This window comes from Macaca fascicularis, chromosome 16 (genome assembly GCF_037993035.2).
Source record: "Macaca fascicularis isolate 582-1 chromosome 16, T2T-MFA8v1.1".
Classification (NCBI taxonomy): domain Eukaryota; kingdom Metazoa; phylum Chordata; class Mammalia; order Primates; family Cercopithecidae; genus Macaca; species Macaca fascicularis.
The window spans coordinates 20941663-21012297 of record NC_088390.1 but is presented as its reverse complement, the minus strand read 5'-3'; the positions used below and the strand labels follow the sequence as shown (position 1 = coordinate 21012297).

Below are 70635 nucleotides of genomic sequence, written 5' to 3'. Positions count from 1 at the left end.
CACTTTAGAAGGAAGAATCATCGCAGACAAAAATCGTTTATGACAAAACACACCCTTTCATCCCTCTTAACCCAGGAAAGTTACGAGCACTCATTCATACCTTCATTCATTGGTTTATTCAACAAGTACTTATTTGGTGTTAGGCCACCCTTTGAGTATAGAGTAAGGGCCAAAACCAACCTGGCTGCTGCCTTGCAGACCCTACAGCTGAGAAAAGAGTCTGACATCACCTGTTATCATTGGCCCCTGAAATTCCCTGCTGGAGACTCAGAGACACTTCCTCTTTCCAGACTTTGCCATGGTCTTTAGTAACTCTAGGCCTTCATCTGTTCATTGATTCATTGATTCATTTGCTCATATGTTCAGTTAGTATGTGTCATTGGTGGGCAGGACAATTTGGTTTTCACAGAAAAAAAATTTGTTAAATAAGTCAGTACATCAACAAACAGTGGCTGGTGAAATAGGGAATGTGCTGGAACAGGGGAACAAATACCTAATCCATGGGGTCAAAAAAGACCTCCCTGAAGAGGAGTCATTTAAACTGAGATCTGAAGAATGTGTAGGCATCAGCCAGGTGAAAAGAATCAGAAGGATGTTTTGCCAGAAGAAGCAGGATGTATGAAATCCTGGGCGTGAAAGCCGCTGTGATGAAGCTCGAAAAATCAAAATGAGTGCAGCAAAACTTGAATAGAAAATGCCAAGGAAGAACAGTAACAACTGAGGCTTCAGAGGTGGGTGGGGCTAGGCCCTAGAGCCTTGTAAGCCATCCTGAGCAGTTTCAGAAGCTATTGAAGAACATTCGGTGCAGGGGATTGACATAGATTTGCATTTTAGAAAGATCATTCAGACTTGCAGTAGGGAATGTGCATTGGAAGAGGAGAAGGAAGAGGAGGACAAACAATGGAATAGGGAGACATGAGACATCTGGAAGCTGATATAATATTCTAGCCAAGCCAGGTGCGGTGGCTCATGCCTGTAATCACAGCACTTTGGGAGGCCTAGGTGGACGGATCACGAGGTCAGGAGTTCGAGAGTAGTCTGGCCAACATGACCAAACCCCGTCTCTACCAAAAATACAAAAATTAGCCGGGTGCAATGGCACACACCTGTAGTCCCAGCACTCAGGAGGCTGAGGCAGGAGAATCGCTTGAACCCGGGAGGCGGAGGTTGCAGTGAGCCAAGACTGCGCCATTGCACTCCAGCCTAGGTGACAAAGCGAGACTCTGTCTAAAAAAAAAAAAAAAAAAAAAAAAAAAAATTCTAGCCAAGAGATAATAGAACCCTGGGAGATATGGATAAATTTTAGAGCTATTTAGTAGGAGACATACAGAAACTCAATGAATGATTAGATGTGGAGGGTTGGGTCAGCCAGGAACATTTCTAGGTTTCTGGTTTAGGCAACTGGCTGAAGAGTGAGTCTCTTGCTACTGTGGTGTTCACTGTTTATTCCCAGAGAATGGGAACTATCTATTAAATGAATCAATGAATGAATGGAAGAATACAGACAATCATTTTAAAATGAGATGAAATGATACGTTCCATTTTGGATGTGGTGGGCTTAAGGAATCTGTGGGATATCTCAGTGGAGAAATGTCCATGAGACCGTTGTATCTGCAGGTCTGAGCTCCAGAGAGAAGTTTTGGGCACAGCCTTTGCAGTGCTATGCCCTGTGTAGAGTGGGAATAACAGTCCCTTCTCTGCTTCAGATCACCATGAGAATCAAATGAGGGAAGACGACAGTGGTGCTCTGAAAATAGTCATATGTTGGAGGAAAGGGATTAGGTTTCGAACCAGCCAAACCTGATTTTAATCTGTACTTACCTCTTTATGAGCTGTGCATTCTTGGGTAAGTCAATTAACGTCTCTGAGCCTTGGGTTTTCATCCACAAAATGGAGTAGATATCACCTCTCTCCTAAGGTTACCATGAAGCTTAGGTTAACTAAGCTTCCTTCAAATCTGGTGCTATATAAAGCCTCAAAATGGTGTCATCACCATTATTATTTGGCAATGTGTAGTAATGTCCTTAGTCCTGTCCTTTTTAATTATTTTGAGGAGTTGTAACTTTGGGTCTATCTACCCTCCACCCACTCAAAATGTCACACCTGTTTCATGAATCTTCTTACCTTTCTCCATCACATTGTAGCTCTACACTGTGCCTTCTTCCATAGGCCAACTAGACCAAAAATGGTAACATGTATGTGAGCTTCATATTGACATCCTCCAGGAGGAAGAGATTCAAAACTAAAGTTCTAAAGTCAAAAGAACTTGCTTCAAACACCTAACTTCACCACTTGTAGGTGGGTGACCTTGGGCACATCATTTAAACTCTCTAAAACTCGGTTTCCTTGTCTGTAAAATGAAAATAATAACAGTGCTTACCTCACAGCTCATAGGAAGAAACAGAGAAGGCTGTGAGAAAGTGGCTCACCAAGGAGTCTCAACTCACTGAGGGTGAATATTGTTTTATCTGTATTAGCCTGGTCTCATACTGCTAATAAAGACATACCTGAGACTAGGTAATTTATAAAGGAAAGAGGTTTAATTGACTCACAGTTCCACATGGCTGAGGAGGCCTCACAATCATAATGGAAGGCAGAGGAGCAAAGTCACATCTTGAATGGCAGCAGGCAAGCAAGAGAGAGTATGTGCAGGGGAACTCCCCTTTATAAAACCATCAGATCATGTGAAACTTATTCACTATAACAGGAACAGCAGGAAAAGACCCGCCCTCATGATCCAATTACCTCCCACCGAGTCCCTCCCATGACACATGGGAATTATGGGAGCTACAGTTCGATATTTAGGTGGGGACACCACCAAAGCACATATCAGTATCTAAAACCTGCCACTAATTATGTTCCATCAAACCCCCTTTCCTGTTAGATAGTAGCACCCTTAATGATATTTCATTCTGGTTCTATAACTTCTTGGTCATTTTTTGTTTTCTCATTTTTATTGTTGTTTTTGTTGTTGTTTTAAGTAGCCTTATTTCAATCCTTTGGATTAATTCTTATTCAGTGAAAACCTACAGATTCTGAAAGCTGGCTGCCTGGATTGGAATCCCAGCTCTGCCACTTACTAACTGAGAGCTTTGGGCATGTTACTCAACCTCTGTGCCCCAGTGTCATCATCTGTAAAATGGGGATAATGATAGTAGCTACCTCATAGGAATACTGCCAGGGTTAAATGAGTCAATATGATTAAGGTGCTTAGAAGAGGGCCAGGCACAGGAAGTAAGTGCTATGAAAGTTTTGCTCTTAGTATACCAAACTCGAAGTCCTCGTCCTCTTCACCAGGCAAGATTAGACCTGGGCTTTGTCTACTTACAGTTCTGGTGATCATTCCGTCATCCTTTCTTCTCCCTCAATATTACCAGAATGAGACCAGTATTGGGGCCTGAGGAAGAAGCAAAAGACAGTTGTTGTCCCATTTGACCCAGCAAGGAGACATTCTCTCCTATCCTGCAGCAATGCACTATGCATGGGCTTGGTGCTGACCAGTGGTGCTTCCAATAGGCCCTCTAAGGAGAGCCCCCTCCTGTGTACCTCCCATAGCCATTGATGGTCCTTTTAGACTCTTAGCTTGTATCTTCCTGCCCCAGCTCACAGCATCCTGCTACATGCCTCAGATGTTCCACTCAGCGATGGTCACAGGCTCCCAAACTCACCTATCCTTGGTAGCAAACTATTAGGACCATCGGCATATGCAGAATCAATTTTATGTCCTAGCTGGGACTGAAACTCCAGGCCAAGGGACACGAAGATGGGTCTTGCCCTCTCTCTACCCACAGCCCTCACCAAGTAGCTCACCCCAGGGCTGTTCACCCACACCCTGGACACTGCGGCATCCAACTGAATTAGAGGGCTCACTGGTTCTTAAACAAGCCAGGAGCTTATAGAGCCCACATCCTGCCACCTCGACAAGGGTTTCCCAGAGGCCTGCCTCCCTTGGCTTGAAAAAGGGAAGCAGCTCCCTCGGCTCCCACAACAGGCCAGATTGGTCTTCCTCTAGGCCTTCCCTTATAGCCAGCATTGTGGGGTTGGGGCTGGTGGAGTGATGCCCACACATTCTGAAAAAGTGGTTCCCCCAGTAGCCCCATGCCACAGTTCCCTGACGCTAGAAAGTAGGGTTCTTGACCAGGTGTGGTTGCTCATGCCTGTAATCCCGGGACTTTGGGAGGCTGAGGCGGGGGGATCACCTGAGGTCAGAAGTTCCAGACCAGCCTGGCCAACATGGTAAACCCCATCTCTACTAATAATATAAAAAGTAGCTGGGCGTGGTGGTGACACATGCCTGTAATCCCAGCTACTTGGGAGCCTGAGGCAAGAGAATCACTTGAACCAGGAAGGCAGAGGTTGCAGTGAGCCAAGATTGTGCCATTGCACTCCAGCCTGCACGACAAGAGTGAAATTCCATCTCAAAAGGAATGAGAGAAAGAAAGAAAGAAAGAAAGAAAGAAAGAAAGAAAGAAAGAAAGAAAGAAAGAAAGAAAGAAAGAAAGAAAGAAAGAAAGAGGAGAAGAGAAGAGAAGAGAAGAGAAGAGAAGAGAAGAGAAGAGAAGAGAAGAGAAGAGAAGAGAAGAGAAGAAAAGAAAAGAAAAGAGAAAAGAAAAGGAAAAGGAAGGGTCCTTGATCCCTTTCTTAGCTGCAGGCTTTGGTTACCAATTTATGTACATGACATGCAACACCATCCTGTGACATATAATTTTTTTTTTAAAAAAGAATTTGCACATTGTTTTCAAAGCATATTTGAATGAGTAAATGAATGAAAACCAGTCATATTATAAACCCATATTATAAATATAATAATAAACTCATCAATTAAGTGACAACAATAATAAACTATAATATTGTAAATATGATCATTGTATAAATAATATTTAAAGGCCAGGTGTGTTGGCTCATGCCTGTAATCCCAGCACTTTAGGAGGCCAAAGTGGGCAGATCACAAGGTCAAGAGATGGAGACCATCCTGGCCAACATGGTAAAACCCTGTCTCTACTAAAAATACAAAAATTAACTGGGCATGGTGGCGCACACCTATCAACCCAGCTACTTGGGAGGCTGAGGCAAGAGAATCGCTTGAACCTGGGGGGCGGAGGTTGCACTGTGCCAAGACTGTGTCACTGCACTCCAGCCAGTGCCACAGAGTGAGACTCCATCTCATAAAAAAGAAAAAGGAAAAACAACATACAAATTGTGTGACTAATGAATATGAACATATTTCTTTCTTTTTATAAAATGTTTTGAATCTTGGTGTTTGATTATGAAATATTCTATTTATGTACATACTTCTTATACAAACTTGAATACAATTTTCATCAAAATGTTTCTGTTACTTCTGCCTTTTTTTCATCTTCCTTCTGCTTGTCCATGACTTCATGTTTTCCAGAGGAACTTACGAGTCCTCAGTAAATGACATCTTAAACATGTTTTTGGATTTTTCTGTCTATCATCTGCATTATAATCCTGTTGAAAGTAAGATCCATGTTTTGTTTTTCTGATCAGTAGTTTGAGAACTCATGAGATGCTGTTAAATCTATGAATTTTTTGTGTGGAAATATTGACCAGTTCTTTTTTCTTTTCTTTTCTTTCTTTTTATTTTTTTCTTTGAGACATAGTCTCGTTCTGTCACCCAGGCTGGAGTGCAGTGGTGCAATCTGGGCTCACTACAACCTCCATCTCCTGGGTTCAAGTGATTCTCCTGCCGCAGCCTCTTAGGTAGCTGGGACTACAGGCATGAGCCACCACACCTGCTAATTTTTTGTATTTTTAGTTGAGACGGGGTTTCGCCATGTTGGCCAGGCTGGTCTCAAACTCTTGGCCCCAAAGTGCTGGGATTACAGGTGTGAGCCACCATGCCCAGCCATTAAATTATTATTTCATATGAACATCTTTAAACATAACAAGTGCTGAAAGAGCAGTAAAACAATCTCTTATGTACCCATCATGTGGATACAATAATTAATATTTTGCCATGCTTTTATATGTCCGTATCCATGCGTTTATTTTTTGTGCTGAGACATCATGATGTTTCACTCCTAAGAAATTAAATATGTATTTTCTACCAAAAAAAGGAGCTCCCGGTCAGGCGTAGTGTCTCATGCCTCTAATCCCAGAACCTTGTGAGGTGGAGGAGGGCAGATCACCAGATGTCAGGAGTTGGAGACAAGCCTGGCCAACATAGTGAAACCCCGTCTCTACTAAAAATACAAACATTAGTCAGGTGTGGTGGCGCATGCCTGTAATGCCAGCTACTTGGGAGGCTGAGGCAGGAGAATCACTTGAATCCAGGGGTCAAGGTTGCAGTGAGTTGAGATCGCAGCACTGCACTCCAGCTTGGGCAACAGAGCGAGACTCTGTCTCAAAAAGAAAAAAAAAAAAAAAGGTGCTCCCCGTATAACGAAATGCCATTATCACACCTTAGAAGATTAACCATATTGTCCTAATATTATAGATGATCCAGTCTTTGTTCACGTGTTTCCAATTGTCCCCAGAATGCCTTTCATCATTTTTAAAATTCCAGGATATAATCAAGTTTCAAGCTTTGCATCTGGTTGCTATATCTTAAAAATCTAAACTTTTCTTTCTGGTCAGGTGTGGTGGCTCACACTTGTAATCTCAGCACTTTGAGAGGTCAAGGCGGGCAGATCATCAGAGGTCAGGAGTTCAAGACCACCCTGGCCAACATGGCAAAACCCCATCTCTACTAAAAATACAAAAATTGGCTGGCCGGGGTGACATGCACCTGTAATCCCAGCTACTTGGGAGACTGAGGCAGGAGAATCACCTGATCCTGGGAGGTGGAGGTTGCAGTGAGCTGAAATGGTGCCACTGCATTCCAGCCTGGGGGACAGAGCAAGACTCCATCTCTGAAATAAAGAGAGCACATTCTGGGAGCCACTTCCAGGAAGATGTATAGATTCTAAAAATGTTAAAAGATAAGCACCAGGTATATCAGCTCACACCTGAAATCCCAGCATTTAGGTAGATGGGGAGGTAGGAGGATTGCTTGATTTGAGGTTGGGAGTTGGAGACTAGCCTGGGTCACATAATGAGACCCCCATCTATACGAAAAGTTTTTAAAAATAGTAGGGTGTGGTGGCCTATGCCTATGTTCCTAGCTACTCAGGAACCTGGGGTAGAAGTATCACTTTGAGCCCAGGAATTCAATGCTATACTGAGCTATGACTGTGCCACTGTGCTCCAACCTGGGCAACAGTGAGACCCTGTCTCTTAAAAAGTAAATTAAAAAAATCATAGGAGGGGGTCAGGCTAAGCCAAAGAAGGACATGAAGGACATCATATTTGATAAGTATCAGTGTCACTGAGGCTCAGCAGGATCTTCTTCTGGGCCTGTGAATTTGTTTAATTTCTACTTAGAAAGTTTTTCCTCCAGGCCACGTGTGGTGGCTCACGCCTGTAATCCCAGCACTTTGGGAGGCCAAGGCGGGTGGATACCTGAGGTCAGGAGCTCGAGACCAGCCTGACCAACATGGTGAAATCCCATCTCTACTAAAAATACAAAAGTACCTGGGCGTGGTGGCATACGCCCGTAATCCCAACAACTCAGGAGAGTAGCTGAGACAGGAGAATCGCTTGAACCCGGTGGTGTGTGCCTGTAATCCCAGTTACTTGAGAGAGTAGCTGAGGCAGGAGAATCACTTGAACCCGGGAGGTGGAGGTTGCGATGAGCCAAGATGGTGCTATTGTACTACAGCCTGGGCAACAAGAGCAAAATTCTGTCAAAAAAAAAAAAAAAAAGAAAGAGAGAGAGAGAGGGAGAGAAAGAAAGAAAGAAAGAAAGAAAGAAAGAAAGAAAGAAAGAAAGAAAGAAAGAAAGAAAGAAAGAAAGAAAGAAAGAAAGAAAGAAAGAAAGAAGAAAGAAAGAAAGAAAGAAAGAGAAAGAGAAAGAAAGAAAGAAAGAAAGAAAGAGAAAGAAAGAAAGAAAGAAAGAAAGAAAGAAAGAAAGAAAGAAAGAAAAGAAAGAAAAAGAAAGAAAGAAAGAAGACAAAAGAAAGTTCTCTCCCCATATACCTGTAAGGATCATTATCTTAATTTCATTATCTTAATGTCTTGACATGATTCTTGCCTTGTCAGAGATCATCCTATCTGAAATTGAAACTATCTACCACTTCCCTAATTTTTTTTCCATAGCACTTAAAACTTTTTTTTTTTTATTTGAGATGGAGTCTCACTCTGTCACCCAGGCTGGAGTGCACTGGTGTGATCTCAGCTCACTGCAACCTCCCCCTCCAGGGTTCAAGTGATTCTCCTGCCTTAGCCTCCCAGGTAGCTGGGATTACAGGCACCTGCCACAAAGACCAGCTTTTTTTTTTTTTTTTTTTTTTTTTTTTTAGTAGAGATGGGGTTCACCATGTTGGCCAGGCTGGTCTTGAACTCCTTACCTCAGGTGATCCGCCCACCTCAGCCTCCCAAAGCATTGGGATTACAGGCACGAGCACCGCACCTTGCCATGGCTAATTTTTTATTTTTAGTGGAGACAGGGTTTCACTACGTTGGCCTGGCTGGTCTCAAACTCCTGACCTCAAGTGATCTGTCTGCTTCATCTTCCCAAAGTGTTGGGATTAGATGCGGGAGCCACTATACCTGGATTGCTTTTTAACAAACCATCTCTATTCTTATTTCCACTAGAATGTAAACTTGATGACAGCAGAAGATACCAATGTTGTTCAATACTGTTTATCCCTAGAGCCTAGAACTGTGCTATGCACATGGTAAGGAGACGAGTATTTGCTGAATGAATATTTTGAGCAGCTGTTCTTAGACTGTTTGGTCTCAGAAACTCTACTTTTTTTTTCTGTAGAGATGGGGTCTCACTATGTTGTCAAGCCTGGTCTTAAATTCCTGGGCTCAAGAGATTCTCCCACCTTGGCCTCCAAAAGTGTTGGGATTGCAGGTGTGAGCCACCATGTCCAGCCTTGTTCTTTCTTTCTGAGAACATTTATAACCTCCATATTTTCTGTTTTGAAATGTATGGTAATGTGTCTAGGTATGGGTCTTATTCTCACTCAAGTGGGCCCTTTGACTTACAGTAGAGGCAGTTTTTTTGTTCTTTGAATATTTCCTCCAATGAGTTTTCTTTTCTTTGTTTTTTTTGTTTTGTTTTGTTTTTTGGAACTTCTTTTACTCAGCTTTTTGTTTCCTTGGTGTATCCTCTGAATTTGTCATTGAAACTTCTACCATAAATGACACTTATCATTTGTGATCCTATTTTATTGGCCAAGTGAGCACCTAGCCATGACTGAGTTTGCTAGGGTGAGGCAGGCTATGCCTTCTGGAACAAGGTGCCTTCTTATTGGTGAATGTGGATATGCTCCACTTTATCTTTTTTTTTTTTTTTTTTTTTTGTCCCTCTCTCACAGTCTTAATTTCTAAGGGAACTTTCCTTTCCATTTCTTGCTTACAAAATCCTGTTATTGTTTAACTGACAAAATATCTTTTACCTATTCCTGATTGGTTTTAGTGTTGTTTGCTGGGCCTTGCCTTTATTTCCTCATAGTTTTCTTCTCTTGATTTTGATGTCTTTCATGTTAGTGGAATTAGTGGAATATTTGTTAACAGCTCACTAAAAGGTGATCATAAGCTCTTTCGTACCTGGATGCTCATATCTGGTAGGCTTCAGTGACTGAAAAGTGAAATGCTTAGTGAACCATTTGTCTCTGGAACAAGAAGGCACCTTGTTCCAGAAGGCATAGCCTGCCTCACCCCAGCAAACTCAGTCATGGCTAGGTGCTCGCTTGGCCAATAAAATAGGATCACAAATGAAAAGTGTCATTTCATGGTAGAAGTTTCAATGACAAATTCAGAGGATACACCAAGGAAACAAAAAGCTGAGTAAAAGAAGTTCTAAAAACAAAACAAAAAATAAAACAAAGAAAAGAAAACTCATTGGAGGAAATATTCAAAGAACAACAACAAAAAAAATTGGTCTCCGTCTTGCAGAAGGATTATACTGTCTGACTCCAGTGAACTCAGCCATGGCCAAGTCCTTTGTTTTAGCCAATGAAATATGAATAAAAGTGGCATTTTTCATCTTGGAGGGGCATATTAATGAGGTTTTATTTGTTTGTTTTGTTTTGTTTTTGTAAGTCTTGCTGTGTCACCCAGGCTGGAGTTGGAGTGCAATGGTGTGATCTCAGCTCACTGCAACCTCTGCCTCCCAGATTCAAGCAATTCTCATGTCTCAGCCTCCCAAGCAGCTGGGACTACACATGCACACCACCACCCCAGGCTAATTTTTTGTATTTTTAGTAGAGATGGGTTTTCACCATGTTGGCCAGGCTGCTAATGAGGTTCATTGTGGGCTTTTCAGTTTCTCCAGAGAAGGATCCTCTTATATCCTGCCCGTAGGTGTATACACCTCATTGCCAGCATCTTTTGTCTTCATCTGCAGAATGGTGCTGCAGGTCTTACCATATATGTAGGTTTAATCTCTGATTTCCGTATAGAAGCTCATTCCTGTCATCTCATTTCCTGAATGCTCCTGAGCTCTGATTAAATTTCTGCAAGGATAAACTTCCATTTCGTATAAAGGTGTGACCAGTCCTTTTTTCTCATGAGAGGACATTGCGTATTCAACTGCTCCTTACACTTTTTTTCAGCCACCATCTTTTATTCCTTTTGAAAAACCTAATTCCCTTCATTTTCTGAGTCTTTCTGATATTTTGTGGTACAAATCACTGGCGTTCTCTTCCGCAGTACATTTTCATTATTTGAGTTTCCTCAGATAACTCTGCTGTGCACTGAAATCTTCCATATCCTTTCCATTATTGAAAAATCTGTTAATATCTGTTGTTGTGTACCAGTGTCTCTTCTGTATTTTTTTTTCTTGTGTGTTTGTACAACTTTCCCCTTTCTTATCATTTTCATGGGGTTTTGGGAGGAAGCACTTGTTGGTTGGTCTATTCTCTTTCTTTTAAATATGAGCATTATTTAACCAGGTGTGGTGATGCATGCCTGCAATCCCAGTTACATGGGAGGCTGAGGCAGGAGAATGGCTTGAACCCAGGAGGCAGAGGTTGCAGTGAGCCGAGATCGCACCACTGTACTTCAGCATGGGTAACGAGGGAAATTCTGTCTCATAAATAAATAAGTAAATAAATAAATAAATAGAAATATGAGCAGTATTTTTCTTCTTTGGCATCCCAGGTGGACTTTCTAATATTTATGTAGTCATCTTTTTCTTCTATTTAACAATTCTTCATTATTTGTTATGCAACTTGCTAAATTCTGAAATAGAAAGGTTATTTTTCAAGAGTACTCTCAGCTTTGTGGACCCATTTATGTTATTTTTCTACCTAGATCACCTGAAGTAGGGTTCCCTTCTCATGATTTAGTTGGAAGCATTAATAATATAAATGCTTTTCATATTGGGAAATGGGCTACCAGAGTTAATCTCAAAAAAGCACAGTCTGATGTTTTATTGCTTGTAATGGGAAATTTCACAAATAAAAGTGATGGCAGTACAAAGGCAAGATGAAGGGCTTACCATGTGCCAGCCATGGTTCTGGGCAGTTTATGAATTAACTCCTTTGTGCTATGGTTCTTTATATTCCATTTTAGAAGAAGCCCGAGAAGATGATGAAGAGATAGACAGGCACAAGGACTTGGGGGGCATGTTGATCCATTTCCAGTAAAGACTGAGGAAAAGAGCTTTGAATATACGAAAAAATACTTCCTCTATTCTCAGACCTTATTTCTTTTAAGGCCACACCTTTTTGAAGTTTTGAGTTTGAATCACAACTTGGACTGAAATCATGAGGGAGCTTGTGTAGGAAAGAATCATCAAGGGAGTTAGTTGGGAGCTTCTCTACCACAGCTTACTCCTTATGGTATTAACCCCCTTTAAGTGCAAATACCTTTGGTTTAAACATTTGTACCTCATCTGATACCAGAGTGTTCATACTGGAGAGAAGCCCTATGAATTTACTGAATGTGGGGGAACTTTTACTCAGATGTCCACATTGCATTGAACGTAGAAGTCATGCTGAAGAGAAACCCTGTGCATCTAAGGAATATTGACAAGCCCTTAGCTAGAGGACAAACCTCACTGAGAAGCAGCAAATTCATGCTGGAGAGAAACCAGTGAAGGTAGCAATACTTTACTGAATATGAGAAAATTTTTCTGGAGAGAAAGCATTGAATGTACTGAGTGTGATAACATTTCCTCTCAAACCGTATCCCTTACTCTGCATTTAGGAGGTCACACACAGAGAAGCCTCATAAATGTAAGAGATGTGGAAATATCTTAAGCCAAAAGTCCATCCTCATTCATCAAGAAATTTGTACTGGAGAGAAACCTTGTGAATATGGGAAAGCTTCCATTCAGATGTCACACCTCAGCGGGCAGAGAATTTACAGTGGGGAAAACCCGTTTGTCTGTAAGGTATGTTATTTGAAAGTCTTCAGCCACAAGTCAAACCTCACTGAGCATGAGCATTTTCACATGAGAGAGAAACCTTTTGAATGTAACAAGTGTGGAAAAGCCTTTAGCCAAAAGGAGTATGTCAGTAAACATCAGAACACCCATGCCGGTGAGAAGCTTTTCGAATGTATTGAATGTGGAAAATCCTTTAGCCAGAAGGAAAACCTCCTTATGCACCAGAAAATTCACATTGGAGAAAAATCTTTTGAGTGTAAAGATTGCAGGAAAGCTTTCATTCAGAAGACAAACCTCATCAGACACCAGAGAACTCACACAGGAGAGAAGCCCTATGTATGTAAGGAGTGTAGAAAAACCTTAGTGACAAATCCAACCTTACTGAGCATGACAAAATGCAAATTGGAGAGAAGCCTTTTAAACATAGTGAATGTGGAACAACCTTTGTTTAGAAGAAGTACCTCATACAACATCAGAACATTCACAGTGGAGAGAAACGCTATGAATGTAACGAATGTGGAAAAGCCTTCTCTCAGCGAACATCACTTATTCTACATGTGAGAATTCATCCAGGTGATAAACCTCATGAATGCAATGCTTGTGGAAAAGGCTTCTCTCAGAGCTCATCTCTCACGGTGCATGTGAGAAGCCATACTGGTGAGAAGTCCTATGGTTGTAATGAATGTGGGAAAGTTTTCTCTCAGTTCTCAACCCTTGCTGTGCATTTGAGAATACACACAGGTAAGAAGCCTTATCAGTGGAGTGGCTGTGGGAAAGCTTTCAGCAAGAAATCACATGACATTAGACACTAGAAAATTCATACTCACTAAAAACCCCATGAACACCTAGAAAGTAGGAAAGCTTTCATCAGAAATTTGCACCTCATCATGCACCAGAAATAATCTTTCTGAAGCAAAGCACCACAAATGAGGTTAACTTTAACAACTAAAAACTCAAAGGACACCAGAAAATTTGTACAGAAGACAAAGACACGCATATAATAAAGAGCCTGTGTCCAACAAAGAAACCTGCAGCAGAGATAATGGTAAAAGTTTAGGCACATTTTCACTAAAAATTGCAACACAAAATGGACGCCTGTTTTTTATTGCTACACCATAGATCTGGAGATCTTCACCAATAACAAGAAAAATGAGTGTAAATATTGGAAAGGAACAGACAAAAATAGATAACATGGTCATCTACAACTAATATTAAGACTCCTGTGGTATTGATTCAACAGAGCAGAAGAGATTTCAGAAAAAGACCCATGCACTTATTAGAATTTGGAATATGATACAAACAGCATCAGGAAGTGAGGAAATAATGGAACTATTATTTTAAGTAGAGGTAACTTGTTCTCCAAGGGGGAAAAAATACATCATGAACTATACACAAAAGTGAATCCAGAGGTTAGAAACAGAAATATGAAAAAGCTATATACTAAAATACTTATGACCTTGGGAATAGGGAAACATTCCTTGTAACAACTTCAGAAATACTTAGCAGTTCTACTTGTGAGTATGAATGCTCAGGAAACATATATTAGGATGTTTACTGTGGCTTGATTTGTAGTAGCCAAAAATTAGAAACAACTGAAAAAGTCCATCATGAACAATATGGGAAATTCTTATGGAATGCTATGTATCTGTAAAATGCAACAAATGAAATCCACTTGTATTAACAGAAAGATCCCAAAGTTGTTGATGGGGGATCAAGTTGCAGCGCCATGCAGCTAGTACAATGACATTTTGTAAATTTGAATTAAAAGTTCCCTCACAAAACTCAGTACTATCTATTGGTAATGGATGCATATATGTATGTACATGTTTTTGAAATGGATTGCAAGGATACAGACCAAACTCTCGATAGTGGTCACTTGTCAAGAGTGGAGAAGGGAAAGTAATGAGCGTGGGAGGTGCGGTGGGTATTGGTTAAAGGGGACTTCCATTTTGTATATAAACATCCACTTCTCTTTCAAAAGACTTCAAGTAAATATGAGAAGATACTGATTGATTCTGGATTGTGGTATATGGATATCTTGTCTTATTTTTTGTACTTTTCTGTATTTTTAACATTTCTCAAAATTAGTAAGAATGGGAGTGAGGATGTGAATGCTATCTGTGGAAGTCATATTATACTGGATTCATTTCCAATCAAATACAAAACATTTTATAGAAAGTATTTCTAAAATTTTATCACAGATGAGTGGATGGATTTGCTCTCTATGTAATATGAAATTAATCTATTTTATTAAAATTTAAAAGGACAGTACAATCTAAATCTGTTGTAATTATTTTACCATGTTATACACACTATATCAGGGTCCCCAACTCCCCCCCAGCTGCATGGCAGGAGGTGAGTGGCAGGTAAGTGAATATTGCCACATGAGCTCCACCTCCTGCCAGATTAACGGTGGCATTAGATTCTCATAGGAGCATGAACCCTATTGGTAACTGTGCATGTGAGGAATCTAGGTTGTGCGCTTCTTATGAGAATCTAATGCCTGATGATCTGAGGTGGAACAGTTTCATCCTGAAAATGTCCCATCCCCATTCCCCTAGCCCCACAAACCATCCGTGGAAAAATTGTCTTCCATGGAACTGATCCCTGGTACCAAAAATGTTGGAGACTGCTGCACTATATGATCTTTTTCTTTGTGTTTCTAACATTTTGCAAAATGAGCTTAGAAAATTTCAACTTTTTGTTAAACAGACATGTGCAGGCGTCATATAATTAGTCTCTTTCAGTTATGCTAATTTTGGAATGTCAATTTTCCTGTCCTGCATATTTCCATGGGACACATGTGCATTAAATATTAAATTTTTGATAAAATCTTGTTTTTTGGGGTTTTTTTTTTTTTTTGGTCTTGCTCTGTTGCCCAGGCCAGAATACAATGGCAGGACCTTGGCTCACTGCAATCTCCTTCACCTACTGGGCTCAAGCAATCCTCCCACCTCAGCCCCCCAAGTAGCTGGGTCTACAGGCACGCACCACCATGCTGTGCTAGTTTAAAAAAAATAAAATAAAATTTGTAACCATGGGGTCTCCATATATTGCCCATATATAAACTCCTGGGCACAAGTGATCCTGCTGTGGCCTCCTAAAGTGATGCCATTACAGGTTTGAGTCACCATGCCTGGCTAATTTTATTTTTAAAAGCAGAAAATAGCTTCCCAGAACTTCCACAGTTCAGTGCATTAGATGTCAACACCTGCATGTCAGTCTTAACCTGCGAGCTATGTCACTCCTCCCACTGATGTTACGGAGAGAGAATGGGATGGGTATGAGAAACATGGCAAAGACCCTAGAGAGAGTTCCATTTTGTAAACCAGCCCTTCCTGAAGAATTTTTTAATCCTTCATCAGTGTAATATAAAGAGTGTTATGAAAGGTTTTCTTAAATAGTGGTGGATGTCAACAACACACAGCATTTGAGCTTGATTTTGAAACCTTAAAGAAAAAAACTCATTAAATGCCACTGCATCACTGTATCTTTAGGCTTTTAGGAGGAATTAGATAGTTAAATATCGAAATGAATTTGTATTTTCTAAGATGACATACCCCATCTTTTTCTCTGCTTTCCCTCTTTGCACATATATTTCACATTTTAAGGTGTTCTCTTTATGATACAGTTGGCCCTCTTTGTCCGTGGATTCTGCATCCATTAATCATTGAACCCTGGATGGAGAGTATTAAAATATACAACAATTTTAAAAATACAAATGTTAATATACAACTATTTGGATAGCATTTACATTGTATTAAGTATTATGAGTAATCTAGAGATGATTCAAAGAATATAAGAGGATGTGTTTAGGCTGTATGTAAATGTTGTGCCATTTTATATGAGGATCTGGAGCATCCATGAATTTAGGTGTCTCTGGGGGTGTCCTGGAACCACTTCCCCTTGGATACCAGAAGGATGACAGTATTAAGAAAAAACACAAGCTGTTTGATGAAAAATCTGGCATGGGAATTTTGCCTATTGACCACTGCTCAATAGCAAGGTTAAACATGACTTTGTCATACAAGGCAATGATAACATATTTTGGCATTTATTTAGCCTCTAGTTCCCTCCCCCACATCCCCCTGCAGAATGTTTTTATCTAAATTCGTGGTTCTTCAGTGTACATTAAAATCACCTAGATAATTTGTTGCTGGGCCCTTCTCCAGGGTTTCTGATTCAGTAAATCAGGTCAGGGCTAGAATTTGCATTTCTGAGAAGTTCCCAGAGCATGCTGATGCTACTGTACCAGGGACGACAGTTTGGAAACCCCTGTTCTAACCATTTTATCTTCAGGAAAGTTTTGTTGGATAGTAGCATGCATCCAATTATTTTCCCATTGTATATCTAGGGAAAGAAGAAGGCTGGGTGCGGTGGCTCATGCCTGTAATCCCAGCACTTTGGGAGGCTGAGGTGGACAGATTACTTGAGCCCAGGAGTTGGAGACCAGCCTGGCCAACATAGTAAAACCCAGTCTCTATAAAAATACAAAAATTAGCTGGATGTGGTGGCACATAACTGTAGTCCTAGCTATGTGGAGGGATGAGGCAGGAGGATAACTTGAGCACAGCAGGTAGAGGCTGCAGTGAGCTGTGATTGTGCCACTGTGCTGTAGCCTGGGTGACAGAGTGAGACCCAGTGTCACAAAAGGAAAAACAAAACAATACTTTCATGTCTACTTAGGGAGAGAGCCAAGACTAAAGCAAGTTTTGACTTCTGACTATTTCAGTGCAATAGATAGGTGAGAAAGCTCCTGTACATTTTTTGAGAAGTATTTGCCTAAGGCTTTTATGCCAGTTTGGTTCATCTTTGTGTGTGTGTGTGTGTGTGTGTTAATTGCTATAAATGAATACTTGAAACTGTATAATTTATATGGAAAAGAATTTTATTTTGGCTCAGGGTCCCTGCAGACTGTACAGTAAGCATGGTGCTGGCATTTGCTCTAGGTGAGGCCTCAGGGAGCTTACAATCATAGTGGAAGAAGGGGATGTCACAATTCACATGGCAAGAGAGGGAGGGAGACAGGGTAGGTGTCACACTCTTAAACAATCAGATCTCTCCTGAACCACCAGAATGATAATTCACTGATCACCAAGCATTAAGCCATTTATGAGGGATCCGCCTCCATAATCCAAACACCTCCCACCAGGCCCCACCTCTGGGGTGACAGAGTGAGACCCCATCTGAAAACAAAACAGCCAACAACCAGAGTGAATGTGGAGATAGGAAGGGGTGATAGTGTGTAGACTACTCTTTTTTTTTTTTTTTTTTTTTGAGATGGAGTCTCACTCTGTTGCCCAGGCTGGAGTGCAGTGGCCAGATCTCAGCTCACTGCAAGCTCCGCCTCCCAGGTTTACGCTATTCTCCTGCCTCAGCCTCCCAAGTAGCTGGGACTACAGGCGCTCGCCACCTCGCCCGGCTAGTTTTTTGTATTTTTTAGTAGCGACGGGGTTTCACGTGTAGACTACTCCTGAAATGTTTTGCTGGAAGGCCAGATGTGGGTCAGTAGCTTGAGGCAGATGCAAGATTTAGGAAGGGGTTTTGTTTCTTCCTAAAGATGGAAGATACAGAGGATGTTTGTAACCTGATGGTAGTGACCTAGTAAGAAAACTGCAGGACAAGGCCGGGTGCCGGTGGCTCATGCCGGTAATCCCAGCACTTTGGGAGGCTGAGGCAGGCGGATCACCTGAGGTCAGGAGTTTGAGACCAACCTGGCCAACATGGTGAAACCCCGTCTCTATCAAACAATACAAAAATTAGCCGGGCATGGTGGCAGGCGCCTGTAATCTCAGCTACTCGGGAGGTTGAGGCACAAGATTAGCTTGAACCCAGGAGGCAGAGGTTACAGTGAGACAAGATCATGCCACTGCACTCCAGCCTGGGTGACAGAGCAAGACTCAGTCTGGAAAAAAAAAAAAAAAAAAAAAGGAGAGGAAAAAGAGAAAGAAAACTGCAGGACAAAAGTATTTGAGAGGCTGCGAGAAGACCAGCCTGTTGGCCCAGTTAGTGTTTAATAGGAACTGGGATACTTCCTCTTTGGAGGGGAGGGAAGAGATTATGAAGGTGCCAATTCACGCAGATCTGAGAATCTGATAGTAGGGGAACTAAAAGTAGTTCCTATCTGGTTAGTTGTATTTTCTGAGTAAAACGTCAGCTGGATAAAAGGGAAGATGTTGTTTGTTTGTTTATTTATTTATTTATTTATTATTTTTGAGACGGTGTCTTGCTCTGTCGCCCAGGCTGGAGTGCAGTGGCACAAAAGGGAATATGTTATACTTCGGTTGAAGCATGCTCATAGGCCCCAATACAATGTATTTTGATTAAAGCTCTGAAATTTTTCAGTTAAGTTCCCTTTTTTCTTTTTCTCTTTCCTTGCTTTTTCTTTTTTTTTTTTTTTTTTTGTTTTGGCGTGGGGGCTGGGGGGGAGATACAGGGTCTTCCTCTGTCTCCCAGTCTGGAGTGCAATGGTGTGATCTCGGCTCACTGCAACTTCCACCTCCCGGGTTCAGGCAATTCTTCTGCTTCAGTCTCCTCCCCAGTAGCTGGGATTACAGGTGTGCATCACCACTCCTGGCTAATATTTTTTTTTGTATAAAGTAACTTTTTCTCTCATCAGGCAGCCTTCATTTCAGACATCCCTGAGAGGTGTCTAACAGAACACATCCGGGGTTATGTGGAACTGACTTAGAACATGCTAATATTCCAAGCAACATTAGAAGACTTTCCCTCTGATTATTTTTCTGCTTTCAGCTGAATAGCAAACTTGAGAGACGTATTCAGATGTCCTGCCACATGAAGGGAACGTTATGAGTGTGATCGAATGAAAATTGCACTATAAAATGAAACCATCATTAAACTGAAGAGAAAATACAGGTGGTTTGAGGAGTGGTAAATTAACTTCAAGGCAAGTCTGCATTGCTTGGTATAAATATTACATGGACCTAGGGAATTTCCGGCACTGTTATGTCAGCCCTGAGGCTCCCCCTCCACCGGTGGAAGTCGGCTCAAGGAGGTCCTGAAGACAGGACTCTTGGGGGTTTGGCCCTGGGATGCCGCGGCCTCCTCTCCCACGCTGCCCCCTACTGGACCCCGGATCCAGCCGCCGCAACAGTTGCAGCAGGAGATCCCCCGCCGCTGCACAGCCGCCATTGTTTAAAGCGGAGGCAGGCTGACTACCAGGAGGCGAGCGCGAGTCGGCCCCTCCAATGCGCATGCGGGAGGCGCGAGCCTATGCTCGCCTCACAGTGATTCCCACGGTTGTCTTAGACACCGGTGCCTGAGGCTTGGCAAAACAGGAGACCTCAGAGGCAGTGCTTGGGTGTCGAGGCAAGAGGCTCCTGCTAGACATCTCCACGGGATCGACAGGAACGCCTCTGGCTGCCAGGAGTCGCCAAGGGCCGACCAGGATGACGGAACCACCAGTCCAGTCCGAGGGAAGCGGCGCTGAAACCCCACCTCAGGCCTGCCCAGAAGGTGTTCGGGTGAGCCTTCCCAAAAGTTGTGCCCCCGTGATCTCGAAGACAGGTCTGCCTGCGTGCCCGTGGGCTGCTCTCTCACCCAAGGGTCATTCTCGTGGACAGCAGAATGCCACAGCCTCAGGGGTTTCCTGGAGAGGTGGGGGGGTTGTATTTCGGTGCCGCTGCTGTATGACTGTGTGTGTGTGTGTGTGTGTGTGTGTGTGTGTGTGTGTGTGTGTGTCTCAAATTCTCTCCTCTCTCTCTGTCTCTCACCCTCTGTTTCTTTCCCTCTCTCCGTCGGTTTGCGTGCGTGTGTGGGTGCCCGTGTGCGTGTGTGTGTTTTTAACGAATGTGCGCTGGGCGCCAGAAAGCGATGTCTTTCTTGCATGTTGGCCGGTCTTCGGTGAGCCTCTTTCTGCGTCTCTGCCTGGGTCACGTGGCCGGTTGTCAATTGTTTTCCCAGCCGTTCCGCTTCAGCTTCACGAAGGCCTCCACCACGGGAGGAGATACGTTGCTCCCGGAGCAATTGAAATCTCATCTCCATCCTCAGTGTCCTCTTTTTGAAGATCAAGATGACCACACTCCAGCCAAGGACAAAAGTCTGGCAGGAGCTCATCATTCTGCAGGAGAGGAGCAGACCCACGTCAAAGAAGATGGTGGTGTTTTTTCACGGCTCTTCTCGGAGAAATGAAGCCACATCCACGTTACAGTCTTGAAGAGGAGGCCAGGAATGGGAGATGGCAACAATCCCTGTCCCTGGAACGCTGGCCTCTCGGGACAAGTCACCCGTTTGGCACCCCGCCCCTTCATGCCCGTGGCGGTGGCACGGTGCTGCATCCTGCCTGGGCTCTGGCCCCTGCTCTGTCCTCCCTCTTGCTCTGTCTCCCCTGTTTCTGAGGGGCCTAGCTGCTTTTTGGTCTGGCTGACTGTCTTCCACGAAGATCACTTCCCAGTCTATCAGGGAGACACTTCGTGGAGATCCGTTTCATGATTGTTTCTCTCTCCAAACCTGTTTCTGCTTGATTGGGCAGGTCTGACGACCCTGGAGCTCGTGTCTCAGACAGGGAAGCTACTTTGGTCTCCATGTTTCACCTCACGGGTGGGTGGATTGCCGAAAATGAGCGGTAGGCGGCCGTGACTGGCCTTGTCTCCTAGGACATGCGCAGTGTTGCGTTTACTCTGCACCTCCTGCCTCATCCTTGAGGGACATCCTCTCCCCTGCTCCTGGGTGGACTGACTCCCTGAGTCTTTCGGCTGTAACGAATGTCAGGGAACCAACGGGACTGCGCTGGGACTGGGGCTCGGTGCAGGCGAGGTTGTGTCAAGGCTGCCTTGGCATTGGAGGTTTGAGGGTGCATGAAACTTTTCAGAAACCTCTTTGTTCCTCCAGCAGGCTTTTCAGAATGTGGCTTGCAAAAATTTAGGTTTTGAAAGGGCCCCTTTCTCATTGGTACTCTGGGTAACATCGCTTTGGCACAATCATATGAAAGAGAAGCCTTATCAATTTTGCTGTCCCTCAGGGCTCTTATAAATGCTTGATAAATGTTTAGGGAAAAAAGAAAATTATTGAGGAAGGAAGAAAGTCAAACACTTGCCCCAGAATAATCATAGATATGTTTGGATACTTATTCATTATTTTCCCCAGATAGAAAATGTTCTTAATCAAAAGGCAAAAGTTATAATGAGGATAATGATATTGCCTGGGGCAATGTTGAGACAAGTAAGATGAAGAGCAAACAAAGGTCCTGAGTCCTTTGTCCCAAATCCCTGCTGGGGACCCAAATACTTTTGATACAGCATCTTGCTACCTGAGGAATGTAAGGAGAATAATACTCCTAAGCAAAGGGCCTCTGTTTTCCCATAGGACTGACTGTAACTATGTGAGGAACTGCTACATATTCTACAGTGCTTGATAGGCCATTCCCATCTAACAGGAGCTGTTTGGCTTGTGGATAGCAGTTCCAAGATGAACAAATGACATTGTGTTTGACAATCACTGCTCTTATTAAAGAAGAGTCAAGCAAATGTTTTTATGTTGAGTTATTTATAGCTTAGAAGAATTGGGCAAAGTGTGTTTTTGTGAGCAACTTTATTTTTCTCTAGGTTATCCAAAATTTGAAAGGTATGAGTATTCTGATTAGGTGACAATATAGTTATTTGCTTAAGTAAGTGTATCTTTGATTGTAAAATGGGACAAATGGAGACACTGGTTATTTTACCCAGGCTTTGACTAGAATAACTTAATTTTAGGTAAAATTACAACAAACCCAACTTGACAGGAGCCTGTATGGCCAAGTAATTGTTTCTGCACTTTACATGAATACTCAGGCTGTACTAGTCCCTTCTCACACTACTATAAAGATATTACCTGAGACTGGGTAATTTATAAGCCAAAGAGGTTTAATTGACAGTTCTGCATAGCTGGGGAGGCCTCAGAAAACTTACAGTGAAGATGGAAAGGAAAGTAGGCACCTTCTTCACAATGTGGCAGGAGAGACTTTGTGTGTGTGTAAAGGATACAATGTCAAACACTTATACAATCATCAGATTTCATGATAACTCACTATCATGAAAACAGCATGGGTGACACAACTCCCATGATACAATCACCTCCCACCAGGAGGGATTACAATTCGAGATGAGATTTGGGTGAGGACACAGGGTCAAGCCATATCACAAGCCAACCATAAGCCTAAAATTTATTTTTCATACAAATTGTTCTTACTATGACTTCTCTTTAATAAAAAAGGAGAGCTAGAGAGAGAAAGAGAGAGAGAGATTGTTTCAAGGGAAAATGTTAATACTTGTTACTAAATGTCAGCTGTGGCTTTTATTTTCTTGAGTACAAATTGAATCATAAAATTTTTCTATGTTATTTTATTTTACTTTAAGTTCCAGGATACATGTGCAGAATGTGCAGGTTTGTTAAATAGATATACACGTGCCATGGTGGTTTGCTCTACCTATTGACCCATCCTCTAAGTTCCCTCCCCTTACCCCCAACAGCTCAACAGGCCCTGATGTGTGCTTTTCTGTTTCCTGTGTCCATGTGTTCTCACTGTTCAACTTCCACTTAGGAGTGAAAACATGTGGTGTTTGGTTTTCTGTTCCTGTTTTAGTTTGCTAAGGATAATGGCTTCCAACTTCATCCATGTCCCTGAAAAGGGCATGATCTCATTCCTTGTATGGCTGCATAGTATTCCATGATGTATATGTTCTACATTTTGTTCATCCAGTCTATCATTGATGGGCATTTGGACTAGTTTCATGACTTTGCTATTGTAGATAGTGCTGCAATAAACATATGTGTGCGTATGTCTTTATAGTAGAATAATTTATATTCTTTTGGGTATATATCCAGTAATGGGATTGCTGGGTCAAATAGTATTTCTGGTTTTAGATCCTTGAGGAATCATCATACTGTCTTCCATAATGGTTGAACCAATTTATGTGCCCACCTACAGTGTTAAAGCATTCCTATTTCTCCACAGCCTGGTCAGCTTCTACTGTTTCTTCATTTCTTAATAATCACCATCCTGACTGGTGTGAGATGGTATGTCATTGTAGTTTTGATTTGCATTTCTCAAATAATCAGTGATGTTGAGCTTTTTAAAATACATTTGTTTGCCATGTAAATATCTTCTTTGGAGAAGTGTCTGTTCATGTCCTTTGCCCATTTTTTTTAATTGGGTTGTTTGTTTTCTTCTTGTAAATGTGTTTAATTTCCTTGTAAATTCTGGATATTAGACCTTTGTCAGATGGGTAGATTGCAAAACTAGACCTTTGTCAGATGGGTAGATTGCAAAACTTTTCTCCCTTCTGTTGTTTGCCTATTCACCCTGATGATAGTTTCTTTGTTGTGCAGAAGCTCTTTAGTTTAATTAGATCTCATTTGTCAATCTTGGTTTCGGTTGCAGTTGCTTTTTGCATTTTCATCATAAAGTCTTCACTCATACCTATGTCCTGAATGGTATTGCCTAGGTTTTCTTCTAGGGTTTTTATGGTTTGGGGCTTGACATTTAAGTCTTACGTTTGAGGTTTTAAGTCTTAAGTCATGGATAGGAAAAATCAATACTATAAAAATGGCCATAATCCCCAAAGTAATTTATAGATTCAATACTATTCCCATCAAACTACCACTGACATTCTTCACAGAATTAAAAAATATATACTTTAAATTTCATACAGAATCAAAGAAGACCCTGTATAGCCAAGATAATCCTGACAGTCCTGAAAGTTTTCATAGTTACAATAATCTTCTAATGAGTATAAGATTATCATATTTTTCATATTTTCAGTTGCTGACCTAATGAAATAGGGTATTTTTTCTCTTTTGACACACAAATACTCTTCTGATGGTCAAAATATTAACGTTATTTATCTCTCCTTGTCTCACTTCAAATGCAACAAGAATCATGGCGTTGTGAAGACTAGAAATGCGAATCTCCCTCGTTTGGCATCCCACTGGACCTGATCTGTTTTTCATTGCAAATGTCCTACTGCTACGACTATGCAAGGACCCTCCCTCTAGGCCCAGAGACTGTTGCAGAAGAGACAAGTGCATGAGATTGTAAGGGCTGGTTTTGAGGGACACAGTTAGCTCAGACCCTCCAAATCAAGGAGGGTACACAGGTGCCTAAACAGCTTGTAAAACAAACAACTTTGCTTTCTCAGCTATTATGTGGCACCTTTTTATCCACCCCAACCATACAAAATGTACTGCTTCCTGGAATTAAAAGAAAATAATTATTAAGAGGATAAAGTTACCTCATGACCAAGCCTCCTGGGTATACTACTCCCAGTTATAAGTTTTACAGATAAATATATTTAGATATATAAAATTATTTTTTAGAAAAATGCTTATGTTTTATATAGTTAATCACCATAAGTCTGTAATTAAAACCAAGATTATAGTAGCTCAATGCATAGAAGTTAAAGAAAAGTCAATTTTTGTAAACTCACCATTGGCTTTGTGCTTTTGGATCTTTACTTTAAATAAATCTTTTAAGGGGTAATGAATGCCTGTCCAAGTCCATTCCTAACCGGCCTAGAACACTTACTTGTCTATAAGTCTTTTCACTTTAAGTCCCTCCACCATAGAGAGTCTCACTGAAGGACAGGATGGACACAGGGCAGGCAGCCATGCCACCCAAGCAGTGCTGTGGGAAAAAAAATTAGTAGCCATTGATGTTGACTCTGGCAAATATTAGCCATAAGGGGAAGCATCTAAACCAAAAATAAAATTCTCAACCATCTGAATGTACCCCTCCTCTCACGCATAGGGATTCCGGAGTGAACCTGAAAATCTAGTTCAGGCCATGATGGAAGAGAGCGTTGGACAGGCCTATTATATTTCTCCAGCATTAACATCAACACAGACCTGAAGACATCAACACCAGACATAAGAGTCTGATCAGAAACCTTTAACATCTATTTTCAGCCAGGCGCAGTGACTCATGCCTGTAATCCCAGCACTTTGGGAGGCTGAGATGGGCAGATCACCTGAGGTCAGGAGTTCAAGACTAGCTTGGCCAACATGGAGAAATGCTGTCTCTACTATAAAATACAAAAGTAGCCAGCCATGATGGCACATGTCTGTAATCCCAGCTACTCAGGAGGCTGAGGCAGAAGAATCGCTCGAACCAGGGAGGTGGAGGTTGCGGTAAGCCGAGATCATGCCATAGCACTGGGCAAAAAGAGCAAGACTCCATCTCAAAAGAGAAAAAAAAATCTATTTTCTCTGAAGCCTGCTACCTGGAGGCTTTATCTGCATGATAATATCTAGGTTTCTCCAACCCCTTATCTTAACCCAGACATTCCTTTCTACTGATAATAACTCTTTCAACCAATTGCCAATCAGAAAATTTTAAAATCTACCTTTAACTGGAAGTCCCCACTTCAAGTTATCCTGCCCTTCCAGACTGAAACAATATATACCTTACATGTATTGACTGACGTTTCATGTCTCCCTAAAATGTGTAAAAGTAGGCTGTGCCCTGACCATCTTGGGCACATGTCCTTCTCAGGGTCTCCTGAAGGCTGTGTCATGGGCCATTGGTCCCTTATATTTGACTCAGAATAAATCTCTTCAAATATTTTAGAGTTTGACTCTTTTTGTTGACCAGTCACCCCCTAGTAAGTTTAGGAGCAGGGATCTGACAGCAACCAAATCATGCTCAGAAACAGCATTCTCTCATCCACTGTCCCTACGCTCTGCATAACTTGGCCAGGGTCCTGTTATCCATAACCCAAGGAAATGGGAAGGAGTCATGAGATCTTGGGCTTTCTCATTCTCTGAAAATGGACAATTGAAAACTAGCCTTGATTTTGTTTAGAAGTATAAATAAATGTCACATTTCTAAGCAAAATCAAGTCTAGTTTCCAATGTGTGAAAGGAAAATAGAAACTTGGGACCCCATTTCACTCTGCCAAAAGGAGAAAGTTAAACTGAAAGCTGAGTCAAGAGAGAAGCTAACTTTGCTTTTGCACCTAAGCACACAGCTCCAGATAGAAGGTTAAATATCCCCACAGGTAGGTGCTCTGTCCTCATCTTACCTTATGTGAAGTGCTGACTTACTGAGCATAAGATAAATACAAAATTGACTATTCCCCTGCCTTATCCTTTTCTTGTGCAATGTGTGGATTCAGTAATGTGACCATACCCTTCCTCTTTCCCCTCCAGCACTCTCTTCCCCTTTAAATATTGAAGCCTCAACATCATCTTTGGAGAAAGGCACAGACTACAGATTGTTTTTATGATTCTATGTTTTTTCCTTCCAACTTTCCCTAACCTTGGCAAAATAAACTAAATTGATTGAGACCTGTTTCAGATACTTACTGGTTTATGAATATTAGAGGCAGTTTGTGTTCTCATGTGTGTTTTTACAGCTATCCTTTGTTATCCAAACTTTTACTATCATGTTCAATAATTGAATAAAATCAGATAACTTTTTAGGTGAGTCCCTTTCTATAAAAACTCTTGTTATTCATACTGAAGCTACATTCATTTGGATAGTGCTCTCCCTCCTGAGTCAAGCTCAGTGCTTGACTCTCCCTATCTAAATCAGAAGCCAAATAGACTTGGAAGTTTCCAGCAGTCAGTGTCCATAAAACACGCACCAAGCTTTTTGTTTAGCCATCTCTAGTTATCTCTAGTGGGTGTAATAATGAGAGATGTTTACTTTTCAAATACATTGCTGTGGTGGTTTAAGTTTTACAAGCATGTTTACATAACTAATTTTTATAAAATACACCTGTTGCTGATACCGCTTGTCCCTGTCTTGATAACCATCACCCAGATTTGCAAAGGAGGCCGTGCTCAAATATTTGGAAAATAATGCCCTCAGAGAGATGTCCCCCAGCCTTGTTCCTCTCGTTCCTGTTTAAAGATTGTGATGTCACTGGATCTTTCCCTAGGGTGGCCCCTGGTTTGCCAGGCTGGATACTCCTGTGTTGAAGATGCATCAACCCATGTACTGCATAAATGTTTTAGATTTTACTGTGAAGCAAACAATTCACTCCTCAGACCCTCAGTCACCTAAGTCCACATCTCAACTTGAGGTTCGGCTTCTCTGGTCCTAACTGGGACTTATCTGACCCTGACAGGAGATAACTTCAGTAGGAACTTTCCCTAATAGCGAGCATGCACGCTTCAAATTGGCTTGCCCTAAAGGTAACATTTACTCATTATAATGGTAAAAAAACATACCCCTGGGTGGCGATTTCAGACATTAATAAGACATGTGATATATGTACTAGCATGTATCACCATAGAGCATGTGCGCCCAGGAGACCACCCAAAACATGCTTGCTAGTAACACCCCTTCACAACCCCTTTCATGAATAATCATACAAGACCCTCATAAGGGAGCTTCCCCAGCCGATCAACGGTGTCTCTTTTTCCAAGCAGCCCACTCTGACTTGGCTTTCAGAGTGTACTGTCTCTTTAAATGAACTCTGCAGCTGCTTCACTGTCACTGCTTACTTCTTGGCTGAATTCTTTCCTCCAAGAAGACAAGAACTGAAGACCCCACACCAATGGTAACATTGTCAACTCTTTCTCCTTTTTCTCTGGAGCTGGTGCTCAGATGGTGAGAGCCCCGTGCTAATGGTCCCAGGGTGGGAGCCCGTTTGCCCCTGTCTGGTCCTCAGCAACATCCTTGGTCAGCTGCCTGGCAACAGCTGTCGATTACCAGAGGGAACAAGTGATCAGCACCAGAGTCGATCACTTCACAGAGGAACTGAAGTGGACGGGGTCAGCTCAGGCCTCCTGGACCAGGGCAGGAATATTCCATGATGGCAGGTCAGTGTCTTCACTACCTTGGAGGCACCTCTTCCTAGACTGCAGGGATCACTAGGTAAAAATACAGCCTGTTGATTTTTACACCTTGCTGAAAATCTTTGCTGATAGCAATCTGTTAACTGTGACAGTTACATTGTTTTTTATTTTCCGTTTTGTTGCTTATTACTGAAGATATTCTACAGAGCTTTAAAGCCTCCTGCAGTAAGAAACTAGTAAAGAAACATACTGTTTGGAGAAAGGAAAATTACCCACAATTCTTGTACTCTAAGGTGCGTGGTTATCATTCCAACAGCCGTTCTCAGCAATGAACTGAGCTCAGATGTGTTTCATTCCCTTAGTATTTTAATCCTCTCCTCCGCTCTCAATTGCCACTTTTCCCATGAATGGGGGAAGAGGGGTTTGGAGGGATGTCTCCCGTCTTGGGCCCACAGATTTTGAAGTTCAAGTCAGAAGCTCCAGTGATTGCCTGTGTGTAGTAGTCAGGGGGTGAGACAGATGTGGGGTTAGTAGTCTTTCCTTCTCTGTACCTCTGGCAGCCTCTCTCCTCAAGTTGGGGCTTCATGGAGTCCCAGAACTTTGAACCTGAAGTAGTGTCAGCAGCCATGCTGCAGCTGGAGTCAGGCCAAATGTTGATCTTTCTCCCTCGTGACTGGGATGCTTCGAAAAGCCAAACGGGCAGGCTTGGAGAGCGTGTATTTGTGCAACTCAAGGGTATCTTGAATCATTTCATTACATTGTGTGTGTGTGGGTGTGTACGCACGCACGTGTGTGTTGGGAGGACACATAACAGCCTCAATGAGAGGTGATTGACATATAGTAGAAGGACCTGTGCACCCGTGAAACCATCACCGTTATCAAGACAGCGAGCATGTCCATCCCCCATAGATTTTCTTGTGCTCCTTTGTGATCCCTTCCTCCTGCCTTTCCTGCCATGCTCCACCCCAAGTAACCACTGATCTGCTTTCCATCACAATATATAGATTGGCAAACTACTTATAATACCAGTTCTAATCTCATCAGGTGTGGGAGAAAGAAAGAGATCAGACTGTGACTGTGCCTACGTAGAAAGAAGTAGACATAAGAGACTCCATTTTGTTCTGTACTAAGAGAAATTCTTCTGCCTTGAGATGCTGTTAATCTGCAACCCTAGCCCAAACTCTGTGCTTGCAGAGACATGTGCTGTGTTGACTCAAGGTTTAATGGATTTAGGGCTGTGCAGGATGTGCTTTGTTAAAAAAGTGCTTGAAGGCAGTATGCTTGTTAAAAGTCATCACCATTCTCTAATCTCAAGTACCCAGGGACACAATACACTGCAGAACGCAGCAGGGACCTCTAAGAAAGCCAGGTATTGTCCAAGGTTTCTCCCCATGTGATAGCCTGAGATATGGCCTTATGGGAAGGGAAAGACCTAACCGTCCCCCAGCCTAACACCCATAAAGGGTCTGTGCTGAGGAGGATTAGTAAGAGGAAAGACTTTTTGCAGTTGAGATAAGATGAAGCCATCTGTCTCCTGCTCATCCCTGGGAATGGCATGTCTTGGTGTAAAACCTGATCATACGTTCTGTTTACTGAGATAGGAGAAAACTGCCTTATGGCTGGAGGTGAGACATGCTGACGGCAATACTGCTCCTTAATGCACCGAGATGTTTGTGTAAAGTCAAACATAAATCTGGCCTACATGCACATCAAGGCACAGCACCTTTCCTTAAGCTTATTTATGACACAGAGATCTTTGCTCACATGTTTTCCTGCTGTCCCTTTCCCCACCATTACCCTATAGTCCTGCCACATCCCCCTCTCCGAGATGGTAGAGATAGTGATCAATAAATACTGGAGGAACTCAGAGACCAGTGCCAGTGCGGGTCCACCGTATGCTGAGTGCCGGTCCCCTGGGCCCACTTTTCTTTTTCTATACTTTGTCTCTGTCTTATTTATTTACTCAGTCTCTCCTCCCACCTGATGAGAAACACCCACAGGTGTGGAGGGGCAGGCCACCCCTTCAATCAGGCAAATACTTTCTTTTTGTAAGTTGGGCTTTTCATTGTGTGTTCAACATTTTTGATTCAGAAAGAGTGAGAGAGAAAGGCTGGTGTGGGCCCTTCCTGGGAGGCCTGACCCTATCCACAGCTCCAGCGTGGCTCACATGCCTTAGAGCCCTTGCCCACAGGACAGCCCTGACTGCCCATCCACAAGCTTTGCGGTGTCTGCCATTCCTGGGCAGGCTCTGTACAGTTCAGAACTTTCTCCCAGTCCTTGCACCAAAATAACAAATGCCAGAGATAGTACATTTTGAGCCAGTGGCTCTGCCCTCACCTCTAGATGTCCGTAATACTGAGCTGCTAAGCAAAAGGTCCCTCCCTTCTTGCCCTTTTCTTGGGGCCTCACCCTTCATGCTCTGCTCTTCCTCACACAGGATCTCTCTTCTATCTGCTCCTCTCCCGCCTCCTGCAGTCTCTGGACCCCCATGGCAATACAAACAGACGATTCTATATCCTCAGTCCATTGCAGGACCACAGCTCTGACCTGGCTCTCCTCCGTTTTTGAAGCCCCGCACCTGTGGAGTTGGGAATTAGCACCCACTTGACCCCATTGTTGCGTCAGGCCCACTCTCCCCAATGCAGGAAGAGCTCTCGATGTTGGGGAGCTATGGCATTATCCTGCACACATATCGTGTCCTGGCCTGGGAAAATGATGATGATATTTTCTCACAAAATAGACAATAACATCATGAAAGTGCCTAGTTCTTTTTCTAGCATAAAATATATATCAATTTTCTGGTTGGTCTTTAGCAAGACCAACATTTGGCCTGACTCCAGCTACAGGGGTTTAGTAAGCATATGTAGATTTTAAAAGCTCCTCAGAAGGCAGGTAAAGATTTCTTCAATAGAAAAAAATCATTACCCCAAAAGGAGAAGATCAATACATTGGATGATAGTAAAATTAAGAAATTCAATAAGAGAGCAAAAAGATAAGTCACAAATGGGAAATACATTTGTCACAAATATAACAGGCAAAGGACTCATGTCCAGAGTGTAAGGAGAATTTCTACAAATAAAAGAAAGAATCCAACAGACAAATGAACAAGAGAAAGGAATAGGAACTTCATTTTTTAAAAAAAGAAAGAAAAGACCCCGTCTCTACTAAAAAAAAATACAAAAAACTAGCCGAGCGAGGTGGCAGGCGCCTGTAGTCCCAGCTACTCGGGAGGCTGAGGCAGGAGAATGGCGGGAACCTGGGAGGCGGAGCTTGCAGTGAGCTGAGATCCGGCCACTGCACTCCAGCCTGGGCGACAGAGCGAGACTCCGTCTCAAAAAAAAAGAAAAAAGAAAAGAAAAGAAAAAAGAAAAAGGAAGTAAGGAAAGACAAATGATCATCCAAATGGCTAGAAAGCATATAAAAATGCCCAACCTCATAAACTATCAGACAAATGTTATCCACAATGAGAAGCCAATACACACTGACCAGCATGGCTAAAATTAAGAAGACTGTTAATACCAAGTGTTGGTGAGAATGTGAAGTATCTGAAACATTTATACAGTGCTGGTGGAAATGTGAAATAGCATAAGTACTTTGGAAAATTCTTTGGGAACACTGCTAAAGGTGAGCACCCCTATGATCCTGAATTCCCACTCCGATGTGAAAACCCAAAAGAAATGCATCCTGATAGAGGTATACTTCATAATAGCATAGTGTTAATCACAGAAGAATGCACAAATATATATTATACCATGGAATTTTTATGGTAATGAAAATAGTTTAATAACTGCCACACACAGTTGGTGAATTTCACCAACATAATGTTGAGTGAAAGAAGCCTGATACAAATGAATGTGTGCTGCACTATTTCATTTCCATGAAGCTCCAAAACCAGCAAAACAAAACTATAGTGTTACAAGTCAGCATAGTGATTATCTTAGTGTTTGCATGGGAGCTCTGGTAATATTTTATTTCTTGATCTAAGAGCTCGTGTCCCAAATATGTTCACTTTGTGATAATTCATCAATCTGTTTTCTTGGGATTTGTGGCTTATCTGTACAGATAAACTTCAATTAAAGAAATCATTCAACTCAATGACAACAACAAAAAAACTTGATATTTTAACATTTTGTGGAGTGTTTATTATGATCCAGTCAGGGTACTAAGTACACTATTTTATTTGATCCTTATAATAACTTAAACAACTTGATTTAAATATGGGCAAAGGACTTGAGAAGACATTTTTCCAAAGAAGATACACAAAAAGCACATGGAAAGACCCTTGACATCATTAGTCATCAGGGAATGCAAATCTAAACCATGATGTTATACCACTTCACACATGTTAGAATGACTATTATCCACAAATAAAACAAAACAGAAAATAATAAGCATTGGCAAGGATGTGGAGAAATTGAAACTCCCAGACATTGTTGGTGGGAATGTAAAATGGTACAGCCACTGTGGAAAAGTTTGATGGCTCCTCAGAAAACTATACACAGAATTAACATAGGATGCAGCAATGCCACTTTCGGGTATATACCCAAAACAATAGACATAAAGAGACATGTTCATAGCAGTATTATTCAGAATAACCAAAAGGTGGAAGCCATGTTAAGTGTTCATTGACAGATGAATGGATAAGCAAAATGTGGTATATCCATACAATGGGATATTATTCAGTTTTTAAAACGAAGGAAAGTTGATATATGCAACAACATGGATGAATCTTCAGGATATTGTGTTCAGTGAAATAAACCAGTCACAAAAAGACAAATACTACAATATTCCAGTTACATGGATACCCAGAATAATCAAATTCATACAGACAGAAAGTAAAATGGTTGTTGCCAGGCCCCAAAGCCAACATAAAGCAGTGGTTGTGGACAGCTTCATTTTCAGCTGAACTTGACTGTATGTTATACTGAAACCAGGGTAATCTGATGTCCAATACTCAGAGCCAGTTAAGACTTTTGCTTCTGGTGACCTGAGGAACTTATGGTGCTTTTCAGGCACACCAGAGATAACTCTTACTTCTCAAATGGATTGGCAGATTGTTGTGGGTTCCAGGTCTTTGATGAAATGGATTTAGACACAAATAAATAGCCTGCTGGGATTTTGATTGAGATTGTAGTGAATCTATATTGAATTTGTGTTTTAAGAATATAACATCTTAACAATATTGAGTCTTCTCACTCATGAACAAGATGTATCTCCCCATTTATTTATGGCTTCTTTAATTTATCAAAGCAGTATTTTGTAGTTTTCAGTGTACAGGTCTTTTACATTTTTGTCAGATTTGTTCCTAAGTACTTTACATTTTTCATGTTATTGTAAATGTTGCTAATTTTTTATTTTAATTTCTTTATTTTATTTTTTACTTCAGAAACAGAAATTTTATCTATTCATAGTATACAATATGATATTTTTCAATATGTATACATTTTGGGATGGCTAAATCCAACCAATAATATACACATTACATTTTAATTTTGAGTTACAAATCTTTCATTAAACGATTTTTGTACCTTAATTTATGCTGAAACCTCGATAAACCCACTTAATAACTTATTGTAGATTCTATTGAGTATCCTACATAGACAATGATGTCATCCATGAATAACAGCCATTTATGTCTTTCTTTCCAACCTGAATGTCCTTTATTTTTGTTTCTTGGCTGAGAGCACAGTCTAGAGCCTCCAATACAGTGCTGGATAGAGGTGGTGAGGGCAGGCAACCCTAGTGTGTTCCTGATGTGAAGGGGAAAGTATTCAGTCTTCCACAATCAGATGTGATGCTAGCTGAAAGATTTTTGGAATTGCCCTTTATCAGCTTGAGGGAGTTCCCTCTATTCCTAGTTTTCCTCAGTTTTTATCAAAAATGGATGTTGGATTTTGCCAAATGCTTTTTCTGTATTGACTACAGTGATCATATAATTTTTTAGTTTATTTGTATGGCAAATTACATTGATTTATTTTTTATTCTTAAATCAACCCCTCATTCCTAGGATAAATACTACTTGATTATGATGTATTACCTTTCTATTATATTTAGGATTTCATTTGCTAAACTTTTGCATAGAATTCTTGCCCTATGTTCATGAGGAATATTAGTCTGTAGTTTTCTTTTCTTCTAATATCCTCGTCTGACCAGGGTACAAGGATAATTTTGGTATCAGTGTAATGCTGATTTCACAGAATGAGTTGGGAAGTATTTCCTCCTCTTCAGTTTTTTGGAAGAGTTTGTGAAGTATTGTTATTATTTCTTCCCTAAATATTGGGTAAAATTCACTACTATTACCATCTGGGCCTGAATTTCTTTATAGGGAGGTTTTCTTGTTATTCTTTTTTTTTTTTTTTTTTTTTTTTTTTTTTTGATACAGAGTCTCACTCTGTCGCCTGGGCTGGAGTGCAGTGGCACAATATCAGCTCACTGCAGTCTCTACCTCCCAGGTTCAAGCAATTTTCCTACATCAGCCTCCCAAGTAGCTGGTAGCTCCCAAGTAGTGGCACATGCCACCACTCCTGGATAATTTTTTGTATTTTTGGTAGAGACGGAGTTTCACTGTGTTAGCCAGGATGGTCTCTATCTCCTCTTCCTGACCTCGTGATCCACCTGCCTCAGCCTCCCAAAGTGCTGGGATTACATGTGTGAGCCATGGATCCCGGCCCCCCCCTCCTTTTTTTTTTTTTTTTTAGGGAGAGTCTCCTTCTGTCGCCCAGGTTGGAGTGCAGAGATGTGACCTCAGCTCACTGCAACCTCCCCATCACAGGTTCAAGCAATTTTTGCCTCAGTCTCCCAAGTAGCTGGGGTTATAGGTGCCTGCCACCACACCCAGCTAATTTTTATATTTTTAGTAGAGATGGGGTTTCACCATGCTGACCAAGCTGGTCTCGAACTCCTGACCTCAAGTGATCTACCCGCATCAGCCTCCCAAGGTGCTGGGATTACAGGAATAAGCCACTGTGCCTACCCTATAGGGAGGTTTTAAAACAACAGTTTTCATCACTTCTAGGCCTTTTACCTAAGATCAAGTGTAAAAACAAATTTCAGTTTCTTTAATAGATACAGGGCTATTCAGGTTATCTATTTCTTCTTGGGTGAACTTTAGTAATTTGTGTCTTTCAAGGAATTTGTCAATTTTATTCATGGTGCTGAATGTAATTGGCATAAAAGTATTCCTGACGTTATTTTACTATCCCTTTATACCTCATGGTGCTGAATGTAATTGGCATAAAAGTATTCCTGATGTTATTTTACTATCCCTTTATACCTGTAGAATCTTTAGTGATGTCACCTCTCTCATACCTTCTACTGGTAATTTTCTCTCTCTTTTTTCCCTGATTGATCTGGCTGAAAATGTGTCAATGTTATTGATTTTCCCAAAGAACAAGCTTTGGGATTCATTGATTTTCCTCTAACCTATTTTCTTTCATTGATTCCCACTCTGATCTTTATTATTCCATTTTTCTGCTTACTTTGGATTTAATTTGCTTTTCTTTTTCCATCTTTAAGTGAAAACTGAAGTCGCTGATTTGAGACCTCTCTTCTTTTCTAATATAATATTTAATGACAAAAATTTTCCTCTAGGCACTGTTTTAGTGACAGCCCATCATATATTCTATGTTGTTTTCTGTTTTCATTCACTTCAAATTTCTTTCTAATTTCCCTTTAGATTTCTCCTTTGACCTATGGGTTATTTAGAAGCGTATTAGATGTTGGATATTTGGGGATTTTCAAGGGTCTTTCTGCCACTGATCTCTAATTTAATTCTAATTTGTCACATGTAGTATGTTCCGCAGAGAACATACTGTGCATGATAAATACTTTTGAATTTATTGAGACTTTAAAAAATGGGCCACAATGTGGTCTAGCTTCATAAATGTTCCATGTGCACTTGGAAAAAATCTGTATTCTGCTATCGTAGAGTGAAGTGTTCTACAAATATCAATCAAATCAAGTTAGCTGATAGTGTTTTCCAAATCTACTATATTCTTTTTTTTGTTTTTTTTTGTTTGTTTGTTTGTTTTTTTGAGATGGAGTCTCACTCTGTAGCCCAGCTTAGACTGCAGTGGTGCAATCTTGGCTCACTGTAACCTCTGCCTCCTGGGTTCAAGGAATTCTCCCTGCCTCAGCCCCCCAAGTACCTGGGATTACAGGGACTTGCCCCATGCCCGGCTAATTTTTGTATTTTTAGTAGAGACAGGGTTTTGCCATGTTGGCCAGGCTGGTCTCGAACTCCTGACCTCAGGTGATCTGCCCACCTCGGCCTCCCAAAGTGCTGGGATTACAGGCATGAGCCACTGCACCCAGCCAAATCTACTGTATTCTTACTGATTTTCTGCCCACTTGTTCTATTAATTATTGAGAGAGGGCTTTTAAAATCTCTGATAGTTGTGCATTTGTCTATTTCTCTTTGATGTTTCATTAGTTTTTCTTTTATTCATTTTGAAGCCTTATTAGGTACAAAAACATTTAGGATTGTTGTATCTTCTTCACTGACCACATTGTCAGTATGAAATAACCTTTAATTCCTAGAAATAATTCTTTGCTCTGAAATCTATTTTGATATTAATATAGCCACTCTAAATTTCTTTTGACTAGTGTTAGCATGGTATATCTTTCTCCATCTTTATACTTTTAACCTATTTGTATCTTTATACTTATAGTGCATTGCTTACAGGCAGAATATAGTTGGGTCTTAGTTTTTCAATGTAATCTGACACTCTGCCTTTTAGTTGGGGTATTTAGACTATTTACATTTAATGTGATTACTGATATGATTAGGTTGAGCCACTCATCTTGCATATGTTTGCTATTCATTTCATCTATTTTTATTTCCTTTTTCCATTTTCCTTTGAATTAATCAAATATTTTTATCATACCATTTTATCTCATTTTATCTCTCTTGTTAAACAGCTACAGTTTTTTTTTTTTTTTTTTTTTTTTTTGAGACAGAATCTCGCTCTGTTGCCCAGGCCAGAGTGCAGTGGCACAATCTCGGCTCACTGCAAGCTCTACCTCCCAATTTCACACCATTCTCCTGCCTCAGCCTCCCGAATAGCTGGGACTACAGGCACCCGCCACCACACCTGGCTAATTTTTTGTATTTTTAGTAGAGACAGGGTTTCACCGTGTTAGCTAGGATGGTCTCAATCTCCTGATCTCATGATCCGCCTGCCTTGACCTCCCAAAGTGCAGGGATTACAGGCATGAGCCACTGCGCCCGACCTACAATTCTTTTTTTTTAATTGTGAACCTTAAGATAATACATTTTATTTGAAGAAAGGTGCTGAAGATGTGTTATTTGTGTAGGGTTAAATAATGGTAAGCTATGAGAAAGGGGAAAAGGGCTTTGAGGCTAAGGAGTTAGTATGAAAAAAAAAAAAAAAAACAGACCAGTACACATGGGAATGTTGGTGTAGTTTTGTACTGGGATTTGCAGTCGCTGAAGCTAAGTATGTAGGCAGAGAATGAATGAGAGATGAATCTGGAATGGCAAGTTCAAATTAGTCATTGGAAGACCTCAAACAATCCCTTCTACAACCCCAATTCTGTAGATATTGAGAGAATGGTGGACCAGGGGCCTGCTCTCTCTGAACTTGACTCCTCACTTCCCTATGAAAGCTGGCTTTGCTGTGTGCCCTGTGATATATATCTGTTTGTCCTCACTTTACAAATGTATGAACCTTGTCTCTGGTTCACCTCCAGTGCCTAAAAAAATATGTGGCAGAACACATGCTTCAGTAAATATTCTTTTTTTTTTTTTTTTTTTTTTTTTTGAGACGGAGTCTCGCTCTGTCGCCCAGACTGGAGTGCAGTGGCGCGATCTCAGCTCACTGCAAGCTCCGCCTCCGGGGTTCACGCCATTCTCCTGCCTCAGCCTCCGGAGTAGCTGGGACTACAGGCGCCCGCCACCACGCCCGGCTAATTTCTTTTTGTATTTTTAGTAGAGACGGGGTTTCACCGTGTTAGCCAGGATGGTCTCGATCTCCTGACCTCGTGATCCGCCCGCCTCGGCCTCCCAAAGTGCTGGGATTACAGGCTTGAGCCACCGCGCCCGGCCAGTAAATATTCTTTTAACCACTGAATATTTTAAGAATTCCACATAATTCTTTATGACATTATTAACTATTGTAAATTTTTAAGTGGAGAAAAAGTACCATGTTGCCTTTATTTCATGAAAGCAAACTTAAGAGTTGTCGTGAACACATCTATCCATCTACTTGTATTTGTGCTCATATACTCATATCCCAATTACTATGGATGAATGGAATGATCTATCATCTGAAGTCATTATTTCTTTTTCATAACTTCCAATCCAAGGACATTATTCCAGAAATACTTCCTTGTATTTCCTACATTATCAATTTTGCCCTCTCTATGGATGATTTCTATTGGCATGCAAACATGTTATTATTTTTTCTCATCTTATAAAATATTAAACACAGCGATTTTGACTCTACTTCCTCTATAACTACTTACCTTTTCTCTATTCCTTTTTTGAGTGAAGCTTCTTGAAATTGTTGTCTGTGCTTACTGCATTCAACCCCTCTACTTTGTTCTCTCAGAAATCCCTTTCAGTCGAACTTTCTCCTTATCACTTCACTCAAAGGACTCTTGTGAGGTCATCAGGGCTAGTCACTTTACTAAATCCAATGGCTGATTATCAGGTCTCATTTTATGTCAACTTTCAGCAACATTTGATAAAGTTGGCCACCATTTTCTTGAAATAATGTTTTCCTTTGGCTTTGTGAACATGATACTCTCCTTTACTGGTTGCTTTTCAATTTATTTTTCTGCTTCCTCTTTACCCTTCTTTATTTCAATAGGTTTTTGTGGGGAACAGGCGGTGTTTGGTATATGAATAAGATTTTTAGTGGCAATATCTGAGATTTTTGTGCATCCATCACCAGAGCAGTGTACACTGTACCTAATGTGTAGTCTTTTATCCTCGACCCCTCCCACCCTTTGCCCCAAGTCCAAAGTCCATTGTATCATTCTTATGCCTTTGCATCCTCATAGCTTAGCTCCCACTTGTGAGTAAGAACATACAATGTTTGGTTTTCCATTCCAGAGTTACTTCACTTGGAATAATGGTCTCCAATTCCATCTAGGTTGCTGCAAATGCCATTATTTCATTCCTTTTTATGGCTAAGTAGTATTCCATGGTGTAGAATTATCTTTATTCACGTTTTCTTTATTCACTCATTGATCGATGAGCATTTGGGCTGGTTCCTTATTTTTGCAATTGTGAACTGTGCTGCTATAAACATGCATGTGCAAGTATCTTTTTCGTGTAATGATTTCTTTTCCTCTGGGTAGATAACCAGAAGTGGGATTGCTGGATCAAATGGTAGATCTACTTTTAGTTCTTCAAGGAATCTCCACACTGTTTTCCATAGTGGTTGTATTAGTTTACATTCCTACCAACAGGGTAAAAGTGTTCCCTTTTCACCACATTCACACCAACATGTATTTTAATTTTTTGATTTTTTTATTATGGCTATTCTTGCAGGTTTTTAAGGTCATATCATGTTGTGGTTATGATTTGCATTTCCCTGATAATTAGTAAGGTCGAGTATTTTTTCATATGTTTGTTGGCCATTAGTATATCTTCTTTTGAGATATACCTAGTGTAAATGATGAGTTAATGGGTGCAGCACACCAACATGGCACATGTATACATATGTAACAAACCTGCACGTTGTGCACATGTACCCTAGAACTTAAAGTATAATAATAAAAAAGAGAAAATTGTCTATTCGTGTCCTTAGCCCACTTTTTATGAGATTGTTTGTTTTTGCCTGAACAGCTACAATTCTTTGGTTTGTTATTTTAGTGGTTGCTTTAGGGTTTATAGTGCATGTCTTTAACTGATCACAGTCAACCTTCAAGTGGTAATATATGACTTTAGTATAAGAAACTTACATCAGTATACTTCTTCCCTTCTAGTCTTTAAGCCATCACTGTCATCCATTTTATTTTACATATGTCATAAATTCCATATTACTCTATTATTTTTGTTTAAACAATTATATTTTAAAGAGGCTTAAGTAACAATAACAAATCATATATTTGTCCGTGTTGTTACTATTTCCAGTGCTCTTCATTCCTTTGTGCAGATCTAGATTTCAATATGGTATCCTTCTTACCGCCTAAAAGACATCCTTTAATTTTTCTTGTAGAGCAGATTTCCAGGTAAGAAAGTCCTAAGTCTTTACACATCTAAAAATGTATTTATTTCTTCATATCCATTATTCTCTTTTTGGTAGTATCTAGTTGGCTGTGACTCTAATCCATTAAACTTTCCATTTTGATTAAGGTATTTTTCAAATCTAGATTTCTATTTGGTACTTTTTCCCAATCTACTTGATTATTTTCATACTCATGCTCTTTAATCCCCTTGTTTCTTTATGTGCAAGACACACTTTATGTGATATTTGGTGACTCTAATATCTTAAGCCTCTGTAGGTTGTTTCCTCTGTGCATTGTTTCTGCTGGCTCTTGCCCATTATACATGTTTGCGATTTTTGATTAAGAACTTACATTCCTTGAAGCTGTCTTCCATTTTGCTTTTGCCAGGCACCTGGAAGGCATTAAAAACCTCATGTTACTTTACATTTGCAGCTTGAGACTTTTTAGATTATACAGCTTGTGTGTGAAGCCACCAGTGGAAGGGCTGCCCATGGTTATATGTTAATGTATACCCACTCTCAGGAGAGGTGTTTTCCCTCAGGATGGACAATCCTGCTGCTGTTCCAGGGGCTGCAGGGACTGAGCGGGCAGGAGACAGGGGAGGCAGACAGGTTGATTCACAGTTCCCTCCTACACTAAGCCTATCTTTTTGGTGTCCTACTTTTTGAGGTCTTCTCCTAACCCTCCTAGCTTGGACAGGATCTAAACTTCGTCTGCTATTCTGCTGCCCCATCCTCATCCCAGACTATGAAAAAAGAGTTTCAGTATGACACTTGGCAACTATCTTAAGGGTGAAAAATGGCATCTAATTACTTCTTTGGGTTTCTACTTTCACTTTTTAATTTTGATTTTTTTTGCTTGTGAGAACTCTTATTTTGCAGCTCATTGATACATTTTTTTAAATGGTTCACGATATGTATTCCAGAAGTTTTTGTTGTTTTCTGGTCCTTGTCAGCCCATGTTGCCGGAAATAAAATTCTTTCAACTTGTTCTTTAACAATTTACAGTACCCATATAGCCCTTCCTGTTCCAGAGGCAATAGAGTGAGAACACACACTTAGCCAAGCTGGCCTGAGATCAAGTAAGATCCACCAGCAATGTGACCTCAGTAGCCTATTTACATTCTGAGCCTCAGTTTCTCACAGCGTGGGTGTGAGAATTAAATGAGGTAATATATGAATAACACTTAAAACAGAGACTGACACTGGTAAGGATGGACTTTCTTGTTATTATTATCTGAAAATTTTGACAACTTGTGAGCCTGAGTAACAGTTATACATCTTACCCAATGGTTCACTAACCTCTGGTCCCTGGCTACCCCAGCCCCTTCTACCATGCAGTCACCCACACCCAGGCTTATACTGATGGAGAAGTGTCAACTATGAGCTATTCACTGGATGACAGGCCCAGCTACTCTCACAGATGCACCCAAAGTCCAGGACAGAATGCTCACAGATGGCTGCTGGTCTGAGAAATGTCCTCATCATACAAGCCTGAGTGAAAACACAGCCCCTTTACTACTAAAAAATCTGAAAACAAAAAACCATAATTTTAAATTTGGTATTTTTTATGATGTCATTTGTCCCAACAGCCATTTGACATCAATAGTCCTGATTACTAAAAATCTCAATGTTATAGAAATGTTCTCCTCCTTTTGGAAAACCATGTTTACTTTTCCCGAACAATACAGGGCTATCTGCAAACCCCTGAACTGATAACATAGCTCAGGGGCTACCTCTGTCTTAGCAGAGTAGCAGCTGAAAAAAGCAGACAATTCTTAACAAACAGGTAGATCAGGAACGCTCACTACTAAAAACATTATTTATTCGGGGCAAGTGGTATTTCTGATGTGCAAATGAAGCTTAAACTTCAGCTTTAATTTATGAGAATTAAGAAATGCAGATTAAATCTCTGATGCCATATTGTGAATTCAGTAAAAGTTAACTAATCTACCAGGGAAAGACAAACTTTAGCTATCCTACACTTATTATTCTGGAAATTTAATGAAAATTAAACAAGAAGACTCACAGAGTATAAGAATTGTCCCCCCGCCTTAACAGTGCTGTTTTCAGCTTCGGTTGCCTGAAACACTGCAGAATAATTCAGATTTTTTGTGACCTCACCTTTTTATTGAGTAAAACCAAAGTACTACACTATAAATGTGAAAAAGGATGTTGGGTTTAAAAAGAAAAAGCCTCAAGACATCGAGCCTCTTAGATATTTTAAAAGTGAAGACTGAGAAGGAACTCACTGTTGCTAAATAGAATTATAGGATTATGGTCAATTTATAATCTTTTCAATACGGGATTTGAATGTTCTGATATTACATACGATGTACATACTTCATTTATATAGTACCTCCAGAGAAGAAAAAAAGTCAATATTTGTTTATACAGCATTTGGCATGTTATTCACATATGCAGTGATGTATACCATGTCAGAGCTAGAAAATACCTTAGATGCGATTTGGATTCAGCGCTGGGCGAGCCCGCCCCCGCTGAGCCCACCCCGTCCCCTCCCACCCCGCCACGCCTCTCCCCGCCCTCTCCGCCCCCTGCCCCTCCGCCCCCTCCCTTTAGTCCCCCCGCCCCTCCGCCCCGCCCCCTCTCCGCCCCCTCCATCCAGCCCCGCCCCCTTCGCCCTGCCCCGCCCCTCCCCCCACTCCTCCCGGCCGAGCTCTGTCCCGCCCCCTCCACCTCGCCTAGTCCCCTCCGCCCGGCACCGCCCCCTGAGGCATGCGCAGTGCGCCTGCCCCGCGGGGCTGCATGTTTGAGGACTGCGCGTGGGTCTCCGAGACCGGTGTCTGAAGTCGTCAGTTTACTGCTTGTAACGAACATAGCGATCACCGGGAACCTGGAAGTAGAGACTCCTTTCCACCGTCCTTCCGTCCCTAGGGCTGCTGCTAATCCGCCCGCCGGCATCCAGGACCCCAGGCTGGCTGAACGCCGGCACCCATCTCGCGCCCCAGGGCCCGCTACGCGCCTGGCATAATGGGAAAAAAATCACCACGGAAAGGTCCAACCCCTCACCATGCAGACAGGAAGCTCGGCCACACGTGTAAGGACTCTTACGCCCCTTGGGGTTTCACCCCCGCTTCGCTGGTTCCAAAAGCCTGGATCGGGGCCTCCTTGTCCTGTGGGGGCCTCTCAGCCGCAAAAACACAGGCCCGAGCCCGCGGGCCTCCCACGCGCCGTGCATAGGCTGCGCTTCTGCGCCTCAGCACTGCGGCTGCGGGACCACCTGGCTCACTTTTCCATTCGGATGATGTCCCTGTACTTCGTGGCTGCAGGCTCCTCAAGCCCCAGGTCTGTGCGGGGACGAGCAAAGCAGCAGAATATCCATGCTACATCTTTCTGGAGCACCCATTTTACTACCAGAGTTGGAAGGAACGAAGTTAAGTAATTTCCAAGGCAAGTAATTAAAATTTTACGGTGAAAAGCCTGGAAACTCTTCTGCCGGTAATAACTGTCAGACATATCTGTGGCTGAAATGTCAGACTTTCTCTGAGAAAAAAAACTGAGAACTTGTTTCCCATTATTTAAAATAGGAAAAATTATAGGGCACAGCAAGTCAATAGAAAAAACCTACCAATTTCCTAACTCACAGTGTGGCAGTAGGTTTAAGTTGCACATAAGTTAGGATGTAAAATACTTAAATGTTGCCACTTGGTCACCCACATTTGATATGGTTGTTACCATGCAGTTGCCTTGTATGCAGTAGCAGTGGCTTGAGACCAGCAGTATCACTCATTTGTCAACACACCAAAGCTTTTCGAAGTCACCGTCATGATCCTGGTGGTCAACCAGTTGTTTCTGGAAGCAACATGTGGCTTTTCCAGCAAACTAGTTTAAAATGTTGTATTTCTTGAAAGCTCAAACTTTATCTCTACAACCATCAGCCAAAAAATTTGAGACAGATTCTTGTCTTTTGCCCAAACTGCACCATGATAGGGGCTCCAGGGATCCACCTGCTTCAGCCTCCCCAGTAGCTGAGACCACAAGTGTGCACCACCATGCCTGTTAATTTTTAATATTTTTGTAAAAACTACATCTCCCCACATTGCCCAGGCTGGTCTCGAACTTCTAGGCTCAAGCAATTTTCCTGCCTTGGCCTCCCAAAGTGCTGGAATTACAGCGGTGAGCCACCGACTGAGCTAGGAGTTAGAGACCAGCCTGGGCAACATGATGAAACCCCATCTCTACAAAAAATTTAAAAATTAGCTGGGAGTGGTGGCACTGCCGATAGTCCCAGCTACTCAGGAGGCTGAGGTGGGAGGATTCTTGAGCCCGGGAGATTCAGGCTGCAGTGAGCCGTGATTGCACCACTGTACTTCAGCCGGGGCAACAGTGCCAGACCCTACCCCCTCCCCCAAAAGAAAGAAAACTATTAGTTCATAATGCAGTTGATGAAATAATGTACATCCACAAAGAAAGGAGCAATCATAATATGTATATACTCAGTATTAAAATATTGTATATAGTATTACATATATAATATTGAATGCCTATAATGAATGGGGCACTGTTTTAAGCACTTTATTTATTTATTTATTTATTTATTTACGGCACCTGTGGGAGTTTATTAGGGGGAGAATTTCCTTAAATGTGCAGGGACCAGAAAGGCAGGGGTGGGAGGGGTCCGCAGCCAGGCTCCGTGAGGTGTGGTCTCCCCATGGACTCAGGTTGAGGGGTGCTCCTCCTCGGGCCCAGGCCATCCCTCTTCAGCAAGCGCATTTTCTGCTGGTGCTGCCGGACAAAGTCTCGCACACAGGTATCCAACATGGCCTTGGTGAGGACCCCATCCTCAGAGGCATACGCCGTGGCCTGACAGGACACAACCAGCTGTGCGATCTTCCGGCCCGACATGCCCTCCTTCAGCCAAGCGATCTCCACGCACTTCCTCCCATAGTCAAACTGGGCCAGCTTCAGGTGCTGCTTTCCTTCTGTGGCCGGCTTAAGAACATACTTGTCAAGATACATTCTCAGCAGGAGCTCCTGCTCCTCCTGCCGCGGCAGGTCGAAGTGAAACACCAAGTCGATGCAGTTGCGGATGTCCCAGTGGAACTGCTCGGGATGGCGGCTGGCCAGGACCAGCATGAATTTGTTGCTGCGCTGACTCGTGTGGCTTAGGAAGGCGTTCTGGGTGGCTCTGAGGTCCTCGTTTATCTCCTCAGTGGCTCTCTTCGGAAGGAAGGCGTCCGCGTCGTCTACTAAGAGCAGAAGGCCGCGCCGGCTGGTATTGGCCCAGTCAAACAGCTTGTGCATGGCGGTCACGCCTTCCCGCCCCATGGGGGCCACGTCCCCGCCTGTCATGATGGTGTAGTCCATGCCCGAGTGCACGGCGAGTTTCTTGGCAAACAGCGTCTTCCTGGTGCCTGGTGGCCCGTACAGCAGGACGTTCAGCTCGCACAGCAGGACGTTCAGCCCGTACAGCTGCAGTTCTTCTTCCTGTTCCTTGTTGCTATGGCAATGTCGCGCACCTGCGCTTCCAGGCTGGGATTCAGCACGACACCCTCCAGCACGTCCTGGGGCCAACTGAGGAGCCGCCGGCTGACCTGGAGGGGGTGCTGCAGCGCTTCCAGCACCGTGATGCGGGACTTCTTGCTCACCAGGAATGGCTTCAACAGCCCAGCCTCGATGAAGCGGGCCCCGGCGGCTGTCGCATTCTTGGCTGATTTTACCCCGACAGCCAGCAGCGTCAGCCCAACCACCGTGGCTGTCACTGTGTCCCGGTCTGTCACAAAGGCACGGAATCTTTCCCCAAACATGGTGACAGCCGTCCTGATGGACGCCAAGAAGGTCTGATGGTGCTTCCGCAGGGACACCTCTTGCTTCCCTAAGTTCTTCTCATTGACAAGTTGTTTGAGCTTGGACTGTTGCTCCAGCTTCAAAGCCTGCTCCTTCATCTGCACCAGATTCAGGGCATCCTTCGACATGGCCCAAAGGCACGGAGGCCACTGACATCTATCCCTTACGTGGTACCCAACGGACAGCCAAAGTGCATGACGGGACCACACTTATTTAAAGATGGTTCCTCCCAGGTGATTCAAGGATAAAGATACAATGGGTAATCAGTAACTAACAGGAAAAACTCTTGTGGAAACAGAGTTAAGAGGCCGGGCTCTGTGGCTCACACCTGTAATCCCTGCGCTCTGGGAGGCTGAGGCAGGTGCATCACCTGAGGTTAGGAGTTCGAGAGCAGCCTGGTCAACAGGGTGAAACCCTGCCTCTACCAAAAATACAAAAATTAGCTGGGCGTAGTGCGAGCCCCTGTAATCCCAGCTACTCGGGAGGCTGAAGCAGGAGAATCACTTAAACGTGGGAGGTGGAGGTTGCAGTGAGCTGAGATCACACCATTGCACTCCAGCCTGGGTGACAGACACTCTGTCTCAAAAAATAAAAAATAAAAAATAAAAAAATAGAGTGGGCCAGGCGCGGTGGCATACACCTGTAATTCCAGCATTTTGGGAGGCCAAGGCGGGCGGATCACAAGGTCAGTGAAGGGGTGGCCTGCCCCTCCACACCTGTGGGCATTTCTCGTTAGGTGGAACCAGAGACTTGAGAAAAGAAATGAGACACAGAGACAAAGTATAGAAAAAGAAAAAGTGGGCCCAGGGGACCAGCGCTCAGCATACAGGGGACTGGCGCCGGCCTAAGCACTTTATACTCATTATCCCACAAGGATTCTCTCTCGAGTAGGTCTGAGTATATTCAATTTAAAGACTAGTAAGCAATACATAGAATTGAACAGGAAACTATTTAAAACATAGAAGGCTCTCAAAAATACAGTGTGGAATGAGTAATGCAAGTTACAGAGATACATAGCACATTTATAGAAAGTGTAAAAACTTACAAAGTTAAACAGTATATTATTTAGAGAAACGATATATTATTTAGAGCTATTATTATGTAATAAAAGTATAATGAAAGTCAGGGAAATAATACTTTTTGTAAAACTTCAGATGAATGATTGTCCTAGATGGGGAGGCAAAGGGTTATATTAAGGAAGGGCCAACCATGCAGATGGCTTCAAATGTAGTGGTGTAAGTGATGGCTACAATGTATTTATTTTACTTTTATGTGAGTCGGTGTGTGTGTGTGTGTGTGTGTGTGTGTGTGTGTATGTATGTGTAGTTTTGTATGTATAAAATAGCTCATAATAATTTTTTTTTTTTTTGAGTTGGGGTGTTTCTCTGTCTCCCAGGCTGGAGTGCAGTGGCATGATCCCGGCTCACTACAGCCTCCAACTCTCAGGCTCAAGTGATCCTCCCACCTCAGCCTCCTGAGTACCTGGGATTACAAGTGCACACCACCATGCTTGGCTAAATTGTTTAAATCTTTGGTTGAGATGGGGTCTCACTCTGTTGTCCAGGCTGGACTTGAACTCCTGGTCTCAAACAATCTTCCTGCCTCTGCCTCCCCAAGTGCTGGTATTACAGGGTGAGTTGCTGTGACCAGCCTAATTTTTTTTTTTTATTTTTAAACAGCTTTATTGAGGAAAAATTCACGTACCTTATGATCCACTAAAGTTTACTATAATCACAGTTATGTGAAACCAACACCATGGTTAAGTTTAGAACATTTTTATCAGTCCTGTACCCTTTAGCTATCACCCTGTTATTCCCCCCAGCCCCTACCCCAGCTGTAAGCAACCACAAATCTAGTTGCCATCTCAATAGATTTGTCTTCTCTGGGCATTTCATATAAATCGATCCATATAAGTGTTTTTTCATGTCTGGCTTCTTCACATTTGTCTCATTCCAGAAGGTGACTGAATTGTTCCACAACTGGGAATACTAAGCTGTGGGGTGAATGTTTGGTTCCCAAGTGAATGTGAATGAGGCAGAGTGGAAGGAGAGTTCTTTTACTGAGGGAAAGGGGCAAGAACCAATGAAAGAAAGAGATCCAGCAGGAGGGGAGGGAGGAAGTGGGATGGAGAGCTGCTGAAAGCAAATGAACAGAGCTCTGGACCTTGACAGCAGAATAGAAGGTACAATGCAGCGGCGTGCAGGTCCTGAGGGGGAGGGAAGGGGAATGTGGAAAACAGCAGGTCATAAACTCTGAATTCCAGATGCTGAAGATGTGGGTCGCAGGGGTCTGGTCATCCCCTCACAGGCAGGGGCTGGAAAGTGGGGCTCTGCTCAGGTCCAGGAAGGAAGTGGGTACACAGGTGGTGTGGACATGTGCGTGGAAGCCCACAGTGTGAGGTGCAGAACTTCAGGGAGAACCTGCATTTGGGCTCCAGGCTAGTTGGAAGTATTCTTTCATTCAGCAGCCTTCCCATTAAGTGCCTGCTGTGTGACAGACATTGTAGAGCGCAGAGATGCAATCTTAGCTGTCCCAGCCTTCCAGGGACTTCCCTAGAAGACTGGGACATGGTTATTTTCCATCTCCCCACGGTTCACGGAACTGTATTCTGCATAAAACAGGCAAAGTACAACTATCATGGATTAGTACTTGAAGAAATGAAGTTTTTACCTTCATGTTTTTTACGAAAGGCAGTATCTGAGATGTAGCATTCTATATCTTTGGCTTCTTTAATGTTAGCTATACAGACAAAATAGAAAATGAAAAAAATTTCCAATATTAAATATTCACATTGATGTCTGTATTAGTTTATTTTGTGTTGCTATAAAAGAACACCCGAGGCTGGGTAATTTATGAAGAAAAGAGGTTTATTTGGCTCATGATTCTGCAGGCTGTACCAGCCTGGCACCAGCATCTGTTTCTGGTGAGGACCCTGGGAAGCCTCCAGTCATGGTGGAGGGGGAAGTGGAGCGAGGAAGAAAGGAGGTGGGTGCCATGTGCTTTCAAACAACCAGCTCTCATGTTTCATAGAGGAAGGACTCACTCACTACAACCGGGACAGCACCAAACCGTTCCTGAAGGATCTGACCCCAAGACCCAAACACCTGTCACTAGGCCCCACTTTCTTTTTTTTCTTTCTTTTTTTTTTGAGACAGAGTCTCACTCTCCCACCCAGACTGGAGTGCAGTGGCATGATCTCAGCTCACTGCAAGCTCCACCTCCCAGGTTCATGCCATTCTCCTGCCTCAGCCTCCCGAGTAGCTGGGACTACAGGTGCACACAACCATGCCTGGTTAATTTTTTGTTTTAGTAGAGACGGGGTTTCACCGTGTTAACCAGGATGATCTCAATCTGCTGACCTTGTGATCTGCCTGCCTTGGCCTCCCAAAGTGCTGGGATTATAGGGGCGCACCACCGTGCCCAGCCTAGGCCCTGCTTTCAACATTGGGAATCAAATTTCTTTTTTTTGTTTTGTTAAGGAGATAATCTCACTCTGTCACCCAGGGTGGAATGCAGTAGTGCAGTTGTAGCTCACTATAGAAGCCATGGCTGAGCTGAGCCATAGCTTACTGTGGCATCCAACTCCTGGGGCTCCAGAGATCCTCCCACCTCCGCCTCCTGAGTAGCTGGGATAACAGGCTCAATCCACCATGCCCAACTAATTTTTTTATTTTTTGTAGAGACAGGGTCTCACTAGGAGATCAAATTTCAACATGAGATTTGGAGAGGACAAATTTTCAAACTGTATCAATGTCAATAGGTTTTTTTTCACTCATAAAGAGTATCTATGTGTTAGGAACTTTAGATGTTTAAAAAGTGGTGGCAGGGGAGAAATATATAATAACGGGCACACACTGTATAATTTCCTCACATTTTAAATTACTCTGATAACTAATACATACATGGATTTATGGGTCTGGAATTTTTTCAGTGAGACATTTGTTTATAATTAAAATGTGGATTTTATCTCCTTATCCCTTTTTAATTCAGTCCCAGGCCTGAGCCACCATCCAAACATTCCTACATTGAAGCTGGGGTTTTTCCCTGAAAACGTTGCTTGTTAGGAAAACAGGATACAGTTACCTTGAGCCAGCTGGCCTTGGCCGCCAGGCCGCTCTCACGGGGAGTGTTATTCAGTGGGAAGTCGTGCTCCCTGCATGGCACCGCAGCCCCTCAGCTCTGAACTCAGCAAACACTGTCCCATTTTGCCCCCAGTAACAAGCACAGGGGCACCACCACAGGCTAGTACCCAGTGGGAACCAAGTCTTGGGAACTTACTGGAATTGTTGAAAGATATGTCCCTTTTTAGTAATGCATATGGCCCTAAATATTAGGTACAATCTGACTTCAGACTCAAGTCATCATGTGTTTTGGCTCAGCTGTGGCCTGCATATGGTATTGTTGATATTAGAAATGAAAATGCTGGTGAGCCACAGAAAGAAAAATCCTGTGTTTTCTGAAACTTTCAAACACCTTTGGCCTTGTTCGTTAATCACCTGGAAGGAAGAGAACCTATAAAAACTGGAAACGCAGTGGCCAGCAGCCAGCCCTTGAGAGGCTTGCTGAGCTGTGAGGGTCTGGAGGAGGATGCAGCTCTGCATTGCTTCTGCAGCCCCAGTGCAAAGCAATGTTGAATTCCAGCGTGATATCGAAATGAATGTATTTTACTGTAATGTTACATCTTACATTTTCTATTAAATCCTTTGTTCATAAATGGAAACAACAAAATGACAAATTATTTAACATTTTCATATTTTATAACCTTCCTGGCCTCTAGCAAAAAAAAAAAAAAAAAGAAAGAAGGAAAAAGAAATTTGATTCCCAATGTTGAAAGCAGACCGTAGTGAGAGGTGTTTGGGTGTTGGGGGCAGATCCTGCAGGAACGGCTTGGTGCTGTCCTGGCGTTAGTGAGTGAGTCCTTGCTCTATGAAACATGAGAGCTGGTTGTTTGAAAGCACCTGGCACCCACCTCCTTTCTTCATTGCTCCACTTTGCCTTCCATCATGACTGGAGGCAGCCTGAGCTTCAGAAGGAAGGCCGTCCTCTAAGATAGCCTGTCCAATATAAATATGACCTAGGCCTGTCTGGAGTTTTAAATTTTCTACTAGCCAGGTTAAAAAAACTAAAGAGAAACAGGTGGAATTGATTTGTGATAATATAATTTATTTGACCCAATATATCCAAAATATCATTATAATGTGTGATCAGTATAAAATTATTAATGAAACATTTTACATTTCTTTGTCCTGAATCTTTAAAACTCACCCCATATTTTACACTTCTAGCATATCCCAGTTCGGAGCAGCCACATTCCTGATGTTCTGAGGGCTCTGACTCCCTGACCTCAGGAAGGTGAAGGGCCTGAACCGAATTTCTCTGCCAGGAGCCAGGGAGCTCCCCCTCCCTACCCACATCTCTTTTCGGTCCCAAAGGAAGAGAGAGTGCCCTAAGAGGGCAGGGGCTGCCAGCAGGAGGTGGCCACAGGTACAACACTGCTACCCATCTGCTGCTTGGTGGGGCCATTCTCCCTCCAGAGATCAGAGGATAGCGGGGTCCCAGGAGGTGGGCCCTGTCCACAGCCTTGACCTCCAGAGATTAGATTTGGAGGGAATAGATTCCAGACAAATGCTTTACCTTGCTATTTGGCCTTGGCCCTAGTGGTCAGGCTGTCATCTGTTTCCTCCTGTGTTGTGTGATACTGTGTGAGTTTTAAGCACATACGTGTCTACATGCATTTCTTTATAATTCAAGGGACCCAACTTCTAATAAGGGGAAAAGGAATTAGGTACCTAGATGGTTCCTACCGTTTGCCAGCTAACTTGTAATCAGCATGTTGTTAATCCTGGCATCCTGTCTGCTCTGGGTGTGTTAGTTCACTGTTACTGTGTAATAAGCCGTCCCAAAACTTATTTAGCTCATAATTGAGCAGGTCAGCAATTTATGGCAGGCTCCTGCCATGAATGAATTGTGATACCTGTAAAACCTGCCATACCTTTATCAGGCATAGCAATCTTCATGTGTGTGTATGGGAGAAGGGCGTCAGCTGCTGGTGACCAGGCAGCTCTGCTGTTGAGAGTGAGTTGGCTGTGGACTGGCCAACTTCGGTTCTCTTCCCCAAAATGTTTCATCCTCTAGCAGGCTAACCTGGGCTTGTTGTCATGGAGATGGCAGGGTTCTGAAAGAAAAGGAAGAATCATTCAAGACCTTTTGAGACTGGACCCAAAACTGCCAGCTGGATCCAAGTCTTTGGGAAACAGATTCTACCTCTGGATGGGAGCAGCTGTAAAAGCACGTTGCAAAGGGTGCAGATACAGGGAGGGATGAAGAATTGCTGTTGCTTTTGCAGTTAGCATCACTATGCCTTTTCTTGCAGACAAGATTTATATAACTGTCCAAGTCAAGGAACTTGTCCAAAGCCCCATAGCTACTAAGCGGGCTGTGCTGGGCCTCAGGATCTGCTCGGCCTGACTCCGGAACACATCCACCTCCATGGCCGCACTATCACACGGCTTCCCTGGGCCTTCCGGGTTCCGGAGGGTGACTCTTCTGCAATAGAGGCAGGATTCCTGCAAGATTCTCATCCTTGTAGTATTCTTCTCCGTTAGGAATATTCCTCTCCAGATAATGATTGGGAAGCGTCTTGGAATAACTTGGAATAATTTTGGGGAAATGGTTGAAGGCTGAGTTAAGAAATCAAGGCACTAGCACTATATTTTTCATTTCTAATCATAGGAGAAATTTGAAAACATGTATAAAGCACTCCACATGTTTGGAAATTCTTTTCATCCCATCTTGGCATTTGGAGGCTATTACTGGTCTTCAACACAGACTAAATCAAAATGCTGTGCCCAAAACAACCTCTTCCTCTGAAAGCACCCGATGTAAAGATAGACCTGCTGAGAAGACATTTCCTCCTGCTGCAATTTAGTCAAGCAGCTGAGCATGTCTTGAAGCCGTCCTTTGATTTTAACAGGACAGAGCTGTTTTCTAAGACTGCCCGCCACCCCTCCCTGTAAAGCTGAGATGCTGCAATGAGGCAAATCCCCACAGCACACAAGGAAATCAGGCACAGCCGATGCATCCTTTAGCACAGCTAAGGTTCTCACCCTTGATGCACCTTACAATTACCTGGGTGGCAGGGGGCTTTTAAAATTCCCAAAACTGAAGTTGCAACAGACCAGTGAAATCAGAATCCCTGGGGCAGGATCCAGACACCCTTGCTGTTTAAAGCTCTCCAACTGGTTACGGTGTGTGGCCAGCGTTGAGAACCACTGCTTGAAACCAACATCTTCTGATGAACTAGTAGCAAATGGTTTCTCAAATGAATGTAAAGTCTTTGCTGCTGAGCTATAGCCTTTCAGTCTTACTTGCGTTATTTACATACTGTCTTTTGCAGGACCTGACCTCTGCTACTCATTTTGTTTGACTCAACTCAATTTCACAAGTACTGAGTGCATATGATGTGCAGAGCACCATGCTGGTTATTGTGTCCTTGGTTTGGGGAGGACTTTGCTGGGAAATAAAATCACATCGTCAGAAATAAGAGTCTTGCTACTTATCAAATTGAGGCAAAAATGGGAAGACCTAAGGGGTCTCACCCAAGGGTTGGGACATTAATAGATACATCAGAATATGACAGTTCATCTGATGATGCTGTGGGTAGAAGTGTCCCACTTTGAAACAAAACAAAACACTGCTGTTACTTTGAGATACTAAATTATGTGTGCAAATATGTGGTATTTAAATATTTTGTTGATACATAGCATGCATACAGAAGTATGGGCATAAAGCGTTCACTTATGCTCGACATATATTATGACAAAGTTAATACACGTGGGTAACCACGAAATAGAAGCAGCCTCACTCATGTGGTCCACAAGCGCTTTCTCCCTCCCGCCTCCTCAAAGGTACCAGTGTCTTAACAGCTGACATTATAGATCAGTTTCGTCTTTCTGTGCAAGGTGTTTCATTACAGAAAAGTTTAAATATATGCAAAATGAACAAAACTGTATAATAGACCCGTGACCCAGCTTCAACAGCTAGTAATCATGTGCCATTTTTGTTTCTTCTGTACCTCAGCCCTTTCCCTACCCCTCACTTTATGTATTTTTTTAGTTCTTTTTTGGTGAGGTAAGATATACATGCATTGAAAGGCACAAATCTTAATTGTACAGCTTTGAAAAATAAATAACACCCATATAACCATCACCCCTTTTCAGAATGGAATATTTCCATCATCCCCAGAAACCTCCCTCATGCTCATTCCTAGGCAATTTTTAACTCCCCCAGAGGAAAGTACTGTTGTGGGGGTTTTTTAACCATTAAGTTCATTTTGCTTGAAATCATACAATATACATTTTTATGTCCAGCTGTCTCAGCATAATGCTTGTGAGACACCTCCATAGTGTGTATTTTAGTTTATTCCTTTGAATTGCTGAATAGTATTCTGCTGTATAAATGCACTGTGGTTTGTTCATACATTTTTCTGTTGATGAATATTTGGGCTATTTCCTGCTTTGGGCTATCATATTAGTAAAGATCTATGAATATCCTTATACAAGTACTTTTTTGTATTGTTTTATTCCTTTATTAGCATTGAAGTGACACATATTTTCATTTTTTAGCAGTTGCTCCAGGTATTACAATGTGCATCATTAACATTCTCACAGTCTATAGTTAATATTGTACTATTACAGTGAGTGTAAAACAGAAAAACTTACTACAGAATAGCACCATTTATCTCCTATCCTTTGTGCTGTTGTTGCCATAAATTTTATATCTGTACATGTCAAAAACCCCACAACACAGTATTATATTTGCTTTAGTCATAGATCTTTAGATGAAATTAAGAGGGAAAAAAAGAAAAATATATTAATAAATATTTGGAGGGAGATATTTTGAGGCCACAGAAACATACTGTTTCTTCTTTAAGTTTCATCCAATTTTTGCATTCATTGATGACTCTTTCCTGCAGTAATGATTACTGTAGTGTTCTAGTGGTAGTTTTCTATTTGTGCTATCCTTCAACATTTATTACTTGGAATTCTTCTGTGAGGAAGATTTGTCTTTCCTTCCTGATTGATTTAATCTTTTCTATATCAGTATGGACTTGTGGCTATTTCTTTTATGTTCTGGGTTATAATTTAGTGCTGTCATAATTATTTGCCACTCACATTGTTCCACCTTGAGTCACAGAAAGCTCTTCCAGGTTGGCTTCTTTTGACATGTCTCCACCCTTTTATGTTTTTTAAAAGCACTTTTTTATTTTCTGGCACTGCAAGATGCTCTAGTCTCATCTTGTGTTTTTCATGGCAGGCCTAGAATTAGTCTTTTCTCCAAGAAGCCCGGGTTTCTTTTATAGGAGAATGGTATATAGAAACTAAGATCTGGGTACTGGGTGTGCTCATTAATACTGGGATATCACTGCTTCTAGGCTCTCTCAGCATAGTTTGGAAACATTCACATGTTTCCAAACATGTGTGCATGAATACAAACTCAGCATCTACCTATCTATATCTGTCTATCTAAACAGATACATTAAAATAGACAAAGGTTCATACTGACATTCCTAACTCCAGTGCAGCACCTCAGGATTTATTCTAGCATTCTCCCTTTGCTTATTTGTAACTCTTTCACCTACAGAGAGAAACTGGGATCTAATTCTCTGAAATATATTTGCTAACATGGAAAATCATTTCAGAATTGCTAACCCATACCCTGAAACAAATTTGCCAACAGTATATTTGTGTACAGTTCTTGAGTCTTACAGTATGCAGTCAAAACAGTATTTTCCAAGGTTACTTAGGTGAAGACTTTTTTTCCCCACACTCTTCAATATGGGTTAGTCATAATTTGTAATGCAGTAAGATTCATTTGTCACCCACTGCATTCCATCTGACCCCCTCACCATCTTTGTTGATTTTTAAATTTACGTAGAATAAAACCTGTAGCAGACGCTTTTTCTACATCAGTTGAGATAATCATGATTTGCCACTCCATTCTGTTAATGCAGTGATGTTTGAATGTTCAACCATCCTTGTATTCCAGGAATAAATTCTTCTTGGTCATAGTGTATAATTATTTTAATATGCTGCTGAATTTAGTTTGTTGGTATTTTGTTGAGGATTTCTGCATTGGTATGCATCAGGGAAGTGATATGGATCTCTAGTTTTCTTGTCTACTTTTTTTTTTCTGGCTTCGGTACAGGGTAATTCTGACCTCATAGAATGTCATAGAATGAGTTTAGAAATGTTCTCTCATTTTCAATTTTTTTAGAAGAGTTGTATTAGTGTTATTTAAATGTTTGGTAAGATTCACCAGTGAAACCATCTGGTTCAGGGCCTTTCTTTGTCAGAAAGTTTTTGATGACGGATTCAATCTTAGTAGTTACGGGGTCTATTCTAATTTTCTGTTTTTTCATTATTCAGTCCTAGTAGGTTTTGTATACCTAAGAATTTGTCTATTTTATCTAGACTGTCCTATTTGTTGGCAAACAGTTGTTTATAGTACACCTCTTATAATTCTTTATTTCTGTAGAATTCATAATAATGTCCCACTGTCATTTCTGGCTTTGAGTCTCTTTTTCTTAGTCAATCTAGCTAAAGTTTTGTCAGTTTTGTTCATCTTTTCAAAAACCAACTTTTGGTTTTGTTTATTTACTGATAAGGAGGGATTTATTTCTGTCATATACTGTTTGTTGTTTATATGCCTTACAGCTTTTTTGTTCTTCATTTCCTACATACTGTCTTCTTTTGTATTTAATTGATTTTTGGTAATGAAATGTTTTAATTTCCTCATTTCCTTTTGTATATATTCTATTTTGTGTGTGTGTGTGTGTGTATGTGTATGTGTGTGTCATCATGGGTATTACATTTAACTTGCAAGTTTATTCATTTTATTCAGTTGTATAAACATACTGTAATTTATTTATCCATTCTACCCTTTATGGTCCTTTGGATTTTAATTATTGGACTTTTTGTTAGAGCAGTTTTAGATTTACATGAAAAAATGAGTCAGGGAATTCCCATATACCCAGTCTCCTGCCCACATGCTCTGTTGTTACCCTTACAGCCTTGCCTTGTGGTACATTTGTTACAGTTGATGAACAATGTAGAAACATTATTATTAACTAAAATTCATTAGAGGTCACTCTTTGTGTTGTACCTTCTATAATTTTGAGAAATGTGTAATGACATGACATGTATCCATCATTAATGCAGCATACAGAATAGTTTCACTGTCTTAAAATATCCCTTGTGCCTCAGCTATTTGTTTCTTTCTTTCACCCTCCCCTTCCCACAACCCTGATAACTATTGCTCTCTTTACTGTTTCCATAGAATATCATGTGGAATTTTACAGAATATCGTATGGTTGGAATTCTATAGTACATAGCATTCAAATGGGCTCCTTTCACTTGCCAATATGCATTTAAGTTTCCTGTGTGTCTTTTCATGGCTTGTGAGCTCAGTTTTAAATCAAGGAATAATAATTTATTGTGTGAATCCACAACAGTTTATCCATTCACCTACTGAAAGGCATCTTGATTGCCTCCAAGTTTTAGCAATTATGAATAAAGCTGTCATAAACATTTACGTGGAAGTTTTTGTGTGAATATAAGTTGTCAGCTTATATATAAGGGTATACTTAGCTTTATAAGGAACTGCCAGGCCAGGCACAGTAACTCATGTCTGTAATCCCAGCACTTTGGAAAGTTGAGGTGGAAGGATTGCTTGAGCCCAGGAGTTCATGACCAGCCTGGGCAATATAATGAGACCTTGTCTCTACAAAATAAATTTAAAAATTAACCAGGCATGGTGGCGCCTGTTGGTGTTAATATCATTGTTATGCAACCTGCTCTAGGAAGTGACGATCCTGTGTTCTCTAAGATGAACGTAATGAGCATCACTCAAGTCAGTAGTCACAACCCATCATTAGCAGAAGCTCAGAAAATAAGATGTTAAATGCCTGGCCATTAAGTTTTCTTATCTTTGTTCATTTCTACAGAATCATCTCCCCTGCCCCACAAACGTGAAAGAAAAGACAAGAGAAGCACCCGAGAAGAGGAGGGGAGAAGTGCCCCAGAAAAAAGTCATCCAGTCTCTGAAGCTTCGCCCAGGTGGGCACAGGCCAGCCAGCCTCTCCTCTGGTTGCCCAGCCAGCTGCAGGCTGTCATATAACCTTCCACCCGGCGTGCTTTTGAGTGTGTGGAAGTGCTGTATGCCCTCTTCTTTGAAAACCTGTTGAGCAAATGCCTCCGCATTTTATGCCCCTTCAACCTCCACCTCCAAGGGCCCCCAAGACCAAACACGCTGTGCACACACAGCAGCTCTTTGTGTCCCGCTCCTGGCCGATCTCCTGCATCATCTCGTTGAGCTCCATTGAACTCCGCAGTCTGTATACTCTGTGGAACTCAGTGTCTTCTTGCTCCATGGAACTCAGGGTCTTCATTTTCCATGGAACTCAAAGTCTTCTTGCTCTGTGGAACTTGAGGTCTCCTGGCTCCATGGAACTCAGGGTCCTTGTGCTCTGTGGTACTCGGGGTCTGTGTGCTCCATGTAACTCGGGGACTGCATGCTCCGTGGAAAGCACTGGGACACACTTGACCCCCCACACCCACACATACATCCTTCATTTTAATCCTGCCCCTCACCTGTCCACCCTGTGAGGCTTCTTCACCCCCACTCTGCTTTGAGCTCACGCCGGGTCTTTCGGGCTGGCCTGAAGCATGGGTGTTGGTAGGAGGAAGTGGCTGAGGTCACACGTTCAGGCAAATTCTGCTGGTGTTGCACCTGATGGAGCTGCCTGGAGAGGATATTTCCTTGGAGGATGTGCCTTGGTGGCCACTGGCTTCTTATGCTGCCCACACCGCTGCTGATTCCATGGAGGAGCCACAGGGCCACACTGGGGGCTGTTCTGGAATTGGTGGTTTTCATCTGCATGTTAGGTAAGAACTGGCAGGCACCTTGGCTGTCCTTGTGGCCTCTGCCCTGCCCCTGGCCCTCCCCAGGTTGCTGATTTTCTGAGCTGCTGCTCTTCCAGGAGGAATTAAAGGTGGGAATGGCTGAAACCTGTGCTTTGGATTAGCAGAGACCCTAGGCTGTGTCATGCAGAAAAGGGAAGGATTGCAGATGGTGGCGGGATCAGCCGAAGGCAGGGGCTTCACTGTGATGCTGGAGCCCTCCATGTTGGGATGTTTGCATACAGCCCAGGTTCAGTTAGGTGGCCCATCAGTGAGTCCTGGATCTGGTCTCACTCACAAGCCATGGACAACATGAGCTCAATTTGCCAGGGCTCCCTGGGAGGGGATTGGAGAGCCTAAGAAAGAGGCTGGGCTGCCTGTTACGCCCACCCCACACCCTGCCTCCTGTAACCCCTTAGGAGGTCAGCCAGAGACAGTAACTCAAAACCTCGGCTTTGGGCAGCCAGATGCCCAGAAATGAGGGAGAGGGCAGGCCTAGACACCAAAATAAAAGTCTATATATTTTAATATAAATACCAGAGGTGTTTGAACCAGAGCAACTCCATCTTGAATAGGTCCTGGGTAATTTAGGCCCCACCCTTAAGCCTGGAGAATCTTGAATGAGGCTGAGACCTACTGGGCTGCATTCCCAGGAAGGTAGGCATTCTAAGTCACAGGATGAGATAGGAGGTTGGCACAAGATACAGGTCACAAAGACCTTGCTGATAAAACAGGTTGCGGTAAAGAAGCCAGCCACAACCAAGATGGTGATGAAAGTGATGTCTGGTTGTCCTCACTGCTCATTGTATGCTAATTATGATGCATTAGCATGCTAAAAGACACTCCCACGAGCATCATGACAGTTTAGGAATGCCATGGCAATGGCAGGAAGTTACCCTATATGGTCTAAAAGGGGGACAAACCCTCAATTCCAGGAATTGCCCACACCTTTCCTGGAAGACTCATGGATAATCCACCCCTTGTTTAGTATATAATCAAAAAGTAACAATAAGTACAAGCAGTTGAGCACCCCATGCCACTGCTCTGCCTATGGAGTGGCCATTCTTTCATTCCTTTATTTTCTCTAATAAACTTGCTTTCACTTTATGGATTCACCTCGAATTCTTTCTTGCACGAGATCCAAGAATTCTCTGTTGGGGTCTGGATCAGGACCCCTTCCCAGTAACATAAATATGTAATGAAACAAAGGTCCATAACTTGACCCAATTGGAAACACAAAATTTACTATAAGGATTTATATAACAAAGAGATAAAAGGAGCCCTGATTGTCTTTTGTGCCTGTACAGCACGGGCTCCAGATTAACAAATGCTAAAATGCACCAATTGACAAAGCTTCATGAACTTAGTCAATGCTGGGACTCAAGTTACAGTTATACCTGGGATGAACACTGCAATGCCTGTAATCCTGGCAAAATAACTATAGAGGAAAAATAGGCATGCTTTATTTTAACTGTAGCTTTGCCTAACTTTCGCATAGGCATAATACTCATTGCCCTAAAATATGCTCTAACACAGTGAATAATAAATATGATTCAATTAAGTCTTTGGCACTTATAAATTGGCTTGGACCTTGGAGGTCCCCAGTGAAAATAGTTAATATGACTATGACTATGAGACAAATTGGACCTTGCAGATCCCCAGTTAAAATAGTTAATACGACTCTGTAAGTTATAGCCAGATGTGTTAGTTTGCTAGGGCTACCAGAGCCTGGGTGACTTTAACAATACAAATGTATTTCCTCACTGTTCTGGAGGCTGGAATTCCAAGACTGAGGTGTGGGGGATTTGGTTTCTCTGAGGCCTCACTCCTGACCTGAGATGACCCTTCCTATGAGCACACCGAGCACTGAGGTCTCTATGTCTCCAGATTTCTTCTTTTATAGCGACACCTGTCATGTTGGATTAGGGCCCACCTTAATGGTCTCATTTTAACTTACTCACATCCTTTAAAGGCTGTATCTGTAAATATGGGCACATTCTGAGGTACTGGGGGTAAGGGCTTCAACATGTAATTTTGGGAGAGACACAATTCCGATGTACAGGACCTTCAAGTTTAAAACTTAATATATGAAACCTAATTAATAAAAGGGTGATTCTGTCCACTGTTTCTCCATTTGACAGCTCAGTCTTGCCTGTGCTTAAGCCTGGAAGAAATAAGTGGTGCTTCACAGTAGAGTCCTACAACCTTAACATTGTAATCCTTTCATTAAGGCCCCTATACCCAATAGCCAGTATTAAAGAACTTACTGACCCCATCCAATCAACAACTGGTAAAGATTTTGCTATTATAGATTCAGCTATCATGTTCTGTTCAGTGCCTACTTCAATAGCCTCTCTGCCCTAATTCACCTTCACCTGCAATGAGACATGGTACTTCTTTTCTAGGCTACCCATGGGGTACCCCAACATCATTGCCACCACATATAGTCTTCATAGAGTGCTTAAGTACACCCAGCTTTCTCCAGGAGCTCAGGTTACCCAGACCCTCATCCGAGACAGCATTGCCCTGGAGCTCATAGCTGGAGATGACATCCCCCAGGGAGTTTGATCTCTACAGGGAAATCAAACTCAGGGAAAACTTTGATCTCTACAAACCATGACATGTAGAGAGGCTCACACATCTGATTCAACAATCACTGATCCAGTGGTCCATGGACACATTTGCCCACAAGGAATAACCTAGAATCTCTCTCTGGTAGGGGTCAGGGGCTGAGTAGAACTTAGTTTTTAATCATTAGACATAGGCAAGGTGTTTAAGTTACTACACTTTCAAGCAGTATGGCCCTCACTCAAAGTGAGGTAAATATTGCTGCAAAGGAGCAACAGCTGCATTGTTGGAGTTTTGCTTTTGAGGGCTGTGTGTGTGTGCGCGTGCACGTGCATTGATTTCTTTCACAAAATACATTTTCAAATATTTCCTTACTCCAATCAACATTGCCCCTTCCTTTTAAATAAAGTTTTTGAAAACTAATAAGCCTATTTTTTATTTACATTTTTTACTTACATTTCTTTACAAACTGTTTGCTATTAGTCTACAGTGAAAAGTCAACACTTTATAAAATAAGATTGGCATTTAAAAGCTTGTCAATTCTAATACTTTGAAAGGCTATACCCATTTTCAGAAAGTCTGGGCTATTCAAAATATTTTACAAAATTCTGAAACTTTGAAAAGTTGCAGGATTTGGGGACAGCAAGATGAGGTGTTTTCTCTAACAGCCAGTTTTGTTCACTGTATTATGAAATAAGTACTTTTTAAATTAACACCTTGAATTCCAAATTATATTTTTGAAAATCAATAATGATTTTTGTAAAAATAGAAAGTCTGTTGTACCTTTATCTTAAAATTCATTTCTTATCTATTTTCTAGATTTGATGTTTTGCCATTTTAAAGGATACTAGACAAGAGGATCTCAATTTGGATCATTATCTTGGGCTCCTAATATCCTAATATAATTTTAAATCATCCCAAACAATGCATTATTACCATATATATCAACAATTCCCAAACTGCTATAAGCTATGTATACTATTGATATTTTTCAGCTAAAATATACTTATAAATACATAAAAATATAAAAATATTTTTAACTATGTGTTGTTATGCAATAATGCACTTTTCAAAAAGAAACGATATAGCAGTCTCAAGAATACCTGGAAGCTGCATGAAAATTCTTGATTCCTTTTAAATATAGTGACAGAAAAAGATGTAAATCTAACAATTGGCTGTTTTTATTGTATAAAGTTTTTTCTATAAGTACATGTGAATTAAGCATTTGTTAATCCACATTTCCCATATCACCAGCGCTGTGTGCCCATGGCACGGCTATTCTAACACTGCAGCTGCAGGGCTGAGGGTGGCAGACTGGGCACCTGCACTGAGCTGCATTCGTCACACAGTTGGACCAGCCCTAAGCTGGGAGTGGAAGCATCCTGACGTGAAAAGCTGTTTGCCAAGTACAATGACCACACATTTCGTCTATTTTGAATCCACCATCACAACAAAATCTACACTTGACAGATAAGACAGGCAGATATGATCTTTGAACACGAGTGAGAAAGATGTTCACACAGACTCCCATCCTCCCTCACATGACGGGAGGATTAAAATGGCAGTGGAGGAGTGGATGTTCAGCTCAGGGGTAGATCAGTGACACTGTCACAGCTATTTTAGGACCTGAAATATTTATATGAGCCTATTCCAAACCCTAATAATACATAAATAATGAACTCAGAACTGTACACAAAGGGAAACAAAAAACCACTCTGATGGTGTCCAGGTCCCTCATCAACTCCCCAGCAGTCAAGGAGGTCAAGGCTGGTCTCAAACTCCTGGGCTCAAGTGATCCGCCCACCTTGGTTTCCCAAAGCTCTGGGATTACGGGCATAAGCGACCACACACGGCCTAGTAAGTTCTTTCCATATGTTTGGAATGAATGTGTTTCCAAGGATAAAAGCTTACAATGACATCTTTCTTACCTGTAAGATACCCGAAGAGCAGAGAGAGGGTCCCCAGGCTGGCTAAGCATCCGGAACACTGGGGGAGCTTTAAAAACACAGATACAAATGATTGTGCCTCTCCCCTTACTTACTGAGTCACAATCCCAGGGATAGAAGCACCCAGAGATCTGTCTTTTCAGAACTTCTCCGGCTCTCCAGGTGGTGCTGACGATCAGGCAGATTGAGAGCCAGTGCTGCAGGCAGCCCGTCCCAGACATCGGGAGCAGGAGAGTCACGCAGGGCTAAGTCAGACTGAAGGTTCTGGTGCACCAGGGGTGGGGAGGGGCTTGAGAGCTGGCCTTTCCAACAAGCTTCCCAGAGAGGCTGGTTTGCTGATCCTCAGACCAGGCTTTGAGGGTGCGCAGCACTCTTCCTCTACGTGTGTGTCCACACACCTGGCACCTTTGTTGTTGCATTGCCCCAGGTATAAAGTGCAGGGTGCCCCCTCTATGCCTTCAGCCCCACTCTGTCCTCTGCTGACCCCCAAATCGCTGGGGTTTGGACTTGCCTTTATAAAGGGAGCTCTCAGCTCAGGCATGAAGTGCAGGGTGCCCCCTCTATGCCTTCAGCCCTGCTCTCTCCCCTGCTGACCCCCAAAACGCTGGGGTTTGGACTTGCCTTTATAAAGGGAGCTCTCAGCTCAGGGGTGGGACCTCCCTGCTGGCCCCCTCTTCCCAAGGCCCAGCATCAGCAGGAGCTGCTCCAGCAAATCATCCTGAGAGGTCTATGTGGTGTGAAAGGCTCAGGGAGACTGCTCTGTTTATTGTCAAGGGCCAGGAAACAGAGCCTGGGAACAAAGTGCTCAACCGAGTGGTGTTGATTGACAAGATAGGGCGGGGTGCGGAGGAGACTTCCACACACAGCAGGACTGAGTGAGCACCAATTCTTCCTTCTAACACTGGCACCAAGGAGAGACCGCAGTCCCTTCCCATAAAGGCCGTGAACAAAAGGAAGCATCGCTTGGTGTGCCAGCTCCTCTGGGGCAGGAGAACAAGAGGTGACTTGAAGCGGGGTCGGGAGCCCCATCCCAAGCACAGTGGATGCTGAAGGGGGCCCCAGGCTCCCCAGGTCCTGGGCTTCTCTTGATTCTCAATGTTAAGCTTGTTGATTGAATATAGTTGGTTAATGTGGACCCCAAGGCAAGGAAAAGACACAGGCCAAGAACCGGGGGCTTCAGTCAGCTCTGAAAAGTCAGGAAGAGCTTTTTTTTTTTTTTTTTTTTTTTTTTTTTGAGACCAAGTCTCACTGTGTTGCCCAGGCTGGAGTGCAGTGGTGTGATCTCCACTCACTGCAAGCTCCCCCTCCTGGGTTCACGCCATTCTCCTGCCTCAACCTCCCGAGTAGCTGGGACTACAGGCACCTGCTACCACACTCGGCTAATTTTTTGTATTTTTAGTAGAGACGGTGTTTCACCGTGTTAGCCAGGAAGGTCTCGATCTCCTGACCTTGTGATCTGCCCACCTCGGCCTCCCAAAGTGCTGGGATTACAGGTGTGAGCCACTGCGCCCCGCGAGGAAGAGCATTTCTAACATCCAAATGCAAACGTCTGCCACCCCGGGCTGCTCCCCTCTGGAAACTGCACCGCAGGGTACAATAGGTCCCAGGTTTGCCTTTCCTAATTCCCTGCACCACCCAGCTCCCGCCTCCCTCACTGTGCGGGATGAGAGGTCCACACACCCTTTCCTTCTCACCTTTGAAATGGCAGTGGTGGCTGCAACCTGGGAGCTGAGGGTGTCCTGAGCTGGTGAGACCCCCACCAGGGGCCCTGGGTGCCTGCCGGCCACAGGCTGAGCCATCCAGTCTGTGCACAGCCAAGCCTCAGCTACCAGGATTTCCTTCCTGTGGAACTGGGCCTTCCATCCAGAGAGGCTTGCAGCAAAGAGCAGAAATGGGCTTTCTCAGTCAGGAGTGGTGGCTCACGCCCGTAATCCCAGCACTTTGGGAGGCTGAGGCAGGTAGATCACGAGGTCAGGAGATCCAGACCATATTGGCTAACACAGTGAAACCCCGTCTCTATAAAAATACAAAAAATTAGCCAGGTGTGCTGGTGGGAGAATGTAGTCCCAGCTACTCGGGAGGCTGAGGCAGGAGAATGGTGTGAACCCGGGAGGTGGAGCTTGCAGTGAGCCGAGATAGCGCCACTGCACTCCAGCCTGGGTGACGAGTGAGACCCTGTCTCAAAAAAAAAAAAAAAAAAAAAAAAGAAGTGGGCTTTCTCTCTGCTGGTGTAGGAAAGCCATGGCAGGAAGGCGGTACCAACAACACACAACTGCCTGTCCCATATGGGGTCCCAGACCTCCTGCCTCCCGGCTTTCCTGCCCCTTTCCTTTGTAAGTGTGCTCTTTAATTAAGTGTCCTCTTTATAATTGTGTCCAAATGTTCACACTGTCTCAAGTGATGCTGGAGCCACAGCCTGGGGCCACTGCAGGTCCCTCCTCTGGAGCAAAGGGTCTTCGTCACAGTGTTTCTCTAAAACCATATCCATCCTGAGTGACACTTATTTTAGAAACAGATAGAACTGGTGAAGAAAGGGTTGAGCATTAGAAAATGTCTCTGGATTTCAAAGAAGTTGGCCACTATCTATGGGAAATTGGGGGTAAGTAACTGCTCTTTAAGTAAATGAGGACAGGCCAGGCATGGTGGTTCACGCCTGTAATTTCAACACTTTGGGAGGCTGATGCGGGTGGATCACTTGAGGTCAAGAGTATGAGACCAGCCTGGCCAACATGGCAAAACCCCATCTCTACTAAAAATACAAAAATTAGCTGGGCATGGTGGCATGCACCTGTAATCCCAGCTATTCAGGAGGCTGAGGCAGGAGAGTTGCTTTAACCCAGGAGACAGAGGTTGCAGTGAGCCGAGATTGCACCACTGCACTCCAGCCTGGGTGACAGAGCAACACTCCATCTCAAAAAAAAGTAAATGAGAACAAAATCCCAAAGGCTAGAGCCACCGCCCAGCGCATGCTCAGGATCAAAATGCTCCTGTGGGTCCCTTCCCACCTGAATGCTCTATTTTAAAATGAAGGTCCAGGAAAAGGGGAGAGCATGTCATTACTAAGGTTCAGAGTTAAATAGAGACACTCTTCCACCAATGACAGCCATGATGGGCCACCTGAGCTTTCTTTGGTTTTCCCTGCCATTTGCATGGTACTCGACTGCACTTGAATGAGGAGTCCTGAGGGTGCTCACAGCATGGTCTATGGACCAGCAGTACTGGGGTTACCTGAAGCTTGTGTGAAACGCAGCATCCCAGGATGCTGTGATGCCAGGAGAGGGTGAAAGAAGAGACAAGAGCAGCTGCCTCAGCTAAAAAGAAAGCCAGAGGAGAGGGTGGGTATTTAGGGAGCAGGGATTTTTAATTTCAAGTGAATTCTGTAATTAAGAAAAAGGGGCGGTGGTGGTGGGGCTTGGGGCTGGGTGCTCTGGCACTGTCCCTAACAGCAATCACAGTGCTGGCTTTGCTCCTGTGCTACTGTCCCTCTTCCCTCTCAGCAATAGGAAGAACACGTGTGCTTTTGATGCATGGGATGCATTAGGCCTGGGATGCAGCATTTCACACAAGCTTCAGGTAACCCTAGTGCTGCTGGTCTGTGGACCACGCTGTGACTAGCAAGGTCACAACTGAGAGACCCTATTACAATTGGAATACTTTGGGCCTCCCTTCTTGAGAACGCAAAACAGCTGCTGGGTGTGTTGAATATTCACCCCACCACAAAGAAGGTCAGCACCTTTCTCCACACAATGGTATAAGGTTTTGTTTTCATATAAAACCTCAACAGATGAATGAGGCCACTATCAATGATTTCAGAAAGAAAGGCTAAAATACAAACTATTTTTTTTGACAGAGTCTTGCTCTGTCATCCAGGCTGGAGTGCAGTGGCTCGATCTCCACTCACTGCAACTTCTGACTCCTGGGTTCAAGCAATCTGCTTGCCTCAGCCTCTGGATTAGCTGGGACTACACATGCACACCACGCCTGGCTAATTTTTGTACTTTCAGTAGAGACAGGGTTTCACCATGTTGGCCGGGCTGGTCTTGAACTCCTGACCTGAAGTGATCCACCTGCCTTTGCCTCCCAAAGTGCTGGGATTACAGATATGAGCCACGATACCCGGCCCACAAATACCAAATATTCTTTAAACAAAAAATTATTATGTTGGAGGCACAGTGGCTCATGCTGTAATTTCAATACCTTGGGAGGCCAAGGCAGGCAAATTGCTTGAGCCCTGGAGTTGGAGAACAGCCTAGGCAACATGGCGAAACCCTGCCTCTACAAAAAGGTTTTAAAAAATTAGCCAGGCATAGTGGCATTCATCTATAGTCCCAGCTACTCAGGAAGCTGAGGTGGGAGGATTGCTTGAGCCTGGGAGGATGAGGTTGCAGTGAGCTGTGATGGCACCACTGCACTCCAGCCTGGGTGACAGAGTGAGACCCTGTCTCAAAAAAAAAAAAAAAAAAATATATATATATATACACACACACACACACACACACACATATATACACACACACACACACACACACATATATACACACGCATATATATATACACACACACACACTCTTTGGGAGAGATGTCCCTCGTAATTAAACTAGGTTAACACAGATGATTTTATTTAACAGCTGAAGTGGTTCTGTTACCTGGGAGCTTGTTTTATATTTAGTTGATCTTGGAGGATCCATCATGAACCCCCCTAGAAGTGCCCACAGTGACGTGTTCCATGAGTGCTTGATGGAAAACCATACATTTCTAAGGCTCTGGTGGCAGGCAGCAGTTATGTGATGGCATGAGGAAAATCCATTTAGTAGAGTTGTCCAAAAGTGCAATGACCTGGCTCGGTAAGCTGTAAATTATCTGTCCCTGTGAGGGGTAGAAAGTGAGGATGGAGAAGGAAGGAATATGCCAGACAGGGGTTGAACCAGACGGGCTTCTTCCAGCTGTCAGCTTCATGACTACAGGTACTGTCCACGTCTCCAGGATCCACCTAGGATGCCTCTGATAATGTAACATGTACCCCCTTTTTTCTTGGGCAGTTTATTCCAACAAGTGAGCTATGGTGCAGGCATTGGGCCACGCAGTATCTGTTTGACTTTCAGGGGCTTAGGTCAGCTTGGTGGAGTTCTCTGGGTCCCTCTAGAGAATCATCCAACCCAGCGATGGCCTGCAGGGTCCTGCCCCACCCCTAAAGCACTTACATTCACACAAAATCCTGGAGGTGAATGTTCTCAGCAGGCTTATTCCTCAGAGCCAAAAGCCAGAAACAAATCCAGATGTTCTTCGAGGAGCAAATGGCAAAACACTTGGGGTCATTGTGGAAATGGAGGGAAGCCTTTGGAGAGATGTATAGGAAGAATGAACAGGACTCGGTAAAGGATTGTTTATGACGTGGGGGGATACAGGCTGAAGAAACTCTTCTAGAGTCTGGAATGGGGTCCCTAGGTGAGCTGTCACACCATTTATTTAGACAGTAAGTCTGGGTCACAGCCAAGTCAAGGAAAATGACCTAGACTATAGAGCGGGATCAGTTTTAATATGTAATGTCAAAGAGGCATTTCAGTCTGGAAATCAGCTAGGCAGCTGTACATACAATTCTGAGTGGAGATAAAATCTGGAGGTTGTAAGAATAGAGTTAATAATTAATGCATTAAAAATCAATTTGGTCACCCAGAGGGCTTGGGGTTCTTTTTTTCCGGCATACCAATAAAAGAATAACAGAGTTCGGGGTGAGTTATGACGCACTTCAGATTTTAAATCCCAAGCAGGGGTTGTGAGCGCACTGGTAAAAATTGGGGAGGAGCATTCAGAAAGGTAGGACGTTCCAGAAGGAGAAGCATCAGTGTCAGAAGCCAGGAGCAAGATGGAAACAAAAGGGAGCCACTTACCTGGACTGCTCCTTGGACGTGGTAAATGGAAAGTGGCCATTCGATTTTCCATCATGGAACTGTCCAAAGACAAAAGTACAACAGATTTAGTTTAAATATCGTAATTGGCTTTATTCGCTATTCTAGAATCAGGCAACACTTCATTCCGTAAAACAGACTGAGCGTTCCTCCCAGCAGAGCAGGGGAGATGGGCTTCATGGATAGAAAAGGCTGAAGCAGAAACAGAGAATAAAACACGGATTGGTTGCAAAGTTACTTTTCTTGTAAACATTAAAGCAGACGGGAGGGACTGCCTATCATGCTGGCTAAACCTGGACTGTTGGGGATTTGCCTTTTATCTCTGTGTGTCCTGACTTCTCAGAAGGTCAGATCAACAACTTAGTTTTGGTTTGGAAAGGTGGAACTTTAGCGCAAGGAACTCCATTCCATTCTGGTCTTGTTACTGAACTGAACCTGGGTCAGCTTGCCCCGTGTGGTAAAACCAAACACCCACACTGAGGTTTGCAGCAGGAGAAAGGAGGGTGTTAACTTACAGGACACCAAGCAAGGAGAATGGGGCAGCTTGCACTTCAGACCCAATCTCCTGGATGGTTTACAAGCAAGGGATTTTAAAGGCAGGGGAACATTTCAGGAAAGCAGAGGTTACAGGGAAACCATAAATCAATACAGAGGGTATACCTTGGTTTGGACCAAAAAGGTGGAAGCTCTTGAAGCAAGGGACTTACAGGTCATAGGTGGCTTCAGGATTCTTTGATTGCAATTGGTTAAGGAAGGCAGGCTTTGCCTAAAAACTTGGGGTCAGCAGAAAGGAATGTTAAGGTCTGGCCTATGGGCATAACTCTCTCCAGGCCCGTGAGGAAGAAATTTAGAACAAAGAGCAGCTGTCAGAGTGCAGCCCTCAGCTCCAGGTCACCTGAGGTCTCTGTGATGATGGTCAGTATTTTCCATCTGAAGTGGGTCTGGGTTTCTGAAAAGCCATTCAGGGACATATGCTAAGATGTAATCTTTAGTTTCAATAGTGGACCAAACACCTTGTGGCTCTGACTTGCTTGAGTGGCTATTACTTGAAGCTATGATTCCCTTCTTGCTTGTCAGGTGGCTCATTTACTTCTCAAGGCCAGCTAGGTG

The 70635-nt window shown here is 42.7% G+C and overlaps 1 long non-coding RNA gene and 2 pseudogenes across 1 annotated transcript; 2 read left to right on the top strand and 1 right to left on the bottom strand.

Annotated features, from left to right (window-relative positions):
- Positions 1 to 12223: 12223 nt before the first annotated feature.
- Positions 12224 to 13233, top strand: LOC102120665 (uncharacterized; annotated as a pseudogene).
- Positions 13234 to 43078: 29845 nt separating this feature from the next.
- On the top strand, positions 43079 to 62096 carry LINC02693 (long intergenic non-protein coding RNA 2693). The gene is made up of 2 exons (XR_006693101.3): positions 43079 to 43749; positions 58151 to 62096. It is a non-coding gene; the product is annotated as a long intergenic non-protein coding RNA 2693 (long non-coding RNA).
- Positions 44455 to 46274, bottom strand: LOC102119665 (ATPase family AAA domain-containing protein 3C pseudogene; annotated as a pseudogene).
- Positions 62097 to 70635: the final 8539 nt, after the last annotated feature.